The 72,089-nt window shown below is 29.1% G+C and overlaps 6 protein-coding genes and 1 pseudogene across 10 annotated transcripts; all 7 read left to right on the top strand.

Moving 5' to 3' along the window:
• The first annotated feature begins 5,298 nt into the window (after positions 1-5,298).
• LOC108341648 (peroxidase 63-like) lies at positions 5,299-10,328 on the top strand (annotated as a pseudogene).
• A 7,648-nt stretch (positions 10,329-17,976) lies between these two features.
• LOC108343289 (stem-specific protein TSJT1) lies at positions 17,977-23,201 on the top strand. 3 transcript variants are annotated; one of them, XM_017581475.2, is made up of 5 exons: positions 17,977-18,269; positions 21,683-21,923; positions 22,004-22,124; positions 22,267-22,376; positions 22,767-23,201. In XM_017581475.2, the coding sequence occupies exons 1-5, from the start codon at positions 18,067-18,069 to the stop codon at positions 22,803-22,805; spliced, it is 714 nt and encodes a 237-aa protein (XP_017436964.1). In that variant the 5' UTR covers positions 17,977-18,066; the 3' UTR covers positions 22,806-23,201. The 3 variants fall into 3 exon arrangements, with proteins under 3 accessions (XP_017436964.1, XP_017436965.1, XP_017436963.1); XM_017581476.2 differs by having other exon boundaries at positions 22,757-22,897; XM_017581474.2 differs by having other exon boundaries at positions 17,978-18,269; positions 22,959-23,201.
• Positions 23,202-29,601: 6,400 nt separating this feature from the next.
• Positions 29,602-30,168, top strand: LOC108341647 (nuclear transcription factor Y subunit C-3). The gene has a single exon (XM_017579305.1). It carries the CDS (start codon positions 29,602-29,604, stop codon positions 30,166-30,168), a length of 567 nt encoding a protein of 188 aa, XP_017434794.1.
• Positions 30,169-31,882: 1,714 nt separating this feature from the next.
• On the top strand, positions 31,883-35,879 carry LOC128197462 (nuclear transcription factor Y subunit C-3-like). Its single transcript, XM_052879461.1, has 2 exons — positions 31,883-31,954; positions 35,011-35,879. Exon 2 carries the CDS (start codon positions 35,019-35,021, stop codon positions 35,715-35,717), a length of 699 nt encoding a protein of 232 aa, XP_052735421.1. The 5' UTR covers positions 31,883-31,954; positions 35,011-35,018; the 3' UTR covers positions 35,718-35,879.
• Positions 35,880-49,247: 13,368 nt separating this feature from the next.
• Positions 49,248-52,414, top strand: LOC108342662 (nuclear transcription factor Y subunit C-2). Its single transcript, XM_052879459.1, is given in 3 exon segments — positions 49,248-49,305; positions 51,512-52,003; positions 52,005-52,414. Coding segments are annotated over 2 exon segments (732 nt in total). The 5' UTR covers positions 49,248-49,305; positions 51,512-51,539; the 3' UTR covers positions 52,273-52,414.
• A 7,392-nt stretch (positions 52,415-59,806) lies between these two features.
• On the top strand, positions 59,807-63,213 carry LOC108342243 (protein trichome birefringence-like 11). Its single transcript, XM_052879458.1, has 4 exons — positions 59,807-60,869; positions 61,613-62,002; positions 62,085-62,243; positions 62,319-63,213. The coding sequence occupies exons 1-4, from the start codon at positions 60,418-60,420 to the stop codon at positions 62,668-62,670; spliced, it is 1,353 nt and encodes a 450-aa protein (XP_052735418.1). The 5' UTR covers positions 59,807-60,417; the 3' UTR covers positions 62,671-63,213.
• A 2,545-nt stretch (positions 63,214-65,758) lies between these two features.
• On the top strand, positions 65,759-69,744 carry LOC108341089 (3-dehydrosphinganine reductase TSC10A). 3 transcript variants are annotated; one of them, XR_001833282.2, is made up of 5 exons: positions 65,760-66,384; positions 66,968-67,115; positions 67,921-68,211; positions 68,414-68,498; positions 69,436-69,744. XR_001833282.2 is itself a non-coding variant. In XM_017578709.2 (4 exons), exons 1-4 carry the CDS (start codon positions 65,860-65,862, stop codon positions 69,453-69,455), a joined length of 984 nt encoding a protein of 327 aa, XP_017434198.2. In that variant the 5' UTR covers positions 65,759-65,859; the 3' UTR covers positions 69,456-69,744. The 3 variants fall into 3 exon arrangements, 2 of the variants coding, with proteins under 2 accessions (XP_017434198.2, XP_017434197.2); XM_017578709.2 differs by lacking the exon at positions 68,414-68,498 and having other exon boundaries at positions 65,759-66,384; XM_017578708.2 differs by lacking the exon at positions 69,436-69,744 and having other exon boundaries at positions 68,414-68,729.
• Positions 69,745-72,089: the final 2,345 nt, after the last annotated feature.

The following is a 72,089-nucleotide window of genomic DNA, read 5'->3' as shown; positions in this document are numbered from 1 at the left end:
TTTTATTATCTAATGTTAAAAGTGATTCAATTATTTTACCATAGAGGTCTATAAATTCGCAGAATTTTAAAAAATTGCACTGCATCGTTGTTATATGTTTCAGTTTATTCAAAATTGAACATATTACGTGAGTTATATTATTTTTGATATCTTATCTACTCCATTTTAAATAAAATAAATGTTCATAATTATATTATTTTGTAGGTATTATCAATTAAGTATAGATTAAGATGGTGTATTAATTTGGACATACCTATTAGGTATTACGTTTAGATATTAATTAAAATTTGTATTTCTAAACAATCTCACCAAAAGTGGATATATGTAGAGAAAAAAATATCATATAAAGGAAAAGAATATACACGTAAAGAAAATATCTCCATCATATATTAAGAAGACCTGATCTAGAGTAATGAAATAAGAAAAATACGTTATTTTATGAAGTCATCTCAATTTTAAACAAAATAGTTTATATTATAAAATTTTAAAAAAAATTGAATGAGGTATATATTATTTCTACTTTTTTATAATTTTTTAGATGTCATGATTTAATAGTAACTTTAGAAAGAAGAAAAATCTGTTAAACTCAGTATCCGTTAAACACTATTAAATATAATACATTTATAAGACTTGCTCTGAATTAAATTTTGTAAATTGTTATAAAAAAATCTTCACATCAGTTAATATTATATTAGGTTGGTATTTGGGTAATATATAAAATAAGTATTGATATATTTTGCTTTAGTTCAATTTTAAATAATATATAAATATTTTAGTAATATCTTTTAAATATTATTAGCTTTGGTGGTAAGTGCACTACTGAATGATTGTGTTCTTAAGAAAAATGGCAAGATAAGAAAAAAAAGAGAGAGAAATATATATAAATCATTCTTAATTTGACTTTGAATAACTCATTGAGACGTTTTAACGGAATATATGTTTTTTTAAAATATGATCATTTTAATACCAGTATATATGTCTTCATTGATAAAATTTAGCTTGTGACAACCAACTAAAATTCTCCATTTTTATTCCCTAAATTACCTTCTAGTGGAAATTGGAATTTTACGACATGAAAGTAACTTAATGAATTGAATAAATTAGGTTCAATGTATAAAAGAATATAAAGAAGAAGCAGTGCATCACTATATGAAAGCTACAAAATCAGGTTAAATTAAGATTTGTAGGTATGAACAAATTGATTAATTAGTCAATGAAGATGAAAATGAGATCTGAAAAAGCCAAATGGATGGGATCAAAATTTCAAATTTAAACTGCTGCGTTCATTCCGTAGTAAATGGAACAAAAATGTTTTCTATTGGATATATATATATATATAAACTAAAACGTCGTTTTCTTTTTAAAAAGTTATAAAAAGTAAAAGAAGCAACAAAAGTTGTGTACTTTATTTAAAATTAATTATTCTTTTGCATGATTATATTTGATTGTAATTTAATGGTTTCCTAACTTTTCAAAGATTCGAGTTCGACTGGATTCAGCTAACTTGAATTGGTCAATGTTAAGCTCACAATCATCGATTAAGATAATTAACTTATAATTCCATGCAGAAATTAAAAGTGCACTATAATCCCATTACCGTTTTATTCATTTTACCTCTCACATTCAAATTAATAATATATTATTATTAAAAGAACCGTCACATAATCAATATTTAACATATAACTCACTAATATAATATTATTTCAATTATTCAAAATATAATATAATATCAAAATATTTACAAAAGTTTTATATAACTAAGGAGATATTATACTAATGGAAAGTTTAATAAAGTTTTTAAACAAAATAAATTTATATATAATAAGATCACCTTAAGTACTAAGTTGCAACATCACTGTGTCATCTGTCATCTGAACTATATCAATGTCAAATTATTATTAGATCATTGTAAAAAAAGAAAATAACATTAAAAAACAAAAAGTAAGCTAACGTGCAAAGAAGAATATTCATAAAATAAACATAGATTTATCATTATATATCATCTATTCATAAAAACAAAGACTTATATTAGAATTAATTATCAAGATACATATATTGATATCAAACTTTAGAGATACACTTGTGGTGGTGGAAAAATTCGCCCACTAAAACTACTATATAATCTAATTTAATATACATTTTAAAAAATAAGAACTAACTAAAATTATTAAAATAATTCTTATTTAAGAGTTCTCTACTAATCCAAATATTATAAAGTAGCAAGCTTCTTTTTACACCAAAACTATTTGTTATTAACAATAGTAGGAATCACACATCTTTGTAAAATATAATAAGAAAACTTATTTTATAATTTATACTATAATGTTTTGATATGTACTTTATGAATTCTTACCACTATAATATTTGAAACATGCAAGATAATTAGTGTTTATAAGAAAAAAATTAAATTCTAACTCAAATTTAAAATATATATATATATATATATATATATATATATATATATATATATTTTAACATATAATACAAATCTAATATAAATCTCGTGTCGACTAAATATAAAAACATTTTATAATACATAAATGCCTGCAGATTTTATCTATAAATATATTTTTGTAAAATTAAATTAAATTTAAAATTTATTTTTAATGTAATATTAGAACTTATTCTATGAAGATTTGTTAGATTTATTATATTATCTATTATTACTAAAAGTATCTAACAAGTCTATTATATAATTTTTTATTCACAATTCAAAATATGTTGTTTCACCCTTAAAACGTGAAAATAATTATGTTAAAAATCTTAATGATTAAAGATAAAATAAATTTATTATATATATATATATATATATATATATATATATATATATTACTGCAAATATTATATTATAACTTAAAAATAATCATTTATCTATTAAGAGTATAAAATCAACCTATAACATCCCAAAATATAGTGATAACCATAATCAGAATTAATTACATTAATCATTAAAACAGTGCAGTCTTTACAAAAACATACGAGGTTCAAATCGTCGAACGGCTTAAGTACAAAATGTAGTGCAGCCAGCGATATTCCAAATTCTAAGACTAAACAAAATACTAAAGGCTACCACATGTCGAGCACTCTAGGGCTCGACCTTAACCCCTACTTCAACCGGATCGACATCTTCCGAAATTTCCTCTGCCAGCGCCTCTTCCAGCAGCTCACTTCCATCTGCTCCCATCCACATGGATGATCATCGCAAGGACAAGACGGACGTACAAAGACAATCGACAACACAAAGAAGAGAACACAGGGTAAGCTTAAGTAATTTAAATTCATACTACAACATTTATATTTAAATAAAACACATAACTTCAATACATATAACATCATCGAAAACATAACTATATATATATAAATGCTAGACCGACCGTCCGGACTGTATGAATCTGTGTAGTTACAAGCGTCCTTGCACCCGAGTGGTGTAGTAACTGGGATACACCAAACAGCTGTCACTCGAGGTCAGTCCGTTCTTACGTCGCCCATGTTAACTTATGGACTAAGGACCTCCTGCCGTTCCCACACATGACATACTTCCTCTACATGAAGATAGTATTCACGGAACATCAGGATGGACTGCGAGGCTTAACTCATCCACAGTCATATTTTACCAAAAATTTAATATTCAATAAACATCAGAGTCGTCCCTCCATGGAACGCTCGTTCAAATAACAAAATCATCATTTCACTTCTTACAGTGTTCGCACACCTTAATACTTCCTTTTATTCACATTATCATTCTATGTTCCACTTTCTTAAAAGAGACGGACGTTCAGCCCCCTTCATAATGAGGACAACCGTGAAGAACAAAACCTAAGAATTTACTCCGTTCCAAAACAGAATAGAACCAATTACCAAATAGATGGACGACCTGTATTAATCAAGGTTACTCGACACTGTCGGTCGACACAAATGAATGATCTGTGGTCACAAGGGTGATCGACACAGTAGGTCGACACAGATGGATGATCTGTAGTCACAAGGATGATCGACACAGTAGGTCGACACAGATGGATGATCTGTAGTCACAAGGATGATCGACACAGTAGGTCGACACAGATGGATGATCTGTATTAACAAGGATGATCGACACAGTAGGTCGACACAGATGGATGATCTGTATTAACAAGGTTGCTCGACACATATGGACAACCTGGATTAAGAAGGGTGCTTGACACGGTCGGTCGACCCAGATGGACGACCTATATTAAGAAGGGTTCTCGACACTATCGGTCAACACAGATGGATGATCTGTATTAACAAGGTTGATCGACATTGTCGGTCGACATAGATGAATGATCTGTATTGTCAAGGTTTGTTCAAGAAAAGAGTAGGAGCGCTTGGTGTAAGACCGAGCACTACCCAATACGATTTCTATACGTGAGATCGACACAACTCATCCTCGACTAGAATCCTTCCCAAATGAAAGTATTCTATTTCAAAGAATTTTACTAGGACACCAAACGGTCAAAAACCGTTTAATGTCGGACGTACGTTATCATAGGGAAGTTCATAATAAAATTTCACTTACATTCACTCATTTCTAAGCATGTATACGACCTATTCGCACGACTCAACCATAACATACATTTCAACCGACATATATCTTATTCATTCAGCACAGCAACGTTCAGTCATGCATATTCAACCAGCATACATCTCATACATTCAGTTCATATCAGGTTTACATACCACATACAGGTATAAATTAAATTATTAAGCTCCCCTTACCTGGTTAGCAGTGAACTCCCAAATGCAAGGTTTTGGTTCGACCTCTAACAGCGTTCTACACTCAGGTTCACTCAACAAATTCCACTTAGTCTAAAACACCAAAAATCAGAACAACTCAGACTTAGAACCCATGCATGCAACCAAACTAGGGTTCGCATGAAACCAGAAAAGATAAACGGTTGACGACGAGAACTTACCAGTTCCGATCCAAACTCTGTTCGGTCCAAAAGGAAGATCACAGCTGGACGAACGTTCCTACGGCTCTGAAACGTGATCGGAGAAGGAACCGGTGAGTTACAGAAGAGAGAAGTTTAGATGTTTTAGAGAGAAGTTGGAGAAGATGAAGAGTTGGGGTTCTGAGGAAGAAGATGAGAGGTTCAGGTGAGAGGAAGAGTTTTTCGAAACTCAAGTTTTGTTCAGTCCACGTTCGAGCGGACGAACGTCTCTCCATCCGACACCTGCACACTCACTCTGATTTCAGAACCTTCCAACGTGACAAGTGGCGCTCGTGCATGCAGCGGTTGGTGCATTTTATATGCACTGAACGTGTGACGAGACGCCTTCATGGAAGCGGACAGGTGACTCAGCAGTGTAATAATTACTGATTTGACACGTTAATTATGTTTAAAATTTCGGGATCTCACACAACCGAATAGAGTTATTAATAAAAAAAACAAATACTGAGAGACTGTAATATAAAAAACATCAAAATGGGTAAAATTGAATCAAATTGTTACATATTTTTATAATAAATATGAATTATAAAATAAAACTGTAACAATCAATTCAAATAAAGGAACTACTTATATATGCTTTCCAAATTTTTAACTTAAGTAACCGAGATAAAAGCCAGTTTAAGTTTGTTTAATTATTATAAAAAGTCTGACATTATTAATTTGAATTTTGGTTTTGAATTATTGAGACTGAATATTATGACTTCAAACTTTTATTTTTATTTGAGTCTGACTTTATTTTTATGCTGTATGATATGCATTATTGATTGGTTGGAATATTGGTTGTAGAGCATCTTGTGAAAAAAGCTTGACAGAAGTCCAATGAAGGTATCTAACCCCACCACAAACCACGTTTTGAGAGTTTAGATAAGGATTTTGATGTTTTATGACTGGGACATCTTGCTCAGAAGGAAAGAAAAACAACAAGTTATGTATATATTAATAAAGTGAAATTTTAGTTTATCACAAACTTATAAAATTAATTTTTATAAATGGAGTATTGCACTCATTGATATATAAAATATTTAATTATATCTTAAAGTGGATGAGTGATTGTTAATATATCTCTAGCATAACACTAACAAATTTTATTAAAATAAATTATATATAATTTTGATATTATTTTTAAAAAGTGAAATTTAATTCTAATGTGATTTATAAAGTATGAATATATTTAGAATTAAGAGTAGACCTGCTTGCACTGATATAGAAAGTCTGAAATGTTTTGTGTGTAAAGTAGAGTGGTAGATTCAAAATGCGAACATGGTTATGGTGAAACTGTGGGAATCCCTACTGTGTTTGAATTATTTATGACACCTTGCACTCTGCAGTCGGAACCCACCACAACCTCAATGCCACTACTTTTTCTTTCTTTTACTTTTCCTCATTTATATTTTCATTTTATCAATAACTTCCTCCAAAAATGTTAATTCTATGATCGAGACATGAATACAATATTATTATTAGTTAAATAAGAAACTATCAAACCATAGGCAAACTAATCCAAATATTTACAACTACATATCGTATGGCAAGTAAGGAAAATAGATTTCTTTGTAAGTATCTTTCAACAAAAGCTTCTCCGTAATAACTAAAAGAAAATTTTTTTTCCCTGAAATGAAGTTAACTTATACATAAATTAAGAATAAAATTTTAGAAAAGTAATTCGAAAACCTTACAAATTAAGTATATATAAAATGATTTTAACTTTTCTTGATAAGTTTATTTTTATTTTTTCCTTACCTTTACTCCTTTATTTCTCTTATAAAATCTTTTTAATATATATTAGAGTATCCAAATTTGAGTCTAACTCTTACATTATACAAATAAGAACATAGAGAAATATACCAAAAAAACTCATAAATTCATTATTTTTGGGTTGGAAGTAATGCCAATTCTTTATGTGAATTGAGTATATGTGATATATTTACTTTGTGAACCTCCTTTTTTGAAAGACTTATCAGTGATATCAAATATATAAGCATGTAATATTGTCAAAACAGGTCATATGACTCTATCGATCTAATTCACCATGAGTTTGTCACTTAGTAAATCAATTCAACCCAACTCACTTATTAACGAGTCGAAAAAATTTGAATCTGACATAATCTACTACAAGTTTGTGGGTTAGATGAGTTGGTTCACTAACTCATTTAATTACATGTTTTTCTTTTTCATTTCTAAAAAAAAATGAATTTTTTTTAATTTAAATCTAAGTAAATTTCATTCCAAAATAATGTAAAACTCTAAAAACAATTCAAAATAAAATAAAAAATACAATACAATCCAAAATTATCATAAACTCCAAATACAATAAAAAAACAAGCATATAAAAACAAAATTAAATGGGTTTGTGAGTCAGGTTTTTAATGTGTCAGGTTCAAAATTGACATGTATCAAAATTTTAAATTTATTTCCGTGGTAGGTGATTCACACCCATTCTTGACAACACTATAAACATATCCCACTTAGATGAACTGGCAATATTAAAAGGGTAATAAAAATCTTAATTTTTTTTATTGAAAGTAATGCAATCTGTAGTATTATGTTTCCTAATAAATCTCCTTGAAATATCCATAGTTTTTCAATTCTTTAAAAACAATTCAATCAAACTATTTAAATGTTTTCTAATATTTTCTAATATCATGTAACGATACTTTAATTTAGGTTGTATATATGTGTATGATAGTTTAAGATATTTTAACGATATTTATCAATAAAATATTTAATCTATAAAACAATAGTAATTTTATTTTGATAATAATTTATAATTTTTTATGTGAATAACTTTAATACACACGATTTTAATTTGAATTCCACAATATCATTTATATATTTATCATATTTTTAAAACAATATTATACAATTTTTAATATATATATATATATATATATATATATATATATATATATATATATATATATATATATATCACGTATTATATCTTATTACTTTTAAAATTATATCTACGAGACGTCGTTTATCATATATTTTCTAAATTCATTTGTTTTCTTGAGCCATTTAAGAGTTTTAGTTATTCTTCCAAGTAAAAAAAATAATAAAACACATTATTTAATGTACACTAGGTTTTGACTATTTTTCTAATTTCCGTATTATACTTCTAAGAATATTTTACATAAGAATAACTAATAAATTAGGCGATAATTATAAAAGCAACTTTTTGTTGAAAATATAAATTAAGTGTGTTTAGTAAAACTTATTGTTGAACTATAGATAATATGTTTATAATATAATTCTTTTGTTTAACTGTCACACATTTTTTTAAGTCTCGTTATAGTTTTTTTTTATCTTCATATTTTTTAGTTAATTTTAACGTATACTTATTTTTATTCAAGGATATAATATAAAACTTTCAATATTAAAAAACAACATATAACATTCGAGGATATAGTAAATGAAAATGGTTATTAAAATTCTGAGGATACTAACAAAAAACTATATAAAATGTAAATAACAATATATGATTCTGTTTCAACTGTATTCCAAAAAAAAAAACTTTGAAAATTTTGTTTACCAAATATTCTTATCTTAGTTAATCAAATTTATATACTATAAAATACTTATTAGGTTACACGAGCACAAAAATAACTTATAATACCATTGAATTATATTTGATATGTAGTAAACTGACATAAACAATGTATAGTGATATTTTTATAATTAAATGATCAAATTTACATATAACTTATAGGTGACAAACGTAAGAAATAATTTGATGTAAAATTACTTTTCACACAACCTAAAAATCCATTTCTATACTTAAAACTTACAAGTCAAACATAAATGTCTTTAAAAAAAACATGTAATATCCATTTCTTATCACTTTCTCCCTTACTCAAAACTCCCTCTTAAATATGATAACCATTTTTAAAAGTTGCATTTTTAACTATTCTTGTGAGTGATTTATGAGAAACATTTTTCCCTCCAAACATTTTTTTTACATTAAGATTAATTTCTCATCTTCTTGTTATTATGTTGGCACGCATGATTTTTTTTGAGAAACTCGAACATGTAAGAATTTTCTTTTTGTTTATTTTGATTAAGTTTTATGATTTTTTTCTTGTTTATATTAAATATTTGATTAATTTTATATTTATTAAATGAAAAAAAAAAAGAGTAGCAGAAGAAAGAGAATAAGATTAAATTTATGTTTTCGGTTATTATGTTTATCCTATAATAAAGTTAAAAAACCTAAAATAAGACAAGTAAAAGACTCAAAGAGAACCCTAAGTAAGCTTAATTATGATATCTTAAATATGTTTGGGAGTCACTTAAACTTCCTTAAAACTTACTTAATTAACTATATCACTAAAATAGTGATGTTTCAGTTTATAAGTTTTCATTATTTTTTAAGTATAACCAAACGAAGTTAGTGTGTTAATGATCTGGCACCCGTTATTGATAACGTGTCAAAATATTGTTTTGTGCGGTGCTGACGTGTTAATAAAACACCATATTGAGGTTTTTTAAAGATAGGGTTTTTATATTAGGGAAAAAATTGATTTAGGGTTTTTACATCGTGACGCCGACATCAACCTCTCCCTCCTCGGCGACGCCGACATCAGCCTTTCCCTCCCCGACGACGCCTTCGACCTCGTCGTCCACGCCAAGACCGCCCTCGAACTGGCCTGCCCAAACACTGTCTCCTGTGCCGACATCCTCTCTGCCGTAACTCGTGAGCTTCTGACCATGCTCGGTTGCCCCTTCTACCCCGTTTTCCTCAAACGTCATGACGGCCGCTTCTCTTCCACCGTCTCCGTCCCCAACCACCTCCCACTCCATCCATGCCAATGTCCCAAATCACGGAAATCTTCACCCATCACGGCTTCTCCGTGGAGGAGTTCATCGCTCTGAGTGGGGACCACACCGTGGGATTCTCCCACTGCTCTGAATTCGTCACCAACTGCTCTGAATTCGTCACCAACCTCTCGAACTCCTCTCCATCCTACAACCCTCGTTTTTCTGAACCTTTATCCAAAGCTTGTGCCGATTATAGAACCAACCCTACCCTTTCTGTCTTCAGTTACATTATGATTCCCAACAAGTTACAATGACCCTGTTATGAGACCATTCCTAGAGGGCTTCGCCAAGGATCAAGCTAGGTTCTTTAGGGTTTTTGCCTCGGCGATGCAGAAGCTGAGTCTGCTCAATGTGCAGACAGGGAGAAAGGGGGAGATTCGACGCAGGTGTGATCAGATTAGTTGATTCTTTCTTCTTTTTGGAAGTTGTTGATGATTTGATGATATAAGATCTTTTGAATTAAGATGAGAATGAGAATGAAACCTTTGTTGTGCATGAATTTGATGTTTTTGAGGTTGATTATACATACATAGAGTTCGGTTGTGTGAGGTTGAGAAATGGGGGAATGAAGCAATTGTCCTTAATCTTGGATAGATGAATTTGAGTTATGGTTTTTGAATGTAATATTATAAGATTTAATTAATAAAGTTTCTCATTTTGATCTGTTTTCTCAGAGTTCATGTAGTTTTGAGATTGCATACAAATTTGTGTGGAGTGATTGAATATGAATTCTAGGTTAAACAAGAAGAAGAAGTAAGAATGTAACACGTCAGAACGCACAAAACAATATATTGACACGTTATCAATAACTATTGTCAAATCATCAACACACTAACTCTGTTTGGTTATACTTAACAGAAGGGACAAATTACACGCAAATTTTACTAACTGTGGATATATTCCAAACACTTTTAAAAATGAGGACTGAATTGACGTTATCCAACGAAAGTGGGGACCGAAGAGGGTATTAAATCTATTTTTTATTATCAACTGAATATTTTGATTAAAAATTCCATTTATCATTTTGTTTGTAAAATTATACAATAGATAAACTACTCCCTCTTGCATTGAACTTGGTTTTCACGAGTGATGTTTGAATGTGATTGCTTACGGAAAGGTCTAATTTTTGAAGACATTGTTTCATCCATGACATGAAACAAATCAAATACTAACATATAAGAATCAGCTTCAGAACGAGACAAAATAAATCTTCAATCATTCAATCTCAAAAGCCTCATGTGTTGTCGTTTGATAAGAATGCGTGTTTATCTTAAAATTGACTCATTATCATACAAGTAAATAAATAACTTTTTTTCTCACGTTGCATAGTTTTATTTTAACATAATAAATTAAATTTAGAAACATACATTTCTTGCAAATAATAAAATTTAGTATTTTTTTTAGACTTTTCACACTCATGGACACAATACCAAGATATATCAAATTGAATGAGTCTGAAATACTACGTGTAATAGTTTTATGTTACTCAAAATCGAAGCTTAAAATAATAAAAATACTATTTCATCCTTTCATTCTTTAAAATGTTTTTAAAAAATAAAACTGTAATAAAATACATATTTCAAAGTAATTAAACTTTTATATGAGAAATGAAAGAAATGATAAGATTAATGTTCTTTTCTAAGTAAAAGTCACTTTTTTTAATAGGTTAAATAGTTTTTTCTATTATTATTATAACTTTTTCCAAATTCTCTTTTTAGTTTTTTAATGATTATAAATAAGTTACATTTTTTAAAAATCATAAATTTTTCATCACATTTAAATTGTATATATGGTAACATGTAACATTTGTTTGTTTAAATTGTGTATTTTTTTTCTATTATTAAGTTTTCGTTAAGTGGTAATATACCATTTGTTGTGTATGTTATAATTAGTTGTGGAAGGTGATTTTTATTTTATTTTGTGATTTTTTTTCACCACTGTTTTTCTCCCTTGCACCTTCAAAATTTCTTCCTGCATCTCTAATAGATCAAAATACCTTTCAATAAAATTAAAAAAATAATTAAAAAAATTAAATTTTTGAAATTTGGTTATATTTCTCAAGAAATTTCGAAATCTATTAAATTTTTAAATAAAATGATGGTATTTTTTTTATCTTTTTTTTTTCATATTTGTTTTTATTCTCATATCTAGTTTTGTTTTAAAGTACTAAAACATTTTAATTTATGATGTTATTTAAAAAATATATCAACTTTTATTTGGTTTTTAGTTTTCTTGGTAAGTTTTTTACCACACACATTTAATTATTTTTACTCATTTTTATAATTATTTCATATTTATTCAACTATTATTATATTTTGTATAATTGCAATTTGGTTTAATAGGACTTTTGGTCTTATATTTGTAATAAGGGTTTAATCTTTTTTCATTATTTATTTTTGACTCGATATGATCTTTACATATTTTTTAAAAATTCAATATAATCACTTATTTTAGACTCTTGTAAACGTTGTTTAAAAGATGGTGAATTGTCATACGTTAATATAATCATCCACTTCTTTTTATATATTTGTTATCCAATTTTAGGAACAAAAGAATAAGGAATGACGTTAAAACATCACCTTGGGACTATTTAAAAAGTGTAGAGACCATTAAGTAAAAATTTAAATAAAGATAATATAATGAATCTTTGATACAAATATAATTAATACAATCATCCGTTTTTCTTATGTATTTGTCAAATCCTACAAACAAAAAGAAAGTAATAATTTAAAAAATGATTTTTTTTAAAATATAGAGACCATTAAGTAAAAAATAAATAAAGAAAAAATATTGAATCATTTTATAAATACAGGAAAAAAATACTATTAAATTTTATAATTTCTTTTTTGATATTGGATATCAAAGAATTTTTTTTTGATAATATGATATTTTATAAAAATACTTAATTAATATTTAAGGTAATAAAATAGTAAATACGAATATATCTATTGTGCTGCACAAATAAAAATAGTTTTACTTTTGAAATTTTGAAATGAAAATGATACAGTCCTACTTCCATCCAAGGTTGCTATCTTTGGTTGTATCTATAAGTTATTTTAACAAAATCTTGTAAAACATTTGTAATTTAATTACTTAATAATTTTGAAATTTTAGATGACAACTTTTGAAAATGACCAAAAAAGACTGAAAGAAATATCTAAAAAACTATTACTATTTAAGCTACTGTGGCGTTAATTTCTTCACCATACTTGTCGGTGATTTAGACATTAAACTTTATTACAGCATTAAAGAGCAAATACGGACACATTGAGAAGGAAAAAAAGTAAAACAAATCTTAATGCATATATATATATATATATATATATATATATATATATATATATATATATATATATATATATATATATATATATATATATATATATATATATATATATATATATATATATATTAATAAAATATAATATTGAAGAAAAAAATTTATACCAAGAAAAAAATAAGAATAAATTTTAAAAATAAATTAAGACTGAAGAGTCATGTCCACCTTTCACTTTTTTTATTTGTTTAAAAGAGATTATTTAAATAATTTGTATCTAAAATATATCTATTTACAAATCAAAACAGCATTTAAAAAATTAATAATACATTGCAAGTATTGATGAGCGCTGTAACATTAAGAAACTTCAAATAACTTCATAGGTGTTAAACAAATGCCTAAATTTAAATATTTACAGCCATTTTTATTTTTATAGTATATATATATATCAATATTATAATTTATTCACTTTTCCTTAAACTTTTTGATAACTTGTTGGATTTGTACCTTTGATTTTTTTTTTCTGGTTTTCTTTAATTTAGTGACTAATACAACAAGGTTTTCTAACACTAATACAAAAACAGTGTATAACGTCATGTGTTCAACATCCAATCACTGAATAACTAACGTGGTGACATTTTTGTAAATAAATGCAATGATTAAATATCGTTTAGAATTGTAATTTGACGTAAAAGGATATAAAACGTCGAATACTTTTAAATTCAACCTTAAAAATGTTAGTGAATTCAATAACAATTTGAGCGGAAGACTGAAAATTCATTCACTTTATCTTAGTGCGCGAATTTTGTACTAGTGTAATTTCAAGGGATGAAACAATTATTTATTTAAAAGTACAGCTTATTTAAATCTCTTACTTAAATACAATTGTATATTTTTTATAGGTTATGTGTGCTCATATACTCTTTTATGGACAAAAAATTAAGCCAAAAGGATGTGTTAGAGGTTCACTAAAGTCAGAACACTTCTTAACATTTAGAAAATGGCTGTAGAAATACTTATAGATTCTTCACTAGTACAAAAATTAAATATTAATTACAAAAAATTAAACTTTTAATTTTTTTAAGGACATGAATTGGTTGCTAGGGAAATTTTAGTTGTCATTTATCATAACATAATGGAGCTTGGCATTGAAAAAGGAAAAAAAAATAAAGTTTAGAGATTGTTAGGTGTGAGCATGATACATCCATATGGCTAACTGCCTTTTGTAAATTTATTCCTTGTTATCACTATGAATGTTTGATTTAACAGAGACCAGTTTCATTAAAAAAATAGTTTAACATTTTAAATTTTATAAATTAAAATGTTGATAGCCATAGTCTTTGAAGAACTTCCAAACCTCAAATATATTATAATAGTCATGGGTTCACCAAAAAAGTTTTCTTGTTAATACTAAAACATATATCATAGGAAAATAATATGTTGTTGTTCCTGTAATTTTTTTTTAATTTATCTTTTTGTTTTATATTTTTAAATTCTTCAATTCAGTTTTTTAATTTTTAAAAATATATGATTTTAGTTTTTCATTAAGTTTGTAATATAAAAAATACTATTAAAAATTAAATTTAAAATAACTGATATCATGTATCTTGTAAACTTATATTTTTTTTAATAATTTTATGATGGTAAAAATGGTCATTAAATATTAAATTTAAAATATAGAAAATTAAAATCACATATCTTTATAAATTAGAAAACTGACTTCACATAACTTTTTAAATATAAAAAACTAAATTCGCATATTATATAAACTTCGTTGTGGGATATATTAGCTTTTATATTATACAATTGGTTATATTCTCGTACCAATAAAAAGTAACATATATTCTAACTTGTGTAATATATAATGCTTTCTGTCTAATCCCTTGTACTTCTCTTAAGATTAATTAAATTGTTAACAAGTACGTAAAGATATTAATGAAAGCACATTAAGCTTAACCATCACGATTTATCAACTTAAAATAATTTTATATTCACGGACACTTTATTGTTGATGTTGATAAGATCTACAAATAATTATTGAAAATTATTAGACACTCTAATACAATTTTTTTAATATCTAGTATACTTTAGAAAAGTTTTTTTTTGTAATTGAAACAAATAGTAGTTTTTATGTATTAGAATAATAGTCTTTTAACAAATATTTTATTAGAATTCATTAATGTTCGAAGTTCCAAATCGATTGAAGATAAAGTCAATTCATAATATATAAGTTGATGTAAACCTCATTTTACAAGCCGATTTTATGTGATTGAGTTATTTGATCTGGTTCAAGCATGGAGTGGGAGAGTTATCATAAGTGATAAAAGAAAGATGATGAGTTCTTCTTTCTTTTTTGATTACTTTCCTCGCATATGTATAAGACTGAATCCTTTCTATTTTGAATTTTCAAAAGGATTACTAATCTTTAACTTTTCAAGGAATCCTTCATCAGTGGTTGTGAATGATCTATTTTTTTCAATCTCTATGACTTGTTCCTACAAAACTAAGATCGAAAACATTAAAAATAAGAAATAGAAGCATCTAATTTGATTCGTTCTCAATAGCCATGAGATGTCATTTTAGGGTGATCCTTTTGTTGATTGATCTAATAAATTAAGAAAAATAATTTATATGTGTTTTCTTTTTCATATGTTTAAGATTGACAAAAAAGTAAATCAATTTTAATTTGTTAAAATTATGGGCTATTACTTTGTTACTAAAACAGTTATATGTTTAAAATAAAAATGAATTGTTATTTTCGTATACACGTAAATAGATACTATTAAGATCATTCACACATATAATAAATATGTAATGCTCTAAAAAATACTTTAGAGGGAAAATAATCTTTATAAAAGCTATTTAATTATTTTATTAATTAAAAAGTTTAATTGTAAATAGATATAAGTTAAATCGAGTTTATTTTGGCTTGAAAATATAATGTTTGGGGTTGGATGTGTTGTCTAAGAGCTGTAGAGGAATATATGTTCAACTAAAAATGTTAAAAATATTATATTATTGGAAAGCTAGATATTTAAAAGAATAATTTTTTTTTATCTAAAAAAATTTATAATTTGTTTATAATTTAAATTTAAATAATTTCATTCTAAAATGAGGTTAAATTCTAAAAACAATTCAAAAATAAAAAAAATTAACATAAAGTTTAAATGTAATCCAAAAACAAATCCAAAAAGTGAATAAATAAGTTTATAATATTGATATTTTTTGTATCACTTCTCAATTTATAATATTACAGTCTTTAATGGATAATTTTATAATATTTTACTTTCTTTGAAACATCTTTTTCTTTATTTTCATTTACAATACAATCAAAAAAATGTTAACTAATAATTAAAACACAAAATAATAAATAATTAAATTCGATTCACCACGGGTTCAACCCAAATGAGTCGGGTTGAAAATTAGTCTGTTTAAAATAATTTCACTTTTTCCAAACTCAACCGGACTAAAACCCATGATGGGTCAGTTGGCCCGCGGGTTTTGATATATTTTGACAGCACTAATAAACACACAAACACATACTCAAAGACATAGACACATAGACACAGACACACAAACACTTACACAAATACACAAAGACACATATACACAAACACACATATACACAAAATCACAGACAAACACAAAAACTTACAGATATAGATACACAGACACATACACACAAACACAGTCGTAGACAAGCACACACATACACACAAACATAAACATATTTTAAGGAGAAAATGTAAAATAAATTATTTTAAAAAGATAAGATTTCACAATAAAATAAGGAGAAAAATGAAAATTTTACTTATAACATTATTTAATGAATTCAATTTCTCTATTATTTATTTCTTATCTATCATAATTTTTGAGAAGGCTGACGTCGTAACAAGATTATGGGTCAGGTCATAATTATTTTACATTACAACAACATTAAGCAGGAAAATAATGAATCATGTTCCACTATATATGCTGTTATCTTCTCACATTTCTTCTTAGCATATAAAATGATAAATATCAAATTGATATATCAATTTTCATATCTTTTATATATTTTTTTCTCAACCAAATCATCATTCTCTTTCCTTTCTTTTCTCTGTCACCCTCTTTCTCTCATGACAAACTGATTCTGAATAAAATTTTGGATTTTTGCTGTTTTCATTACTCTTGTAAGAGTATTATTCTCTTATGTTTCACACTGGATTTACATTACCATTCTGCGTTTTCTTTTAAGTTTTATTATATTTTTTCTTTTATTTTTGGTTGGAAAGAGAATATATCATAACATATATTTTTGAAGAGAATTTGAAAGGATTTGATGATGTTGGAAACACTTAAATCCACAAAAGAAAAACAGAGAAAATTATCTTCACATAGAAAAATATTAAGATCTTGATGGAAAATTGAAGAAATAAACAAGCAACATGAGACTTGTTCACAACCTTGTAGACTCGAGGTAATCCAATTGTGAGTTTTAAGAACTCTCACCATGATATGACCAATGGGAAGAAATTTTGAGGTGCATTTACTCATACGGTACAATAAAAAAAATACAATCCTATTGCACCGAAAATATCTAAATGGAAAGAAGGTGCAAACAAAAGTAATTCTGCACAATTCCGCAGGAGATAACTCCTGTCCATCCTGGATCCATACCCACAAAACAGACGGTGTTGATACCATACCGAGTAATGATAATCACAATGGCTAAAGCCAAAAAGGTATCTGATCCTGATTCTCCTGCTCAAAACATCATCACCCTCGCATGGGTCCCACCAACGAACAATTTATTTTGTTTTCTTCAATGGGTAAAGACGGAGTTATTCACACATCAATATTTTATTTTTTAATTTATGTATGAAATAACCGTGCTACCCTCGTTCCTTCTCTTTATAACGAAACCCACACTCTACACGCACTTCCTATCCATTCTCACTTCCGTGTACTTTTGCGATATATTTTTTTTATTTTTCTTTCTTTCATTTTAGAGAGAGAAAAATGTTGGCAATCTTGAGCAGCTCTGTGGTGTCGCCTCCCGAGGAGTTGGTAGCCGCAGGCAGTCGAACACCGTCACCAAAGACATCAGCAGCGAAACTACTGACACGTTTTGTGGAAAGCAAAGCATCGGCGGTGTCGCTGCAGGTGGGGGAACATGTGCAGTTGGCTTACACACACCACAGCGAATCACCCTGGCATCCTAGGTATTTTTAAATGTTTTGAAATTTCATAAATTTCACCTAACACACTTACTTGTTATCGTGTTGATTCTCACCAAACATAAAAGGAAGAGTGTTTACGAAGTATAATTAAGAAATTGGAATTAATCAATTGCTTGATTCTAAAAATTTCAGACACAAAATGGAAGAATCGTGTTGGATCGGTTATTGTTAATGTAAATCATGCGAGAGCATGATTGGTGGAAAACATTTGCTGCTGATTGATTGATGCGTGGATCATATGGATAACGGACTACTTAATTATATTGCATATTTTAGGAACTTCATGAGCAATGTTTATAGTATTATTTGAAAGTAAAACTTGTTATATTTTCAGTTTTGATAAATATTTTTAATTATTTTATAATAAAATGATGAACTAAGACTAAAAAATTATACAAGACAAGTTTTTAGAATAAAAAACAGGTAGATGATTAGACCCAAGAATATTATGAAAATAATTTAGAAAATGCATAATTTTGCATAATGGTAACTGTTGGGAGTGGGTGGGTGAATGATCTAATTTCTACAGTAATAATAATTTCAGCGTCACACAGCCAAAGAGGAAAGTGAAGAAAATTAAATTATTAATCATACTGAGAAAAGTGGGAGATTCTGATGTGAGAAGAGGAAGAGAAGATGTGATCCACAGTTTTGAGAATTCACCCATAATTCTGAGTTGTATTGTTGTCACATTCTGTCCTGATCAAGGAAAACCAATACAAGTTATTTATTGTTGAAAGAAACATAAACCTTAAATAAAACATAAAAACCAATTTGCTTTTTTTTTTATTCAAGGTTTTTAAAACGAAACAGCTATTTGAAGTGATCATGATTTAATTTCAATTTTAAAATCTTAACATAAATGATTTGATGTCAAACTAATATCAATAAAATAATAGCTAAATACTCTGTAAACATTGTTTTTCATTGAATATCAATAAAAAGTTAAAAATGAGTTTTTTTGTTATAAGTTTTAATGTTTAAAATATATATGAAAATAAAAATATCTTAATATTTAAATTTTGATACTATAAAATGATATTAATCATAGAATTTATCTTAAAATAAATTTTTTTGTTACTTTTTATTTAAAAGAAACCAAATTATTGTAAAAAAAAGTTGTTTCATTGAACAACCTGTCATGAAATAATGTTCTACAGAGTTATATTTTGATGAATTTTCAAGTCTTTAAATGATTTTTCTCATACTGATTTGTGGGTTGAGGAGTATGATTGGTCATTCTGACCCAGATTTCAAAATATACTGCAATATCATACATCATAATATGGATTCTGTCACAGTTGTTTTTTCCATTACAATCAAATAGTATATAACAAAACTGTTCAGATTACAAATATAAGTTTTTTTTGAGATGGATTCATCTTTGTGCTAAAAGAGATTATCCGGTATAAAACTCATCATTCATTTAATTTAAATACACAAAAATCCTTTTAATTTAAATAGACAAAAATCCTTTGACGTAATTGGTGGATAAATTCTTATTTGACTTTCCATGATAATTACTATTAGCGAAAATATGCATGTGTTCAATTTTTTATAATAAAAATAATAAAATTATTATTATAAAAGTAAAATATAAATATAAATACAAATAATTTTTATAATTTTATTATTGATTTTATAAATAATTTTTCTATCATAGATAGTTATTTTAATTTTTAAAAATAGTTAAATTTAAAAGAAAAAACACGTTAAATAAAAAAAATTAAAGGATAAAATTAGTAAAGTAATTATTTTAATTAAAATTTATTATTTAAAATATAAAGTAAGAGAATTATGTTTAATTTTATGATCACAGAATAAACTTTAATGCTTATATTACTTTTTGAATTTTTGATTTATCAAAAACATAAATTTACGCTGAATTTTGATGTTATCAAAAACATAAATTTAAGATATTAAATAATTTTGAATGTCCATGATTTTTAACTTATATAATTGGATGAATGAAATATTCAATATTCTTACGAGTTTCCTTTCACATGAGATCCTAGAGTGAGATGAATCCATTTCCATGGTCTGTGGTTTATAAGAGTGGGGTTGATCTTTGTTGAGAAAGTGTTATTAGGAAATTTTTTATCAAGTTAGTGTAAGTCAAAAACTGAAATTAGCTTATAGTATCAGTTAATATTAATATTAATTTTATATTTAGTTAATATTGACTTTAACATTATATTTACCGAACATACATGTTATAAGGTTCTATTAACGGCTATAAATGAAATAACAGTTATTAATTGAATATTTTTAATATATGTTGGTGAAATAAATTAGGTAGTGTTTACATTAATGTATATTTTTTTAATAAAATTAAAATAATTTTTTTGTGCATGTTTAATTATGTTCCATTTTTATTTTAATATTTATTAAATATAAAAATTCTATATATTATAGTTGGTGTTGTTTCAGTCTTCCTACCAACTACTCTCTTAATTATTTATTCATCATGCTTAAATTCAACTAAATTAAAATGGTAATACAGTCTAAATTGAATAATTTAGAACATCATGGTAATTATTGTTTATGTTTTAATTTGTTTTCTTTGAGAAATAGATGAAAAATTCGGTGCCAGTTCTGGTGGGTTCTATTTGAATTATTAGTCTATACATTGCGTGTGATTTTTTCCACTCAAAATGCTGACTTTTACTGGCTGGACTGTTGCTTTCGTTCCATTATTTTGCTTTTTTGTCCAAATAGGACGAATGAGATAAATAGATAAGGATAAGATAGATTAGGTTGGTGGTCCAGGCAAAAGATTCAAAACACTTTGATGAAGCTATTTATATTCTTGTCATGGAGTTTTCTTTTTCATTCATTTGTCAAGAAGTTTTCTTAATCAAAAGTCAGATGGATAGCTTTTATTTAAAATATGCTTTTGAATTTTTATTTATTTTTAAAATATACATAAACATATCTGTAGTGGAAGTGCCGTATCAAGATAGGTTGGATGTCTTATTCCTTTCTTTCTTTTGTGTGAAGGTAATCTTCACCCACTCCTTTTCATATTAAAAAAAAAAACAAAAAAATAGGTCCCTCATTTATTGAGGTATAAACTAATTAAGTCAATTGAGTATTTTGAAATTTAAGCTTTGCTTGTGGGAAGAAAAGTGTCACATAGATGATGCCTGATAGGAGTAGCGATGCAAAAAACTTGTAAATTGAAAATTACAAGGGCAATGCACATTTTACCTTTGTATTTGAGCTTTGAGCAGCACATCCTTATTATCACATTGAAAGCAGCACGCCACTTGTACTTAGATTGTGCACTTTGTGTTCAGTTAGATTGCACTGTTTCACTGTTTCTCATTGAACTTTTTAATCTATTTCTTTATCTGTATCAGTGTTGGGTCTAAATGTTAACTGTAAAATGTCAGATCATTTGCTGTTAAGGATGAAATATTCTGCTTGTTTGAGGGAGCTCTTGACAATTTGGGCAGTCTGAGACAACAGTATGGACTGGCCAAATCAGCCAGTGAAGTGATTTTGGTGATTGAGGCTTACAAAGCTTTGCGTGATCGAGCACCCTACCCTGCCAATCGTGTTGTTTGCCACCTCAGTGGGAGCTTTGCTTTTATAGTTTTTGACAAGTCCACTTCTACAGTCTTTGTGGCTTCTGTAAGTTATCTAGCCATCCCATCAATTTGTCACGATCTTCAGTCTTTTCTACTCAACCTTGGCTTGTTTTGTTTTTACAGGATCAAGCTGGTAAAGTTCCTCTCTTTTGGGGAATTACAGCTGATGGATACGTAGCTTTTGCTGATGATGCAGACTTGCTTAAAGGTTCTTGTGGCAAGTCGCTTGCTTCTTTCCCTCAAGGTGTGTTTAATTTTATTAGAAAACATCACAATTCTTAACATTTCGGCAACTACTTATTACATCGACATTGTCAACATTCTATTTTAGATTTACTCCCAAAAGTATATGTATCCTCTCATTAATTATTGTCTGAATTGTACAGGATGCTTTTACTCTACAGCAGTTGGAGGATTGAGATGCTATGAGAATCCAAAGAACAAGATTACTGCAGTACCTGCCGAAGAAGAAGAAATCTGGGGTGCGACTTTTAAGGTAAATAGATGACAAGAATTTAAGTATTATTGCTGGTAAAACTCTCAGTTCTCTCTACAAAATATTCTTTTCCTCTATTTAGAATAGAAAATCAGTCCAAATAGTAATTGGAGATTATTAACACCAGAACATGAGTTCATAAAAACACCATGAATACAGCAACATTACACTAAATAAAAAAGGATAGGTTTCCAAAAAGAATGGATTAGACTAACTTAAACTCGATCTCCACATCTGTTTCTAGAGTTTAAAAAGGTTAGAGTAGAAATTAATTATGCAAATAGAATTGCAAGTAGCAATTAAATTTTAATATAGTGATAGTTCTCCTTGAAACATCCGCAACAGCAAAATTAGAATGTATATTTGATTTGGTTCTCAAGTGGTTGGCAGGTCTGGTTTAGGTACGACGTCTTTGGCTGGCTGGGTTAACAAGAAAGAAATTGGAAACTCCACCACACAAAAATATTATATATTTATTTATTTAATTCCTTACAGCTTGACTTCCAAAATTTATTTTTGCATTCATGGTTTATGTCTTGACTCTGTTGCTCCCTCCATAAATGAACTTGGATGAATGATCAGGTGGAGGGATCAACAGTTCTTGCAGCCACAGAGTACTAGATCCATCTTGGAGTACAGTATGGTGTGATGTGTTAATGGAGTGATGACTGTAAGGCATGCACAAGGGACCATGTAAATACCTTTTGGTAACTATGAGAAAAGTGCTACTGGTAGTAATTGTTTGTTCATTAGATAGGATTTACTATGTTTCTGGTGTACAGTTGCGCTTTCTGATGTAATAAAAATGTGCCTGAGTTTCTCTCATACTCATTCTATATCAAGTGTGTCCGCAAAAATGATTCATATTGGAACAACCTAACATAAAAAAACTATAATGAAAATTAGATAATTAAAACGTATAATTATATAAACTAAGGTTGAGAAAAATAATGTAAAAATAACTAAAATCAGTAAGATTTTTAAGAAAGAAAAAAGCTTAAATACTGATTTGCTATAGTTTGTTTAATTTGACCTTTATTTTGATTTAGTGTTGAATCAAATTCTAATTTTAATGAATTATGTGTTTAATTTAATCATTTCGCTAACACAATCTAAATAGTTAAAAATAAAATGTACAGTGTGATCCATTATTATTACGTGAGACTTCACCTTTTCCATTTTTTCATCATGGGTAAGAGTTTTTTTTTTTAAAAAAAAAAATCTAAAAAAGCAAATAGCAAAAAATAATCTATAGAAAAAAATGATATTTTATAAGTATGTTTGAGTCCTTTTGATACAATTTTCTTACATTACCTCTTCACCATATAAAATTGAAATAATTAATTATGAACAAGTTATCTATATCTATATATAAAAAATATTTATCTTTTTTATGGACAAATTTATTTTATTATTTCATTTTTAAATAGTTTTTTAAATTAAAATAATTATTTTATAAATTTTACCTTTTAAATGAATTTTTTAAATTTAGCTAATTTTTTTACTTAATCGTGTTTTTAAACTTAATATTTTTAATTAAAAAATTACTATAAAATAAATAAAAAATATTTATAATAAAATTATAAAAAATATTTATATTTTAATTTTATAATTATAATAATAATAAATTATTATTATTTTTTTATTATAAAAAAATAACACACATGTAGCACATGTATTTTTACCAATTTACAGAAAAATTTAGCAATGGTTATTATATATTTGAGTCACTAGTTTATATATATTTTTAGTGTAAATAAATCAATTCAATCACTAAAAGATAATTTATAAATTTCATTACATTGACAAAACATACCTTAATTAGTTTTTTTTCTAAAAGTTAAAGAGAAAAAAAACATTTTAAAATTGTCAAAGAGGAAAAGAATAATTAAGATTGTGAGAGAATTAATTTACACAATAATGAAAAAAAAGACTTCTTTTATGGTTGAAAGAAACTTTTTTTTATCGGTCCTAAGATTGATATACCTGTATAAAAGAAGGATTATAAAAAATATCTATTTTCTATACTCATTAGAGAAGTAATGTAAAAAGTATCACTTTTTATACTAGTTAAACGCACAACTAATATAAAAAAAGCATTTCAAATAGCGAACACATCATTCAATCACCTCATGAAACTAATGTTCAAAGTGCCACCACTACTCAAACACCTCTCCATCGTGATTGAAACAGAACCAAAACGCACCATCCTTTCATAGTTCTGCACATTGCAAGTTCATCGTTACAAAAATCTCAGTGTTACAACCATAAACAATGTCATAGAAACCTGCACCATAGAGACGACCACCATCGTGTGAGCCACAAACAAATAGATAACACAACCAAGCACCAATAACCACCATGAACCAGATTCAAGTCATGAATAACGCAAAAATCATTACACAATATCATGTAACCACTATAGATCTGTCTCTGCAACCTGTAAGAAAAACAACCACAATCATTACACATTGAAGTCACACACAACTCCGTATCCACAATTCAAAACTCAAAACCCTCAATCCACCATCACAACTTGGTAAAACACCAATAAAAGCTATGCAAATCAACCACCATCTTCTATACCAATTCTAATTAGAATCAATATAAAAAGTTTTATTATTTATTACAAAAATGTCACCACATTTATTTTCTATATCAGTTGTAATTAAAACCGGTATAAAGTTTTCTTATGTATTACAAAAATGTCATCGGTCCACTTTCTATACCTATTATAACTAGAACTAATATAAAAAGTTTTCTTCTTTATTATAAAACTTGTACTGCGTCCACTTTTTACATGTCTTATAACTACAATTAATATAAAACATGTTATCATATTTATAATTATGTCACTGTATAACTTTTTATACTTGGAAAATTATCACCGGTATAAATAGTCATTATAAAAAGTGTCTTTTGCACTAGTAAGATAAAAGAAAGTTTATTATTGAGTTGAATGAAAAAAAAATAATCCTAAGTGAAAACTAAAGCATTTGATTGTACAAGTGCAATTGCTTTGAATTGAACTTATAATGTCATAAATGGTTACAGGAGCATTTGATTAAATCAGTAACTTAAATAAATTATTTCAACGTTAAAAATTTATTGCAACATTAAGAAAAAATAGTTGAAAATTAAAAAAATTTATTGCAGCAATTAAAAGAACTCAATTCTTTACCTAAATGACTTTCATTGCAATTTTCTTAAAGTCATCATTTTCTTTTCTCTCTCTTGTTTGGAACTGAAATCTCAATCTGTGGTATTCAGAGTTGAGGTATATCTTCTCCCTTCACCTCTTAGTATTTTTCTGCTTCCCATGTCTCATAGTCGAATTCGATAGTGTTTAGGTATAAAGTATATTGTTCGTTGACTTTTTATTTTAATTTTGTGATTGTAACTTTTCGTGCTGTTGTTTATGTTTCATGGAAATGCCACAATAGCATATTATATATAGAGAAATAGATAGATAAATAAATATGATTGTCCTTTTATTGCTAATTTGTGCTAGAGGACACTTTAATCGTTAATATCAAATTCTCAGTTTTATAAGTGATTTTAATTGTGAAAAGTAAAAATTCTTCTAATATAATTTCATGTTCTTGAGTTTGAAGTAGATATGGAATGGGTGTTGAGTTTTTAAAGGAGATTTATGAAAATAGTTATATTATTTTTAATTTAAAATATTAAAACAATAAATTTGAGGAATTTTTTCATTTTATATTGTTTCATTTTCTATTTTTACTAAACATAAGATTCAAATTCACATTTTAAACTTTTAAAAATGGGTTTGTGTGGGGTTTAACAATTCTTTAATAGACCAAAAAAGTTCTTTATATAATATATATATATATATATATATATATATATATATATATATATATATATATATATATATATATATATATATACTTTTCTGTGTTTTCTTCTTTTTATTTGCTAATTAATTTTGATCTAATTTGTAATATTATTCTTTTAATCAATAATTAGGTGTATTAGTAATTTTTTTTTAATAATTTAACTGAAGACTGAAAAACATTGAGTTGCTTTGTTACAAGACAAAAAGAAATAAATTATACGTTAAATGAGACTTTTGTATTATGTAACCGAAAACTAATAAATGAGCACCTACCCCCACACTCACGCAAGACATTTTGCACGTGACACTGTTCTTTGATTAAACTTTTATTTTTGCTACTTTTTTCGTTTTCCTATTAAACTTCTCTCTGGACGAAAATATAGATTGTTCAAAGCAAAGTTAATATATATATATATATATATATTCTTATGTGTGTTTTCTTCGTGCAATTTATATTGCATTTTGTTTCAAAACATTTGTGTTTATAATATATATAGTTTTTATTCGCAATTTCTTTTTGTCTTCAACCATTTGCATGATATTTTTCTTTAGAAATACTATAACAATTTCACATAATTGACAATCAATAAATTCAAACTTATCAATAGATTTTTCTTATAAATAATTTTTTAAGTACGAAATTGTCCGTAAAATTTATGAGAAAGATATGTTTATAAATTATAATTAGTATTATGAAAAAAATATTATTCTCAGTAACTTAGAATCATAATTATCGAAGACGAAAGTTATCGATATCATCCGTTAATAATTTACAAATCTTATTATCAACGAATATGTTTATCAGCTCCTTATTATTGCAATTACTGATAGACACATTTCGTTGATAAATCCGTCTCCAAATTTCTTGTTCAGTTTAGTGAGGTTTTTTTTTGTATATTTAGAGGAGATAAGTGAGAAGAAAAAGATAAGAAGAAGAGAAGGTAAGGAGGAAGAAGAAGAGAAGGATGAGGAGAGGTGACTTAGTGGTGATGCAGAGACACAACGGTAATGTTTACTAGTGAAACGGATGATCATCGATGACATGACGATAACAATGGTTATCAGAGTTAGAGGTGGAGGAGGAGGAAAAGGAAAAAAAAAAATGTTGGAAGTCCCACATTGATTAGAGATAAGGCAAAATTATAATATATAAGCGGGGTGCAAACCTCACCTTACAAGTTGGTTTTGTGGCGATGAGTTAGGCTTAAACCTACTTTCTGATATGGTATCAGTGCTATGGTTAAAGTCTATCCTAACGATATTTCTTGTTTCTTGAGCATTTCTATTCCATCCGCTATCGAGCAATTATCGGACCCACTTTCTGATAGCAAAGGGGTGTGTTGGAAGTCCCACATCGACTAGAGATAAGGCAAAATTATAATATATAAGTGAAGTGTAAACCTCACCTTACAAGCCGGTTTTGTGGGGTTGAGTTAGGTTTCAAGCCCACTTTCTAATATGGTATCAGAGCTATGGTTAAAGTCTATCCTAACGATATTTCTCTTTTCTTGGGCATTTCTATTTCACCCGCTATCGAGCCAAGCCTAAACCCAATTTCTGATAAAAAGATAAAGGAAAAATATGGTCAGAAGGAGAAGGAAGATAATGAGTTGGAAGTGATGGTGAGACGTAACAACGCGATGATGGCGAGAAGGAAGAAGGAGATCCAATAGCTTATAAGAAAAGAAGGAAGAAGGAGATCCAATAGCTTATTTTACCACGATCATAATTTGTTGGTAATTATAAACAAATATTTATCGATAGGTTGTCGTAATTATTGACGGATTTTTGTATCTATCAATAAAGTTTACTGACAACCACTTTATCAATAAAATTTTGGTTGTCAGTAGCCTGTCAATAAACATTATTTACTAATGGATTTTTAGTATTATCGATAAATTGTGTCCATTAGTAATGTACAATTTTCTATGAAAGCTAAAAACATTGTTTGAACTTTGTGCATTATAATTAAGGGTTAAATATATTTTTAGTCCCTAAACTTTGATGCAAAATTATAATTTGTCTATGTCCGAAACTTTTATACATATACATGTTCCTAATTTTAAAAATGAATGAATATAATCATTTAAATCTAATTATGTTAAAAAAAAATTGTTGTGTCAAAAATGTTTTCAACTGACATTGGAACGAGAATGTGTCGATGTAAACAATTCAAATGCTAACATGAAGCATGTTTGATACATCAAAACTTTTAATATAATTAAACTAAAAGAATTATGTTTATTCATTTTCTTTACCATCTTCTTTTCCAATTTCTCTCTTTGGTTGGAACTGAAATATCAATCTGCTCAAAATAAAGTTGAGGTATAACCCTACTTCTCTCTTTGTTTTTTTTTTCTTGCTACCTCAAATTCGATTTTACTTCATTACCCACATGTTTGTTATAATTAGTCTTGTTAGTTAATTTTTCCAATAACAAATTTAAAAGGTATTGCGAAGGCTCATGACTTTTAATATGTGGTGATTGTTATTTTGCAGCTGTTATATAAATTTGATTCCTTTTTAAATCAGTGCTAGAAGTTGGAAAAAACATTAATTTTAATCTTAGTTTTATGAGGATTAAAGTTCAACTCATTTGTTTTGTTAATTGGGTTTAAAAGGGTTATATGAAATGAGTTTGTGAGATATAATCATGTATACTAGCAAACATGATGCGTGAAATAATATTATATATTGTTCCCATTTATTTTTTTGCAAGTATTTTGAGGAGTCTTCTTCATTTATTGAGGTATATGAGACATGTTCTAGCTCTATCATTATTGACTTCGACAAATGACAATTTACATAAACTTCTTACATGATTTAAAGGTTTGACACATTTGACATTTACATAACCCCAAAAAGGGAAATGTAATGGGTTTGTAGAGTCAGGTTATGTCTGAATTGGCAAATATGATGTATGGAATTGTACTATATGTCAATTTATTTTTCTCACAGCATGTGTGATCTTTACTTTTACTGATTTTTTTCCACACTTAAAACATGAGTCTTCTTGATTCAAAGATCTATATGATACACATGCTCTATATGAATCAATTGACTCAGACCAATGTCAATAATTATTGAGATTACTTAACGTTTTTTCTTAGGGCATATATGATGATCATCTTTTCTTGAATTTTGTTGCTCTATGACTGTTCAGAGATTAATTTGAATTCAATTAGAGCAGCTAGCATGGAGCAAAACCAGCATGGTCAACCATGAAGAGGAATTGGTTCTGCTCCTGCACAAGAAGCACATAACAAGAACCAATATCAGTCCAAACCTACCAATCCTCCTATTCAGACTGTTGGTCCTTCTGTTCCTTCACCCTACCCAGGAGAGAATCACTATGCTCTCCGAAGCATGGACCGACAACAGCAACAACAGGATCAGTTGGAGGAAAAAGTGAAGAGCTTTTGGGCACAACAACTGAAGGAAATTGAGGAGAGCACTGATTTAAGGAATCAACACAGGATACCTATGTCGAGGGTTAAGAAGATCATGAAGAGTGATGCAGATGTGAAGTTGGTTTCAGCTGAGGCTCCTGTGGTGTTTGCCAAGGCCTGTGAACTGTTCATAATGGAGCTCACAATGAAAGCTTGGGCTAACGCCGAGGACAACAATAGGAGTACAATCAAGAAGTCTGACGTTGCATCTGCAATTGCCAGGACTGATGTGTTTGATTTTCTTGAGGATATTGCCCCCATTCCTAGGGTTCACAAAAACACAATGATGCATCCATTGCTTCCAGGCAATGCTCCAACACCAACTGAGAATGTTCCTCATATGCCACCTCCTCAACATGTTGCAAGCCCACCACCACCTTATGTTGCTGCTGAAATTCCTCATGCGCTGCAAATCTATCCTCTCGTTCCAAGTTCAACTGTCCCCCCCAATCAGCAAAACCCTTCTCCTACTTCAGATGATTAAACAAAATAAAAGGTATTTGGTGAAAAAAATGTCATGAAGAATAAAAAACCTAAAAGACAAACTCATGAGCGGTATTTACATGGTAAAAACAATGGTACTTAAGCTCCCCATTCGTATTTTACAATGGATTTGTAGTTTTTTGGTGTGGATTAAAAATATAAATGTGTTGAACTACATATTTTCAGATTTGATGGATAATTCCCAAAGTTGCCTTCTGATATTGGAGGTTTCAACCAATCGTTTCCATTTTTGGGATTGATCAATAGTAGTTTGATGCGGTAGAACTAAACCTTTAAGCTTGTATTTGATTCGAATTTGTCTGTGAATCATCTTGAGATATTCAACATTTATCCATATCATGATTAATTGTGTTTTTGAGATATTTAAAAAGTTGATGTTTTTGAGAAAATTATCACCTAATTTATATTCAACTTTTCTGTATATGTAAAAGAAGTATGTTTTTTAAATTGTCAAGTGACAGTGGAAAGAAGAGAAAGATCATGAATTTAGAGAACTCGTGTTTGGATTTCTCAAATCCCATATTTAGATTTCAATGTGTCTTTCCACAATTATATTTTGTGTTGTTCATGATGTCTATTTCCATTTAACTGAGAAGGTATCATTGAATAATTTTATGTCCTTTCCACCAAAATTTCCACTTTCTTTTGGCTCACATACTAATTTTCACTTTTACCCAAATTATTTTCCTCCTTCCAATTCCAATTCCATATTTTCCTCCTTAATTAAGATTGATTTTATTGTAAGAGTATGTTCCATGGGGTTCTTTTTTTGACATTTACATACAGAAAAATAGGATCCTTATTTGGTTTTAGTTCATATGCAGGTTGAAACATCCGTATTCTTTCTATATTTTAATTTTTTTGTTAATAAAAAATTAAGGAGATTCAATAACAAGTTATATACAATCCATATAAAAGATCACATCTAACTTAAAATTTTAAAATAATGAATTTGTAAAAAAATTTAATCTATTATTTAATTTTATTATTTCTATTTGGTATTCAGACTTCAATTCTTAATATTTGTTTCAATTTAAAACAGTCTTTTAGTATTTGTGAGTTCTACTATCTGTGAGTTCTAGACCTATAAAGTCTCTGAAGTTAAAGGAATGTCTTAAAAAAAAATTAAAGCCTGTAAAGAAGTTCACTGATTAAAATAGGGTATAATAATTTATTGATTCTATTAGATCAGCTAATCTACATATTTACATAATATTAAATTAAAAAGTGTTTCAAATTGTTGAGCAGATTATATACAGAAATGATAATCAATTTAGATAGACTTTCTGAACAAATTGGATGAAGAAAAATTAATAAAATAAATTACAGAGAAACCTATAAGATTGATGATCCAAGAACAAATAATGGATTGATATCTAAAAATGATTTTAAAGCCTAATTTGATTAATTCAATAATTTGAATGAAATTATATGACTTTTAAAAACATCTAAATGTTTTAGTTCCTCATGAAGTCATCTAGAAACAGTTCTAAAAACAGTGTGCTTACAGAATGGATGCTAGTCATCCTTGTTCTATTGTAATTTAATTCATTTTGTAACCGATAATGCATGTCATATTAACAATAGTAATATTTAATATTAATAAATAATGCTATTGAAGTACGTGTTCATCATTAAATAAAGTTATTGAAACATTGAAACTGACTCCTTTCTTTGACTTTTATTACCCCCACCTTGTTTATATATTCATTTTCTTGTTTTGGATTGGAACTCAAATCTCAACTGTTAATCAAGACAAAGTTAAGGTATATCTTTTTTTCTCTTCTCTGTTTTTTCTTCTTTGTCATCTGATGATCAAATTCTCATACCTTCGTGTTTGTGTATTACAATTTGGAACTCCTTATTTTCCAGTTATTTTCCAGGTTGCATGCCCTCTTATAGCATTATATATACATGATGTCTATTTAATTATTGCTAAGAGAAAGATTTAATTTTTAATTTCAATTATCAGGTTTTCCTACGATTTTGAATGTTGATAATAAGAATAATTAATTTTATATAATTTAAGGTTAGACACATTTTATTTACTTGAGCCTTTGATACCCTTTATACGTGTTTTATAGTTGTGCTTATGTATAACATATAAGTTTGTTTTACCTGTGATTTTTTTTTTCAATGAGAAGATTCAAATGCCTTATGAGTTGTTTTGTTGGCAAGGCCCAAAAGCATTGTTTTTTTCCCAAAAACATTCAAAGAGGCTTTTGTATTTTTGTAACTCATAAATATAAATATAAATATATATATATATATATATATATATATATATATATATATATATATATATATATATATATATATATATATATATATATATATATATGGTTTGTCAACGAGTATATCAAATTTTAATTGACAAAAATATTCTTATATATTAAAAATAAAAATTATTAAAATACCTTTAAAGTATGTATGTTTTTATAAATAAGATATTTTAATCAATTAAAATTTAATATACTGTAAAATGTTACGTAAATTAATCAACCCTTTATATATATATATATATATATATATATATATATATATATATATATATATATATATATATATATATATATATATATATATGAATTAACAGGGCTGTGCAAGGGCTTGTAGGTTCTAATCATGTTTATACTATTTCCCTCCGTGTTTTCTAATTGTTATTTGGTAATAAGATTCAATCTAATTTCATAGAACATGTTTATGTTTATATGTATAATTGTATTGGTCAGTTTTGGTTTCAAAACATGTTTTAAAGGTTGAGTTGTCTGGTTGACAAACTCAAAAAAAAAAAACGTTGCTTTTCAATATTTTAGCTTAATTAATGAGACTTTTGCATTTTGTAACTGATGATTAATAAATGTAGATAACAATAATAACTAACAGTTTTAATGAAAAACATTAAAAGCATTTACTCATCTTGATATTATATTTGACATAAATATTTCTTATTTTAAAACTGATCATCACTTAGTTTGTTTTTATTGAAGTTCGCAAAATATTAATAATTTTAGTTTTAAATGAGACTTTATTAATTTGAAATTGATGACTAATAAAAGCTATAAAAACAATAAATGTGAGTATACGATGCTTAACTGGCATGAGTTGTTTAAAAGTAAAATTATTATGTCAAAATAGGAGAAAAAAATTGTTTAAATAACCCTCTTTTGAAATAGTTTTATGAATACAAATTTCATTTTAATATAAGTTTCACGTACATATATTCACATGTTGCTTTGAATATAAAGAAAGTTGTTTATAAAGTGAAAAAAATTACTTATACAGAAAGTTCTAAAAATTTATAAACGACTACTTTTAATTTAATTAATTCATGTAGGTAAGATCTACATTAAAATAATATTTTTAATTATAAGTAGGAACATGAAAATTTTGAAAAACTAGTTTTTTTTTTTTGAAAAAAAACCTATACTTTAACACATTTTTTTTACTTTTGCTAGGAACCTTTTGTCATACAAAGAATGTTGTAGTTTTAAAAAATCTAATTACTTATACAGGAACATGAAAATTTTAAAAAACTAGTTTATTTTTTTGAAAAAAACTATACTTTAACACAATTTGTTTACTTTTGCTAGGAACCTTTTGTCATACAAAGAATGTTGTAGTTTTAAAACAAAGTAGTACTATATATTGATAATTAATGAGTTAAATAAAGTTTTTATTTGGTTATATATATGCTTAATGAGGTTGTCAACTTCTTATCTTTATTATATTTGACAGTGTTATTAATTGGTAGAAATTTATTTTATTTCAGTACATCCACACACACACACACACACACACATATATATATATATATATATATATATATATATATATATATATATATATATATATATATATATATATATATATATATATATATATATGAAAATAATTAATACATATTTTTATTCAATTTTCTTTAGTCATTTGTACAATTGAAACAGCTTATTGGCGCTTTTTTAGATAACACTTTGTGTTCTATTGCCTATTGAGCTGTTTTTTTTCTTCAGAAGTTGTAGTTTGTTTTAAAAAATATTTTATAGTTAAATTAAACAATTTATTTTCCAGGTAGTAAATACTAGTGGGAGACATTTTGTCATAAAAAAAAGGAAAATAATAATAGAGTAACACATATTTATATTTATTTAACATATATTATAACATATTATAAGTATAAAATTATTATAAAGAAAAAGTAAATTTTTTTATTTTAAAAAAAAACTATTGTAGCATAACTACTTGCAGTTCTTTCTTTGACTTTCATTATCACCTTCGTTTGTCTTAAAATTTTCTCTCATTGTTTGGGAACTGAAATTTCACTTCGATCAAAGCAAATTCGAGGTATATATATCTTCTTCTCCGTGACTTTGTCCTTCTATGTTTTTACTATAATATATATTGCTGGTTTTTAGTTTTTGCTAGTTGTTGGAAAAAGCTTTAATTTTTAATGTCAAGTATCATTTTTCTTACTGTGATTCTAATTGTGTGTAACAGAAACAGGCTTTATGAGTTATCATTAAAGTTTGACACAAATAATTTCATTTACTTGAGTTTAAAACGGTCATCAATGTATTTGGTGTCTAAAATCGCCTATACTAGGCAAACATGATGTACGAAGTTCTATTATATACAGATTTTATTTTTCTTACAAATTTTTATCTTAATGATTCTTTTTCAAAATTAAAACTTGAGGAATCTTCTTGATGTGCTCTATTTCTGAATCACAAGGGTTTCTTTAGGGCATAGACGATGTTCGTTTTTCATGAATCCTATTGCTTATGGTATGAATGGTGAAAGATTAATTTGAATTGAATAACAGCAGTTAAGATGGATCAAAACCAGCGACGTGAAGCAGGAAAAAGAATTAGTGGAGCTCCAGCACAAGCAGATGGAGGCAAGAAACAGGCAGTTGGTGTTCCTGTAGCTTCACCCTATGCTGGAGGGTATCGCTATGATCGGCAATGCATATACCAGCGGCAGCAAGAACAGTTGCAGCAACGGGTAAAAACCTTCTGGGAAAGACAGATGAAGGAAATTAAAGAGAGCAGTGATTTGAAGAACAACTTGCCTCTGTCGAGGATTAAGAAGATCATGAAGTTTGATGAAGATGTGAAGATGGTATCAAGTGAGGCTACTATGCTGTTAGGCAAGGCTTGTGAACTGTTCATAATGGAGCTCACAATGAGATCTTGGGCTCACGTGGAGGATGACAAAAGGAAGATAATTCAGAAGACTGATGTTGCATCTGCAATCTCAATGAATGATATGTTTGATTTTCTTGTTGATGTTGTTCCCAGGGATGACACTGTCCCAGTCATGGCGGGACAGCAGGTGCTTCCGGCGCCAAATCAGAATGCTCCTTACCCTTATATGTCACTTCCACCACCACCACCACCACCACCACCGTATGCTGCTCCGACAACTGCTCCTGGGAATGCTTCTTCTTCATCCGCTGCAAATCCATTCTATTTCAACTTCAATCCCACCCCAGATGAACAAGGCCCTTCCAATTCCAATCATCATTGAACACATAAAAGCTACCAAGTGAAGACAGTGCTGTTTAAGGATAATTTTATGGTCTGTATCTTCGACTTTAAATGAACCTTTCTCTTCCCTTTCCAGTTCAATGGTCTATCAGTACTTATGATTTGAATTCAATAAAACGTATCAAACTGTCTTCGGTGGCAATTTCATGGATAACTATTGTTGCTTAGTTATTTCTATTCCAGATTCTAGATTCTGCATTCATTAATTATATATAGAGAGAAATATATATAGATAGAAATAGATATAGATAGATATATAGAATTATGATTATTTGAAAAAAAAAATGTTTGATATTAATAACTACTATTTTACAATCCATAAAAAATGTCTAACAAAAGTGAAATTTGTCATTAATATATATATATATATATATATATATATATATATATATATATATATATATATATATATATATATATATATATATATATATATATATATATATATATATATATATATATATATATATATATATATAAAGAAAAAGAGAGGATGAAAAGTAGTGAAATAAGTGAGTGTAAAAGCTTTTTAATAAATATTATAGATAGATAAATAGATAAATAGATTTTTTAGTGTTTAAATAGTGTAGATAGATAAATAGATATAGATAGATTTTTTAGTGCTTAAATATTATAGATAGATAGATTGAGAGAAATGAATGAGATATTGGTGGGTGCATAAACCCTTGACATAAAACATTTGAAGATAGTTAGGGTTATAATATGCTGTCTTTGTTTATCAATGAGGATATATATATCTCACCTTTTTTTAAAATTTAATTAGACATTTTATCTTTCGTTTTACTTTTATTGAAGAATATAGGCTCAGTGTGTATTTTTCCTTATTAAAGGTTATAGTTTTTATAATATAATCTCTTACGGTGTGTTTAAATATGTAATGATATTATTCAAATTTTACTTAATTAGCTGTTGTGATATTACTGTTATTTTTATTGATATAACAACCTCAACTAATTTCTTTTTTGTGTATTAAAAATGAAGAAAACATAAATTTTTTTTATACAAAATAGTATGAGAATGGAAAAACTTTTTTTGTTTGAGGTTTCTCACATCATTTCAACTCATTTTTAACTATATTTACTAATTAAGGATTTCCTTAACCTTATATGTAAATTTTAGTAAGCAATTTTTAACATATGAGATTGTAATATTTTTTTAAAACAGTACTTGAAGTGACATTTTTTTAAAATGTTAGCTTTTAACTTTTTTATATATTTTTTCTTTTTTACTTAAACTATTTACTATTTACTAAATTTTACGTTTAATCTTTTCTAATTTAGGTATTTTTTTTAATTATTTTCATTTTCTTTTGTTTCTCTTATTTAATTCAGAATCTAGGATTTTGTGTACGTAGGAATATTTTCTTATTTACACCTTTTCATTACATATATAAGTAAGTATATTGATAATAATAGAACATCTGTTTGGTATTACTTTTCTGATATTTTATATCACACTATTTATTTTTATTTTTTCTGATATTTTATATCACACTATTTATTTTTATTTTTTCTGATATTTTATATCACACTATTTATTTTTATGAATTTACATCAAATTATTGTTTAGTTTAATTATAACTATTCTTCGAGATTATCTTTACAATACAGTTTTTTTTCTCTTTTTGGAACTGAGTATTAACCTTTTCAAAATAATAAGACTATGTTTTTTACTCACTGTCTTATAATTAGATTGGAAAAAAAATTCCTTACTTATATGCATGTATGCACAGATAATATGTTACGAGTAGTTAGTATTTATAGATATTTATATATACAAATAGCATATAATGAATATTTTAATATTTTTTTATAATAAATATTTTAATATTTTCTTATAAACGAGTCAAATATAAATATTATATTACCCGGTTTACAAATATCTGTTACTTACAAAACATAAAAATAAAGATAAAATTATATTTTATTAAATTAAATTAAATTTAAAATAAAATTAATTTATATTTTATTAGATTAATTTTAATTAAAAATAAATTTTAATTTATATTATATTTTAATATTTTTTAATTTTATTTTAAAAATGTATATAATATTTTTTTTAATATTTGCAGGTGATACATTTTTAAATACCGTCGAGTTTTTTTAAAACAGATATATGCATGGGAGCAAATGGATTGCAGGTTTCATTTGTAAATCAGATTATCTACGTTTGACCTGACTCGTTATGATCTCTGATTATAATCAAATTTAAAGTAATTTCAAAAGTAATTTTTATCCTTTAGTCATGAAATATTTTGAAAATTAAGGTTAGCATAACAAAGATTAATGTTATTTAGCATATTGTGATTTTACTATTGGACATATCAAACAAGTAAGCGAAACTCTCAAACCACTGCTAAAATTTTCTATACTTTATACAGTTTTTTTTTGCATATTTCTTACAAAAGAAAATTGCAAGAAAATTATTTCTTTCCATTTTTCCTAAAAATTTAGATCAATAATAATTAATTACCATAATATTTAAAAATTAGCAAAAATTTCTTATAAATTTTTTTATAAGATATATCCGTAGCAATTTTTTTTACAAAAAAAAAAGTACAACAATTGTGAATATGCTTCTCAGTTTTCCTGTTCTTCATTATAAACTTTACGGTCTAATGATAGAGAATCGAAAGTGAGATAATAATAGCAAAATATCAACTGAGAAGAAATCTTGATAAGAAGAGTGACGTACCTGTCTCGCGTGTTTGCGCCTTCCCCTGTATACCTTAAGCCTGTGGTTGACGGCTTTTATACCTTAAGCCTGTAGTTGACGGCAAGATTAATGTCGACCTGATACTCTTCAGCGGCGACAGATTCGCCGGATTTTTCTAAATAACTTTGTGTTAAGTATAAAACTAATTTTTATTTTTTTATTATATAAAATAAAAGTAGACACACATACACATAAACATGGGTATAAAATTATCATTGTTTTACTACTACTATTGTTTTTTTTCTTATATAAATTCATATTTGATATTACTTTGAACTATGATATATTAGATTGACACCTTTCTTTGTTCGTTTCTTTAACTTTTCTTTTTTTTCTATGGTTTTTTTTTGCAAGTATGAAATTTAATTTTAAATTCGTTCGAACCAATTTTCAAGCATATTAAAACTTTTAAATTTTATCTAAAGTTCAATTAGTATTTTTTTAATATTGGAGTTTATTTAATGTGATTCCATAATTTTTTTTATAATCGAGCCTTAATTTTATTTAAAAACATTGAATATAGGTCATTCCATTAAATTAGTTGTATAGTCTAAAAGCTGACCACATATAAGTTTTTGTTTATTTTTTCTTCTTCTTTCACCTTTCATCACCATTTTTCTTTTTCCCTCTCTTCTCCATCATTCACCTCCATCATCATTTTCTCTTTTGATGTCATATCCCTCAGTCAAAGTTAAACATACTTAAGAAGAGTTGAAGTTATCTGTAAAAGGTGGGCTTAAGCTCTTATCGCACAAACTATTAGTGAGTATAAATTAAGTTTATTTTAGGTCTTGTATAATGAGCCAAGTAGTTTAGGGTTTCTTTTAAGTTTTGCATTTGGGCCTTGGATTATAGTGTAGGGCTTTGGGCCTAGAGGATATGGGCCCAAAGGGGACACATGGGTCTAAGGTAAAAACTTAGCTTAGAGAGCAAACCTTCTAGAAGCTTGTGAGCTCTTGGCTAGAGTGATCTCCAAGTTGCCTTCTTTTGTGAGACACCGTTAAACTCATTGACAAGTGTACCAAATTGTTCTGGTAATATAAAATGGTAAGATCAAGTATCGTTTTCCAACAGACTCGCATAATACTAGTTAATTACACTATTAACAACTCGTATAGACTCTAGAACAACATATTAATTGAAAAACAAGAAGATTAAATTTCAATTATGCAAGTTTGGACTTTGGTGTTTGAAGACACTTACACATGGACTAGACTAGAAATGGTATGAAATGACATTGTTAAGGTTAGTTTTCACCTATTTACTCTTGTGCATACACAATTTCATCTCTTCTCCCTCAAATTACTAAAGTCAATCCACAAAATTACTCTAGCCTTAATTCCTTAGGTGAAAGAGCCTAGTTTTTCCCTATTAAACTCTAATTTATTGGAAAATCTAATAAGTAAAACCCGCATTAAGAACTAGGATCTAAGACAACAAGTGAATCATCTTCCATTTCTAGAATCAACGAACCACTAGGACTCTTGTTTCAGTTCTAGATTACACAAGATACGTTCCCATACCCATGAATCAAAGATCAAGCCATGAACATCTCTATTACATGCAAGCTTTAAGATTGGAAACAAGAATACTAGCAATTGATAGAAAAGACACACACACACACACACACACACACATATATATATATATATATATATATATATATATATATATATATATATATATATATATATATATATATATATATATATATATATAGTGGGAGGGAGATCTATAGAATCATTTAATAAATACACAAGAGTTCAAAGGCTACATCTATCCCCAACAAGATGGGTTTGACTCTCCATTTCCATGGAGATCCTTAAAGCTTACAAAATGGCCTTGGAAGAAGAAGAAGAACTCAAAGAGGAAGAATGGAGTGTTCCCACAAACCCTAGCAGCCCTTCAAGCTCTCCTCTGAGTGAAATCGCACCTCCAAACCACCAAAGACTCAAACCCCTTCGAGTTTTAGGTTTAAATAAGCTTAAACTGCCACATCAGCAAAGGTGGCGCTCAATACCCCTAAAGGGGGCGCCCAGGCGAAATTGCGAGGTTGTGGCGCTCAACACGAGCACACCAGAAATAAGCTTTTGTGCAGTTTATGCATGTGGCGCTCAACAATTATAAGCTAAAAAAGAGTTGATTTTGCTACTAAAATGATGTTTAGATAATGGTAAGAATTAGCATTATCAGACACATGCTCTTACCATGTGGCATGCTCCTAAGGGAGAAGATTTCTCTTTAGTAGTGACCATGTGTCATGCTCCTAATGGAGATGATTTATCCTTAGTAATAGTCATGTGTCATCCTCATAGTGGGAGGATTTTACCTTGGTCTCCAAGTTAGAATAATATATTTTTACTTCAACAATTTGGAAACCAATAGAGGTGTCTCTCTCATGTAAATTAACCTTTGAATTGAGTATTGTTATGTTGCTAAATTTGTGTCATACTACTCAACTAAGGTCACCAAGGCTATAACATCCCTTTTAGGTGTCTTCTAGCTACCATTCCTCTTGAGTTAGCTCAGCCTTTTTTGAAAGCAACTAAATGCCATCATAGTCTATCCCCTTGTTTAAGTCATATAACTTGAAGGAGGAGTCATCATCTCGTCACATCAAAATCACCATATGAGTACCATATTTCCACCACCATTAAGCTTTCGCAAACCACCACGCATTTAGAAGTCTCCACCTTGCTTAAGTCATATAGCTTAGAGGAGCTTATTCCATCATCTTTCCTTCCTATCTTCTTCATCATCTTCCAACTTGTATCACAACCTATTCTCCCACCGAGAAAAAACTCATCAAGGTTAATGTTCACCACTTTATTGGATCTAAAGTTGCACTTCACCCTAAGATGCACTCTCATTGTCCTCACTCCAAGACGCAAGAGGTTAATGTTCACCACTTTATTGGACCTAAAGTTGCACTTCACCCTAAGATGCACTCTCATTGTCCTCACTCCAAGACGCAAGCTTCACCTTCATATCTCGCATGTTAGATTTAAGCATAATTAACTTTAAAATGTCATCATTCTAAAAATGGTTCAGTACAATCATCGTCACACAAACTACTTTTAACAATCACACAAGAAAAGCATAAATTCTCATGCTAAAAAATAAAACTTGCATTTTAGAGCCCTAAACTTATGTGAAAACCGAGTTAGGAAACACAAGTAAAGAGTGTCAAAACTCTAAATTTGGATAAAAACATCCAATTATATATTTGTGAAGTTTGAAAAGAAAAATAAAAACATCCAATGTTGGAATCTGATATAGTAAAGGCTTTGTGGTAATGCTTTGAGAGACTTGGGAGAAGGAATTTGGAAGTATTTGCGCAGTATGGGAAAGACATAAGAAGGAGATGGAAGGATGTATAGAGAAGATAAAAAAATAGAGGGGAAGTAAACAAAATAAAACAAAAACACACTCAAAAAAGAAAAACAAAACTCAGAAAACAAAAACTAATCATTTCGTCACATTTCAAACGATTAACATCAATTTAATTTAATGGAAGAAACTAAATTGAATATTTTTAAATCAAATAGGAAATGAAATGAAAAATAAAATTAAAAAATCACAATAAATAATGAAAATAAATATTTATTTAAATTTTATATTATAATATATATATATATATATATATATATATATATATATATATATATATATATGAAAACTTTCAAAAGGTTATGTTGGATATGAACTTTGACATCTACTATTTAAATTGAAAAAAATAAAATAAAAGGATACAAAGCCTTGAAGAATCACACAAAACTTAAGATAAAAATTACATTTCACAAAATATAAAGAAACTATACTAATTATGAAAAAAAATCAAATGAATAGTTAAAAATAAAATATTAAATCAATTATATTGTTTTGTATAAATCAAAGTTAAATTAGCTACTTTATCAATATAATGATTTCTTTTTCTTTACGAAAAACATAAATAATAGTTTTTCTTTTATTTCATTAAATATAATTTATTATACTTTTGTTATTAATAATAAATGCTAAATGTTACGTTTCTGGAAAAACTATTTTTGTATCATTAGAGTCAAATATCAAGAATTTATTACTTCCACTACCATTTTCTTTAACTTTTCTTTTCTTTCTTTCTACGATTTTTTTTTTCTAAAGTTTGAAATTCAAATCTAAATTTCTTCACAATAAAATTAAGGTATTTTAATATTTTTCTATCTAATTAATGTGGACCTTCAACATCCACAAGTAACGGTTTTCGTTATTCAAATTTCATTAAATGTAATTTATTATATTTTTATCAAATAACAATCAAATTTAGAAATTAAAATAATTATTTATTATATTTTTTAAGTTACATATTATTCTATTAACTAAAATTTGTCCGTATATAAAAAGTAAGAAATTAAAAAATAAAGTATTAAAGTTGATATGTGTTTTAAAATAATGAGATCGATTATTTAAATATTAAGATAATTCAATAATATAAATAGAATTTTATAAACACATCTCATCATCTAAAACACTCAGTCTCGGGATTTATTCTGAGACTCTAATGATCATTCTTTCTCATGTAGAAAAGGATGATGCATGTGATAAGAGTAGTAGGAGGTCATAGTCTGGGACCTTACCTTAGCAAAGGGTGTCTTAACGAACTAGCCTTCTGTGGTAGCTTGGTGTGAGTCAGTTGTTTCATTACTGTAAGTACACAATCCCACCATAACTCGACAATAACGCATGTATCCAGATATTTGAGTCGATATATCTATATATTTAGATGTTGCGCTTAGTTGAAATGGAAATATTATATGTTTTGTGAATTACAAGTTTTTTTATTCTTTTGATATTAGCTTACCATTGTTGTGTTGTTTGCTTGTTATGTTTATTGTATGTTTTGAATGATAACCTGATAGGTGTGAACAAAGGGAGATGAGATATCATTAAAGCATGCCCTAGGCAGCGGTGCAGATATATAACTTATATTTGTGTAGTTAAAGTTTCATTTTGAGTTGAAATTGTAATGACCATTTTGTAACAAGTAAATAGTTTTGATTAAAGCTTTGTATATGATGTTGAATTATAGTTATTTTGGATAATTGTATAAATATTTTATATACATTCTTAAATAATTGTTCTAGTTTATTGATTTTGTGATGTTTTTTTAATAGTAATTTATATTATTTAAATAGAATATTACATAAAATAATTTATATTATAAATAAAAAATTGTAATTAATTTGTGAATTAAATACTAAATTAGTCTTTAATATTAATTATCAATGTTTTAATTGTGACATCCCCATAATATACGACATGCATATATAATAAAGACGTCATCATGCATAATATAGGAAAGCAGTCAAGAGTAATTAAGGATTAAAGTCATCCTCAAAGTAACTTCAGAAATTAAACTTCAACTCCAAAAAGATCTAAACTGTAAAGTTAAAGGGAAACAATATTTCAAAATACAGACAATAATCGATAACATCCTAAGGAGACTAAGCAGCAACATTGTCTTCCTCCCAAGCCTGCTCTAGAGGCACCTCATCCGCCTCTACTCACATCCAAATGGATGATCATTGCAAAAGAAAGCATACCCAAGCAAACACAAACACACCAGCAAGGGTGAGCTAGATATAAAAGTCAGGTTATAGCAATCATACACAATAGACAGTTAAATACAGATACTAGACCATACAAACTTGACTTGTTACCCTTAAACTTGACTCGTCCGGACTAGAATGATTACCGAGCTATGGCAGGTCATGCACTCGTGGTGGCTTATGAAACTTGGGTTCCCCACCCTACCACACTCACTAGGTTAGCCTGTTCCGAGCCTTGAGGCATACTGGAAGCCCCCAAGACTAAGACCTCCTGCTACTCCTCACCACATGGTTCAATCCTCTCTACTTGAGAATGAAAGACTATTGGAGCGTCAGGATAACCCTCAAGACTGAGCTTCCCTGTAGATCATTCTAAACACTACTGCACCACCATGAATCTTCTCCTTGAAGATCATGGAATTATGTCAATCCATCATACTTTTCAAAAACCACATACTTTCACTTTTACATTGCATACAAACATAGATATAATACTAATTATACTTCAAAAGACCACAAAAAACTTAATAAGTCATCAAAAATCACATGAAACCATTCCCTGTACATTAATAGGCAATAACAGTCCAAGAAGAACCACTAAACAACACAAAACCCCTTAAACTCATACTTAGACAAGGAAAGCAACTTTGAAACCATCACCAACAGTTCCGGAAAGGCCCAAAACCCCTAAAACGACCTAAAGAACGTCCAAAAATGATATCCAGAACCCCGAAAACCACCCAAAACGGTCCTGGATGATTTTCCGACGACAATAATCGATTATCATATGTGATAATCGATTATTTGCGAGAGCTTTGAAGAGGATACAACTCTCTGACTAAAATAATCGATTATCAAGTGAGATAATCGATTATTCTTATCAGTTTTTGACAGTAACGTGATTTTTCTGGTTTTGGTGCATCTTAGACATATCCAAATGAACAAACTAAAATCTGTAACACTAATATTGATATGAAACATGTTTATAGATGAAAGTAAAGTATTGCATTGGTCATTTGGATAGGAATTAGATGTACTAAACCAACTCAATTTCTACTCCAAAACATCAAACTCAATAACTAGAGGACCCCAAACCCAATTTTATTAACTCAGGACCCAATTTCAATCCTACCATGTTGCTAATGGCTTTGCTCAATTTTATGACCCTAACCAGTTCTAATAGACTCATACCAGCCAGCCCCACTGTCCAATTTCACTCAAGACTCCCTAGGCTCAAATCATCTACCTCAGTTCCTCTTAAAAGGCATAAAACATTACTCTCTTAACCCTTTACTCTTCTCACAAGACCAACTCATCAATTCCATTCCAACCACTCTTTACTACCCAGTTGGTCAACGGAGAAAAATCAGATGTCTGAACGCATCAGTCTCACCTTCGACGCCAACACATATGACTAGTCACAACGTACTGGACCAGGCCATGGATGCTCTATGATCAGGGATGTGCCAACTCAGGTTTTTAAGATTCCTCTATCCTACCAACACAATACTCTCAACAAGTCCCAATTCAGTAACCTAAGTTATCCAAACTGCCCTATAGTGTTTTAGACTCTACTTGCCCCATTTCCCTTATCTCACTTCCCTTTACCGTAAGTTAACACAGTACCTGCACACCTATTTATTAACCCCAAGACCAACATTACATACTCCAGTCCTCTCCAACAACAGTCAGTACAACCAACAAATATATCCAGGTAAAATCAACATCAGTACAACATGATCACACAATTTCTTCACTTTCAACCAACACAATTTAAACATGTTCATCACCAAAACAATATAACAGTAAAAAGCAAAATAAATCATACAAGCATATCATACATCATCTAAAATTGTAACTAGCTCCCCTTACCTGGAAAACATTAACAGTACCACTCCTAGGAACGCTCTAGCAGTACCTCCTCACAGAGGCGAGTTTGACAGCACCGGTCGGAATGGAAAAACGTTCGGTTCAAACTGAAGCCCTTGGTGCAGCGAGTGCGGAAACACCCTCAAATAAAAATTTGATCGGTTCAGTGAAGAGAAAATCTAGAGAGAAGGTAGAGAGAATTTTAGGGCAAGGGTTTTAGAGAGAGAAAGAAAGCTGGCAAAATGAAGAAATTCTGAATTTTAGAAAACCCCTTCCTAAGGTCATGGGTCCTTAGCTTATGGGCTGACTGCCTCAACATAAGACTCAATAGCCTTATTATTTTCAGACTCTTACATTAATTACTTATTATTATTTATTTTAAATTAATCTCTATTTTAAATTAAAGACTAATTTAGAATCGTAACTCAAATTTTAGGAATTATTATTATAAATTGATTTTAATTTTAATTCATGCGTCAATTATAATTTTTTATTAGTAATATAACCTATTTTAGATATCAATTATTTTATATTTATTTAATAATTTTTTTATAGAATTATTAGTTATAAATGTTAGTTGGTAAAATAATATTGTTGTATAATTAAAATAATCTGTGAATGTTTTACTACTTTCATTACTTTTTTATGTTTTATGTTTTTTGTTTTTTATAAATTTATATTGAATATTATTTTTAACTATGACATTGTAGATACACTTACATTCTTTTGTTACTTTTTCCTTTAACTTTTATTTTTCGTCTTTTTTACTTTTCTTCTTCTTTTATTCTTTCATTTTTTTTTAAGTATGAAATTTAAATCTAAGTTTGCTCAAACCAAATTTGATCATATATATATATATATATATATATATATATATATATATATAAAATAAATATGAGAACTTCAACACGGAGTAGTTTTAATTAAATTTCATTAAATATAATTTATTATACTATTCATATTACTGATAAATGGTAGAACAAATATTAATATATCATTAAAACAAGCTATCAATGCTTTATTACTTTCATTAAAATTTTTTAATTTTTTTTCTTCTTCACTTTAATTCTTTTCTTCTCACTGGAATTGAAATTAAATTTGTTTAAATTTTATTATAAATATATATATATATATATATATATATATATATATATGATTTAATATGCTTTTAATCTTTATTAAAATTTGTTCTTATGAAAGTTTAATATATTTTAGTTTCTAAACTTTAAATATGAATAAACATAAAATTAAAAATAGAAAATTTGTTCAATAATTATTTCCCTAATAAGGAAATTGGTCATTTTAACTTTAATACAACTTATTATATCACTTAATAATCATAAGACAAAAAATGATAGTTATTAATTAGAACATAACTCTTTTTACTTAAAATGGAACATAAATAATTATGATTTAACAGTTCATTTTAAGTATGTAAAAAACAATTGATAATATATATATATATATATATATATATATATATATATATATATATATATATAACAGTGACAATATAAACCCTTATATTATTTTAAAAAATTAAGTAAGTTTAATTTAATTATATAAAACCAATTTTTAAGATGAGATAAAATCTAATTATATATTATAATTTAATCATAGTTTATGTATATAAGATGAAATTTATATCTATTTATATATTATAATTTGGTTACGTATTTAATTAATGTTGATTTTTTATATTTTTTTTGTTATTAATAATGAATGATAATTGACATGTTTATAAAAAATATCATTATGTCTTTAAAATAAACTATCAATATTTAACTACTTTTTTCTCTGTTTCTTTTAACTTCTTCTCTTTAATCTGTTCTCAGAAACTGAGATCAAAATTAAAAAATTTGAAGTATATTTTCTTTCTCTTGTCTTTTCTTCTTCTTTTTTTCTTTATTCTTATTGTACAGTGATAAGACTTTATTTAATTGAATATATCACAATTATATAGTCAGTCCATTGATAGAAAATTTAAAATTGAGTTACGTTGTTGCTAAAACTAGCATGATCTTGACTTTGGATTTTTATTTTTTTTTCCTTGTCTTACAAGTTTTATGTATGCTGTATTCAAGTCTACAATAACATTATATTTGATATTTTTAATTATTATCAAAGGTGTGATAAAGTTTAATTTTTTTTCTTAAATTCTTAGAAAAAAATTATAATTGTTAATAATCATTAGACAAAAAATATAATTATTAATTATAACACAACTAATTTCACTTAAAATGTAACATATTAATAGTCCATTTTGAGTTTGTAAAAAAAAAGGTGATGTAATATACAAAATATATATATATATATATATATATATATATATATATATATATATAATAGTGATAAGATAAACTCTTACATTATTTTAGAAAATCAATTAAGTTAATTCAATTATATAAAATTGACTTATAAGATGTGATTAGATCTAATTATATACTATAATTTAATTATATATCTAATTTATGTATATAAGATGAAGTTTATGTCTATTTTTAATTAGATATAACATATATCTACTTATACGTTATAATTTGGTTACATATTTAATTAATGTCAGTTTTTTATATTTTTTTTTTGTTATTGATAATAAACGCATTAAAAAAATATCATTGTGTTTTTAAAATAAACTATAAATATTTAACCACTTTCTTCCTCCATTTCTTTTAACTTCTTGTCTTTGATATTTTCTTCTGCCTTAAAAAAATTAGGTGTGTTTTCTTTATCTTATTTTTCGTCTTCTTTTTTTTAATTTAAGCATTTAATATATATATATATATATATATATATATATATATATAATAGTGACAAGATAAACTCTTACATTATTTTAGAAAATCAATTAAGTTTAAGAAAAATGGTACTATGACATACTTTTATATTCATTTAACAAAGGATACAAGGGTAAAATAGTTATAAAAGTATAAAATTTTGTATTTTTTCAAGAAAGAAGAAAGGAAAAAATAAATAAAGGTAGTGTCAAATGAATGTAAAAAATTTAAGTGTGTCAAAAAATATTTTTGTAAGTTTAACTCAATCATATAAACTAACTTATAAGATGAAATCAAACTTAATTATATACTATAATTTAATTATACATCTAATTGATAGTTGATGCATATAATATGAAATTTATATCTACTTGTATATTATAATTTGGTTACATTATTTAATTAGTGACGGTTTCTTATATTTTTTTTTTTGCTATTAATAATGAATGCTAACAGGCACATTTATTAAAAAAAAATTAATATCATTATGTCTTTAAAATAAACTATCAATATTTAACCATTTCTACATCCATTTCTTTTAAATTCTTCTCTTTGATTTTTTTTCTGAGAAACTGAGATCTGCCTTCAAAAATTTCAGGTATATTTTCTTTCTCTGATCTTTTCGTCTTCCTTTTTTCTTTATTTTTCTTTTAGTTGCCTTCAAACTTGATTTAATTGAATATATCATAATTATGTTTATGTTAAATTATATAGTCAGTCGATTGATAACATTTTTAAAGATTGAGTTATGTTGTTTATATGACTAAAACTAATAGATCTTGACTTTGGATTTTTATTTTTTTCCTTATTTTTACAAGTTTTGTGTATGTTGTATTCAAATCTACAATAACATTATATTTGATATTTTTAATTATTACCAAAGGTGTGATAAAGCTTAATTTGTTTTCTTAGATTCTTAGTGTTCAAATTTAAAAACTACAAATCTAGATAAATTAAGATTTCTTGTAGTTTGTGATGAAAATATCCTTCACAATTTTTTATAGACAATATCTTTTATGATTTTGTACTCGATAAAACTCTTCAAAATTTGTGAACGATAAAATCTTTTATATTATTTGACACAATCGTCTTTACCAATTAATGAAGGAAAATAAATTTAAATGTGTGAATTTATATTATGTTTTTTTATGTAATTTTTAGAAGTTGCGATGGTAATTTTTCTGTGTCTATTTGTTGTGGAGAAAACAAATATTTGCTAAAATACTTTGTGATGTCTAGATTTATAAGAATAATTATATGTGATAAATATGCCACTAATATCTTTTTGATAAAATTTAATTCATCTCGTGATTCTTTGTCATTATAATTTATTTTTTGTAATAAGTAAAAATAAAAGAAATTGCTTAATTTTATTTATCAATAAAATTATTTTTATACACAATGACTTCTAATTTTAACAAATTTTTCTTGTATGATAAAGTGTGATTGGACCCACATACATTATAATTTGTCTAATATTTAGTTATTCTAAAATTTCCAATACATTTCTTTATGTTAGAAACTTGACATCAAGAACAAATATTTATGAGTGATTCCATAGTCAGTGACATTGTAAATCTGATAATTTTTTTGGTAACTCTTGTAACATTTTAGAATATTTTTTTAAGTTCAACATAATTACATAAAAGCAATTTATAAGATTAAATTTGTATTCAATTATGCATGATCGTTTGAACATATTTCTAATTAAGATTTTCATTTCCAAGAAATAATAACTTTTTTAATTTAATTAAATATATTTTATTATATTTTTGTTATTAATCATAAATACTAGCCGACAAGTTAGTCAAAAAAAGTATTATTATATCATTAAAGCAAACCATTAATGTTTTAATTTTAGTTATCCGTTTCTTTAACTTCTATTTCTCTTCTTCTTTTCTTGTATAAGGTTCGAAATTAAAATATAAACTTATTTAGAACAAATTTTAGGTATATTATTTTCTATTCTTTATTTTTTTATATGTATGATGATCAAACATAATTTAATTTAGCACATATAGTTGTCTTTATGTTAAATATAATAATTAACTTATTGGTGTTTTTCTTAATAACAAATTTAAAAGATTATATCCCTCATCTTTGTTCATAAGGCTAAAAGTGAGCACAATCTTAGTTTAGTAATTCTATCTTTTTTCTTCTTCTTAGTGTTACAAATGTTGGGCATGTTTCATACAAACCTAGAGTAACATTATATATTCAATCTTTTTTAATTATTGTTGTCAAAAGGGTTATACATCTTTTGTTTTTGTTCCTAAAATCTCAATTTTCACTTATGATTGATGGTAAAAAAAGAATTCTTTCAATATAATTTCATTTGACACATTTAATTTTTGAATTTTAACTATAAGACTTAAGTTTAATTTTAGGGTAATGGAATGATTTTGTATAATCTGATCATATCTAAAATAGAAAATGAACATGACATGAGATAAGAAATGGTAGTATTTTATGTTCGAACTCATGTCGACTAAAAATAAAATTAATTTATAATATATAATGAATGCAAATCTCACTTTATAAACTAGTTTTCTGTGATTAAGTTAAGCTTAAAATCTACTCTGAGCTTAGTAAGAATTTTAATGCTATACAACATGTATATAATGTTTATTAAATTTCTATTCTTTTTATCACTTAAAACTTGTGAAGCCATCTTCATTTACCCATCTACGTAGATGTATCATTTAGACTAATGTGAATTTTTATCTTTAGAAGTTTTTATCTGAGATGCATAAATGCTTTTTCTTGTTGCATGTGTCACGTTCGATTTTCCCGGTGGTGGTCAGAATATTTTGAAGTCCATTGCACAAGAACATGGATGAAAACAAGCATGATCAAGCAGCAAAAGAAGGACGTGGGAAGAGCAAAGTTCAATCTGAACCCAAGGTGGAACCTCCTAGCAGTCCTCCAGCTCTCACCATTGGTCCCTCTGCCTCTTCATCCAACCCACAGACAGCAAAAGAATCATTGGAGCAGCAACTCAGTAAGTTCTGGGAAAAACAGCGTCAGGAAGTTGAGGAGACCAGTGAGTCCAAGAATCACTGCTTGCCATTGGCTAGGATCAAGAGGATAATGAAGTCTGATGAGGATGTGAGAATGGTATCAGCTGAGGCTCCTGTGCTGTTGGCCAAGGCTTGTGAGATGTTCATCATGGAGCTCACAATGAGGGCATGGGGTAATGTTGAGGAGAACAAGAGGAGGACACTTAGTAAGAATGACATTGCAGCTGCAATGTCAAAGACTGACATGTATGATTTTCTTGTTGATATTGTCCCCAGGGAAGACACAAGGGGTCCCTGAAGTGTTTCCAGGTATACCAGGAACACCCATTCCTCCCACTCTGTCTCAGATTCTTCCTAACAATCCTGTGCCACCTCATAATCAACATGATGCTGCAGGTCCACAGTCTGGTGCTCCAACAATGCTCATGGGAGTGCCCCTTCTTGATCCAACTGATCCTCAGCAGCTGCAAGACCAGCCTTCTCCAACTCCAGTGTTGCCCAAACCCGAAGAAGAGAACAACCCTTCTCCTGATTCAGATGACTGAGCAGATAAAAGTTAATCACTGAAAAACTAGACAATTATGCATTCAGTGTATGCTCAATAAGCTCAGCAGACTTTTGCTTTCCATTTTCCTTTTTAATGGTTTCTTAAACTGAGTTTAAATAAACCGAATTTGAATGTTTGAACCTTTTATCCTTGACAATTTGATGGTTTCAAGGTTGCTTTTATTTAAGTACTGTTAATTTGGGACGTTGAATATGATTGATTATAAATGCGCGAGTATTGCAGGGAGCTGAAGCAGTATATGCTACCATAGTATATGCTACCATATGACCTGGCATAGCTGGTCTCTACCATAGTATATGTTTCATAGATAGTTGCTGTGTTTTCCACAGCACAAAAGCGTTATTCCGTAAATATATTGAGGAGAGTTCATTTGCGCTAGTATAATGAACTCTAATATCTTTAATATGACATTGCACATGAATGTTCTTCATTGGGATCAGTAATATGTTGCTGAAGTGTGACAGAAGGATGAGCAACCCAAAAAAACAGAGGAAGGAAGAATATGATATTTATATTTATCAGAGATTTATATGTGTTGCCATTGATTTTTCTTTAAGCAGAGGATCCAATCAAAGGATTATCATTTATCAGATGCTTTCACAATATTTGACTTGTAAATGTCATGAATCAGCGTCATTGTCAACCAAATCACTCTGTCTTCGATACAGTGTTTTTTTAGTATGCCTTTCAAAGTTAGTATATATTAGGAGTATTATGTCATGAATATGCCCAGAATTTTTGTGAGAATTATCACAAGCATACGCACTAAAATGCAGTGACTATGCACATGATAATTAATCAAACCATTAAGTGTCGGAACTTCAGCATTTCAGTATTTGTACAACCCAAAAAGGATAACCGACAATTCATGACATGTTTCCTTTTCATGAACTTTGAACAAACAAGACTCACCATTCTCAATCCAAGCCAGAAGATTATGTAAACCTTTTACCTGTAATATCTCAAAAACTCAAAACCCAAACCCTTTTCGATTGATCCAACTGAAATCACAGAATTCCTATACCAATTTTTTTTATAAATACAGATAAATAAATAAAAATTCAAAGTGTTTCAGAAAACAAACAAGCCAGTAAAGGGGAATAAATATTTAGTTACTTAATCTCTTAAAGTCATGAATGTTATTATTTAGTAGCTAAGTGACCACATTTCACCGGTAACGATCGTCTATAGAATAAAGATTTAATATCTATTTTGGTCTCTATTTTCATAATTTTTGTTTAAAATAGTTATTGACTTTTTGTTGGTATTGAAAATAATCTTGTTAACGGCAGAATGTCTACATGAACTTCAATGAATGATGTGATCAATTTTTTCTGATGTAGTTGTCCATGGTCTCTTTTCACCTCATCGTATTCAACCTATCACCACCAGATCACCATGATTTCCTTCTACCATCATTGACGATTCGCTATCCTTGCACCTTCCATTATCGTCAACCACCATATAACACATAGTCATCACAAGCCACCATTGTTCAAAATCACAACATGCAACAGAAAACCTCAAATCGTAAAAGACATCAAAACAACAATATGGCAAGCATCCAAAATTGCGAATCACATCTCATACTTGCAATCCCAAATTACGAATCACATCCCAAACTAGCAATCCCAAATCGAAATATCAATTTACACCACCACATATCAACCTTTCCAAACCACAACAAAACCTAATTGCATTCACCATACATTGTTTATCATCTTCTCCAAAAGCAAATAAATCTCAAATCGCTAGTTCAACACTTCATACCGTCACCAGAAAAGACCACCACAAAATCGCGTCTCTTCCACGACAATGCATAACCACCATGAACCACTGCGAAACAACATTCTGCAAATCGAAAACTCAAACCAAAAAACCCTAATTGTTTCACTGTCATGAAAAACCAAAAAATTCTAATTACTTCACTATAATGGGAAACCAAAAAACCCTAATTGATTCACTGCCATGGGAAACCAAAAAAACCTTAATTGCTTCACTATCATTCGAAACCAGAAAATCTTAATTACTTCACTGTCACGAGAAACCAAAAAATCATAATTATTTCACTGCCATCGATAACTATGTGAGACAAAATCACAGTCACGTCATTCATTAAGACTTACATAAACATTGTATAGTTAACAATTTAGATATCATAAAAAAAAAGACTAAATTGAATAAAAATTATATAAAATAAAACCACTTATAAACGTTGGAAAAAAAAATCAACAATCAAAGCTACGAAAATAGAAATCAAAATTAAACCTATAATTAAATGATCAAAAAGATAATATTAAAACTAGGAGGCGATATTTTAAATTTATTTTTTATTGATAAAATATGAAATTGATTCAATTAAATAAAAATACTAAGAGTAATTTAGCTAAAAAAAATAGCTTTGTTAATATATTTATTGTTCTAATTAAATTGAAAGGAATGAACAGAAACATGAATGTCTCTGATAAAAATATTATCTTATTCATATCTTTATACCTTTATACTCGACAGAAAAACCCAGCGGCTTCAAAGTTCAAATCCACTGTCTCAGATTCAGCTCCTTTATAGTTTAGCTGAGAATTCAATAACAGTGAGAAAGTTGCTCTCTTTTACATTTTGTTGGTTCCTAGGTTTGGCGTTAGGATAGTTCTATTTGGAAGTTCCCAATTTGGAAGATTTTCAAAAAAACGACATGTCATTGGCACCGTTTTCGCTATAGGTATTTATTTCCTTTTATCGAAGGAGTGTTGTGTTGTGTCTTGACTAAACCCGGAGAAACATGGGTCCAAAATCAGTGTCAGACATGAAGATGAACGCTATTAGGTCAGGGATAGTGGTGTTGGGAACGCTTGCATTCGGCTACTTGAGCATACAAATTGGTTTCAAGCCTTATCTCGAGAAAGCTCAGAAACAGAACGCACTCTACCAATCTGATTCTTCTCAGGAAGAATCGTCTTCAGCTTTCCCAGAACGCCCATCGTAACCACACTCTGTTTGGATTAGGAGAAAAGGAGGCAAATTATGTTGTCCCAGTTGTGTGATGGTAACTAATTACCTAGTTAGTTTTGTTTTGTTAAACTTTATGTCTCTATTTTATTTCTTTATATAATATCATCTATCTGGCTTGAGCCCTGTTTAGTGATGTGATATTATCATCTTGGATTGTTATATGTGTCTGGAATTGGCAATAATATGTGTTCTCAATACCCCAATTATCCCGATAACAGTGTTTTTTCTCCTCTTTTTCTTGTTATTTATCTTAGATAATGATACAAATTGAATTTAGCCTTTAGAAGATGTTACTTGATGGGGAGTTAGGGACTATGCATGCACTAGCTATTTGCCTGTGTGTTCTATTTCAGACTCCTAGGAAATCTTTGTCCATACATTCTTCATGAGCACAAAGTATAGATCAAACGTTATTGAGGGTAATCAAACCCCAAAAACACAAACTGAGTATGCCACAGGCTACAGTTAAATTCAGGCTGCATTGTTTGCACCAGTATTTTATATTTTTTTTCTCAGCAAATTCAGCACACATTGATCTAAGAAAGTGCTGCACAACTTATGATGTCAAAGGAAGAATGACATAATACATGATAATGCTGTAAGACTAATGTGGTTTGTTTGATCTATGATAGTATTATGCATTGGCAATCCTCTGTGTGGATTGTGGATGACATACTTCTAGCGCACAGAAGCCAAATCAAGAGCTAATGGAAGAAACGAATAAATGATTCCAACCATCTATAACCGCATCTCCATCAGTATAAGATCAGTATCTCCTTCTGTACCTAAATGAATATGCATTTCCTTCCTGTCATTCTTTGGTTAATGTTGATGACACTGGATAGTTTGAGCTTAGAAAGAATGAGAGAGAGAGAGAGAATTAGACTTTTTTTAATTTTATTTATTCTCAAACATAAACATAATAGGACTTTACCTTCTGAGCATGATAGTAATTTAAAACATTGCATATTCTTATGATGATTTTGTGTCAATTTTGTCTGAGAAACCTTGATAATTTATTGCATAGCGACCCAATTTGTGGATACCATTGTTATAGATTAACTAGTAAACTCTAATGATGTTAATTTTGAGTAAATTAGTAATTAACATAAGTGTGAATTATGATGCACAATTACAAGCGTGGAAATGGTTAAAGAAAATGAAGTTTGGTTTCTGCTTTTCAATATCAGTTTGGATATTGAATCCAAATGTGTGCCTAGGAATCTAGCTTAATTGAGTAAATGATGATGGAGGGGATATCAGAGAAGCCTACAAGTAAGGAGTGCTTGTTATTGTCAACATTGTTGGCTTGCAGTATTTTTATTGTTAAGAACAGGAGAAGTAGTAATGTATGATTGTTTTCAATGTTATAGCTTTCAGGCTTTTTGCTTGGAATGTTTACTAATTTGGATGGTTTTGTTGGTTCAATTCACAATCCCCTTTCACAATGATGACCCTACAACAAATTTATGGCCTTGTACTGGTTGGATGATTTATTTCAACTTCTTGTGCTTTAATCAATTTCATGATTAATTACAATTTCTTTGCCTTTCAAAAATCAATAGTGTGAACTTTTCCTCCATGATTTCTCGAAATTGATTTGGAATATTTTCAATGCAAATCAATTTCTAATAATAGTTGGAAATTATTAAGGCACTATTTAGGCCTTTCTTCAAATTGCATATTTGTTGTCCTTTAGTCATCCATTTTGAGACTATTGACATATAATTAGAGTTAGTAAACAATTTTGTACTCAAAATGGCATATTGTTTATCTTTGATCCTTGAATATATATTTTAGCTCCTTAATTAACGGTTCCATTAGTGAAGCGAAGTTACTGGCAGGACAAATTAGACTGCACATCTACTGTTTAAATCACTTAAAGAATTCCTAAACGGATTGATTCACAAAATTGTACCAATTTGTCAAATCTTCCTCCCTGATTTCACGACCCTAAGTTATCCTTTTCTGACACATAACAGAAGATTCCTCCCAACTATTTTCAATCAAACCCATGGAACTAATGATACGATGAAGCGGAAGCATTTATGGGAATGATAGTGGTGTTATGCACTTGTTGACTATGGAAAAAGGTTCTGGATTATGGAGTGTTAGAAGTGACTGTGAACTAGAGCGTTTTGTGGACAAACTTGCATAAAACAAATGGAGACTACAAAATTTAATATATTCAATATGGACATATCAACTTTGGAATATGAAGTTTCACATGATGGATGCATTAACCTAACTGAATTTGAAGATAACATTTATGTTAAGACAGAGGGAAAAAACCCTTCCTTGTTAAGGATAATGAGAGGGATGAGATCATGAAACACTCTGTCTGCAATGCAACTATGTACAGTTGAGGATGTACTATAAAAAGAACTATAAGAGAAAATAGTTGGAAGAATCTGTATAAGTTGGCCTTCTTGTATATGAAGAAGACGACATGACAAATTTTCTTGGTCTGTTACAATGTTGCACACACTTTGTATGAACGAAGGAACGTTATGAGATCACATATTGTTGAAGTCATTTCACTTTATTAAGGATTTGAAAAATATGGAAGAGACATTGTAAATGAGCAACAAAACTGATTTTTCTTTGATCACTGACTCTCTGGTACAAGCATTCTATCGAAACACTTCTCTCTGAGTGTGAACATGATAATGACGATCGTGATAACCCATTAGGAAACTTGTTTGCTACACGGGGATCCAGGGATGTTTGCTCAATTAGTTCAAACATAGGTAAGTCTATATCAAATCTACACATTATAGGAAAAAGGGTAGATGCTGCAAGAAGAAGCTGTTTGGAAAACCGAGCACCGAAGATGTAAAGAAAAAATTAAGCAAGTAATTATCACTGAAGATTTTCAAAATTATCTCTTTGAACAAGTAGTTTAGTTGGTGATGCATACACTTAATTGATGATGATAAAATATTTTAAATTAATATTATTATATATTTCACTATTTATTACTGGACAAAATTTTTAAAACAAATGAATAGCATTTTTTATAAATAAACGAAGTAAAAAGGTAAGAAGTTCAAAAAAACAATTGAAGGAAATCAATCAAACACAAAATTGCAATATCTTTACATAGAACATTTTTACTAAATTGTCCTTATACTCTTATTTATTTATATTTTTTTTCGTAATTGTTGTTCGTTCAAACAGATAATTATTACGTTCTTATAAAAACTTCACTCTTATTTATATCATTTCTCGTAATTGTTCTCTTCTTACAGAAAATTATTGTCTTCAGAGTACATACTCTTCTGAATACATTATATCCTAAGATTGCTCTCCCAATTAGTTTGTAGCTTGCAAAACATCAATAATTATTTATTGAATAACATTTTCTTTCTCCTAATTTGTCCTAATTGATTCATGGTTAACAATCAAAGAATTAAGATTAGTGTGAGTATTTAGTTAAAACAATATTAAAATAGAATTATAATTATTGTACTTAAAAAAGAGAAAATAAAAAGCTTAAACTACACAAAATGCATAAGAGGAAGTATTAAGAAAGTCAACTTATAAAGACCTAGAAAATAATATTGTAGAAATGATAATGATTTAAAAATAGTAACACTTAATTATTTCAATATTAAAAGGTTTTAATATAAATAGTTTTGTTATCAAGGAGTTTTATAATTTTAAAACACATAATCTCTCTAAAAATCACTTTTCTAGAGTTCTCTTACTTCTTTCTAGGAGTTCTCTTGTCTATTTGAAGATTCGAGACCGTCTAAGTGATACTTAAGGTGAAATCTTCAAGTTCATTTGATCAGTTTTTTAGATTGAGTAAGTTGGTTTCTGCTTCTTTCTTTGGTAAGTTTTATTTTCTTTTTTGCACATAAGTTTTTCGTACATTAACTTACTATTTCTTCTCTGTTTGTTTGTGTTTGTCTGTTTATGTTTTCTTGTTTGTGATGATCACCTAAATTGTGAAAGTAGATAAAAGTGTTTTAGTTAGTTTAATGTATGCGGGGGTAATGTAAAGCTTAGAAGTAGACAATTTCATTTTACTTTTTATTATTATTAGAATTCAGTATTTTGCTTTAGTACGTAGTATAATAGAATCTTAAAAGTATAAAATCTTTATATATATATTTATTTATTTTATAGTTATGTATAAGATAATTATAATAGCTTTATGTATATATTATTTTTTTAAGATTTTTTTTATTCTCATTTTTTTATATAACTTTTTTTAGTAGTTGTATATTATTAAAATAGAATATTACACCACTTAATTACTAAAGTATAAATTATTCATTGCATATATTTCAGTGGTTAAAATTCATTAATGAACCATGTGTTTTATATTTATATCACATAGTTATTAAAACTCAATAAACGACTATTTATAATCGTTACAAAATAAAATTATTAATATATTGTATTAACGGCAATGACTTGCATCCTTAAAAAACCGGCGTGGCGGTGTCCGTATCATATATAAAATGAAGCCATTGACCCACGCTCCACACTTCGGCGCATGAAAGCACGTTCCAATCCAAAGTCCAATTCCCCCACTCTCTTCAAACAACGCGGTGCACGTCTCTCTAACCGTTACTCACTTCCTCCATCTTCTTCTAAATATTAGACTCATCTTTTTTCAGTTTTAAATCAAATTCCTGATTTTTCCATTTGAAAACAAATCATCTTCACACGAAATAGCCAAAGAAAATAATTGAAACACACAATCCATAGTATATCAGTCAGCAGAATTTTATTATTACTGTAACAAATAATGAATGATATATTCAAAACTGACCCATAAACAAATATAGTTAACAAAGGTGATAAACTTTTTAGTCAAACTGTGATTGAAGAGTACTTCTTGATCAACCATAAATATTGATTCTTTTCTCTTTTGGCTCTGCATTCACGCGCCATATATTCTGAAACTCACCCATCAAGTAAGGCTTAGCGAAGGGGCCAATGAAAATTCCTTGCATGCCACCCTTCAGAGTTTACAAAGTTGTCATCTTCTCTGTCTTTTCTCATCAGTCTTCACAAGTTCAACCGTTATTACAGGAACACCACTCACCCGAATTCTAGAATTTCAGAATTTGAATTTCCTCTGTCTATACTCAATTTGATGTCTTCTAAGAGGACCCCACAGCAATACGTGGAAGCCATGCCGGAGTTGGAAACTTTAAGGAGGGTGAAACGTTTAAGGTTGTTTGAACCGTCGGTTAGTGTTGCTGGGTTTTCTCTGGTATCTGCCTTTGTTGTATGGAGCTTCTTCTACTTGGATTATAAGGAACTCGCTGGAAGGTTCGGGTTCTCGGGTCAATCTGAGAGGGTTACTTGGTCGCACCAGAAAAGTGGTTCAGCAGAGGGACGTGTGCATAGAGTTGAGTTTCTTGGAGAAAAGGGTGGTGGGTGTGATTTGTTTGAGGGTAACTGGGTTTGGGATGAAAGTTACCCTTTGTATGAGTCAAAAGATTGTAGCTTCCTTGATCGGGGATTTCGGTGTTCGGAGAATGGAAGACCTGATTTGTTTTATACAAAGTGGAGGTGGCAACCCAAAGCTTGCAACTTGCCCAGGTACACTTATATGCTGCTCTTTTTGTCCTTATATTTCCCATTTTTGCCTCGAAAAACCATTAAAAAAAAAACACCAATCACGAACTACAACAAACCCTCCGTCATTCATTGTTTTGAGCACCGTTTTGCTGCTGAGAAATGTTATTTCAATTTCCATTCAATGCAGTCAATGTCCAGTTTTCAGTATTAGAAACTCTGAATAATTATTTTTTTCAAAAAAAGAAGATAATGTGTGACTTTTCCAATTTTGATCATGTTAGTGTTATCTAGTGGTGCAAGACTAATCTCGAGTCACTGTATTCTGATTTAGTAGTATTACGCTATTCTTATCCGCGTCTTTTAAGAGTGACGCAACTATTGTGTAGCAACGAATTTTTTCTTGTATTGTGTTATAAGGAGAGATATTTCCATAAACGGATTTAGTGGTAAAAAAAATAGAGCAAATTCAAATTTTTGTTCACAAAAATTAATGTATTAACGACTAATAGTTGTTTAAAAAAATATAAATATATTATCTTGACTTGGGTAATTTTTATAAAAATATTATAAAAGTCAATAATCACATTTTATATAACAATATAATCAGGTTAGATGAACACCCTGGCTCTTCTTTCGGTTGGATTAAACAGCAACCCTTCGATCCTTCCTATATTAGTTGCATCAGTGGCATTTTAATTTATTTTAGGTTGTAATATATTCTTGCTCTGAACTAAGAACATTGAACTTCTCGTTAATAAACACAGATTGAATGCAACAACCATGTTAGAAAAACTTCGAAACAAGCGCCTGGTATTTGCTGGGGACTCAATTGGGAGAAACCAATGGGAGTCACTATTATGCATGCTCTCTGCTGGTGTTCCTAACAAGGATTCAATCTACGAAGTGAATGGTAGCCCAATTACAAAGCACAAGGGGTTCTTGGTGTTTAGATTCAAGGATTATAACTGTACAGTGGAATACTACAGAGCTCCATTTCTTGTATTGCAAAGCCGGCCTCCTCCTAGAACTAATGAAAAGATTAGAACAACCCTGAAGTTGGATCAGATGGATTGGTACTCTTCGAAATGGAGAGATGCAGATGTTTTGGTTCTTAACACAGGGCACTGGTGGAATTATGAGAAAACCATAAAAGGGTAACTCATTCCGACATGATTTTTATCATTTCAATATGACCACCTATGACATGATTGATTCGTTTTTTCTGTAATTCTCCAGGGGCTGTTATTTCCAAGAAGGGTTGGAAGTGAAGTTGGAAATGAAGGTAGAAGAAGCGTATAAGAAGTCCATTGAAACAGTGTTGAACTGGATACAAAATTCAGTAAATGCTAGGAAGACTCAAGTTTTCTTTTGCACTTATGCCCCTGTGCATTTCAGGTATGTAAATTGGTTTCAAATATCTGAATATGTTTAGTTCTTGGAAACTAAATTTCTGTAATATGTATGATGCAGAGGTGGTGATTGGAGAAAAGGTGGAAGCTGTCATTTGGAAACACTACCAGAGCATGGCTCCTCGTTGGTGCCTAAGGATAACTGGTCGCAATTCAAAATAGCCAATTCTGTGCTATTAGCACATACAAATACCAGTGAAGTTTTGAAGTTCAAGATATTGAATGTAACTCAGATGACGGCTCAGAGAAAAGATGGTCATTCATCCATATATTATCTGGACCCAAATGCAGACCCAACACCTCTCCATCGCCAAGATTGCAGCCACTGGTGTCTCCCTGGTGTACCAGATGCTTGGAATGAGCTACTCTACGCATTGTTCATGAAACATGAAACTTCTCATACACAAAACTAGCAATACACATGTCAAGCATATACATATAGCCTTTTATTTGTACTGTATAGATTCGTGGAATATATTTTTTGCATTACAAAGGCAAATGAATATACCAATTGCAAGAACTAGTCATCGGATTTTATCCTTTTGTTTCAGCAGTGACCAATGCTAGGTACTTATCTCAACAACTACATTAGGTCAACTTCAAAAAAGAGTGCTGCGGGTAGAATCCAAATGTCAGCTAGGATTATTCTTTTTTGGAACTTAATTGTTTTCTGCAATATTTGTTACTACATTCAACTGTATCATTTACGGGTCTGTAAGTAGTTTATAGATGGTGCTTTCAAAACTTGAAAGGTTACTTGCTTTTTTTTTTCTTTTTAGAATTTGTTAAGATTAAATTTGTTTCCCCATACCTGTTGTCTATATTATTTATGTCATTCAATCCAAGATAACATTTATAATTCTATAAAGAGATTTCATTGATTCAGTAATGGCTAATAATATGCCAAAGACATGGAATACAACACTTATATATAATGGTTTGAACTCGATTGTCAAGACTTATTGGAACATTTGTTTCTTGTGAGTAAACGTGAAAAGTAACAATAGGAACAACACTTGATCGATCTTATCTTATAATAATGTCTATTTGCATATTTTTAGATTGGGGTATAGTTGTGCTTCCGGTTTTAATTTCCTAAACAATTTGTCATAAACCTTTAAAAATCTATCTAATATAGAAATAGATTCATGTATATGCTTTCATGATTGACAAACAATGTCTTAATTTCTCAAACAATTTGTCATAATTTAATTTATAATATATATATATATATATAATCAAATTTAAATTTTTATGTTTGATTTAATTAATTAATTTGATTTTATATTGTAAAAATTAACCGCCTAATCAATAGTTTTTTGGAAGTTCGTCTCATGTTACAATATCACATGTATTGTCACTTGGTCTTTTTGAACTCGTCGACAAGGGACTTGTATTTTTTATTCAAGTCTTTCATGTCATTCCAAGCCTTTTAGTGAGGAAGGAGAAGATAATCAACATTCTATTGCAATCGTTAAATAAGCTCATTTTGACACATCAACAAAGGTCCCGCTTAACACCAAAGCTCTGCCGCTCAACGTTGGCCTTTAGGGCTACCCTAGATGCTCTATGAAATTGTGGCGCTTAGTGGTGGTGAAGGGTGCTCAACATTGAGGCCTCTGGTTGCTCTCTGTCAAGTGTTCGCTCAATGCCACCTAGTCTTTTAAAACTCCCTTTTTTTACTCATCTTTTTGTTTCTCTATGTTACCAAGGTTCTTTGATAGGGCGGAGGATCTTCCTAACACTAAAATAGAATAAAAAAGAAGGGATTATAGTTACAATTAAATAAGTGTAACCCAAAATACGAGTATTTACAAAGAAAGATAAAAATGAGGATTTAAGCAAGTAATAAGTAATAGAGGAGCTGATTTTGTCAAAGAAACGAGGCTCAAATAATGGTAAGAATTAACATTATCATTAGGTTAAGCGTCTTACATACTACTTTAAAGGCTTGAATGGTCACCCATGCATTTGGACGTAGGCTTGAAAGCTTGAATGGTCACCCAGACATTTTTTGTTTCAATGCCCGTGATATCTCAATTTGGAAGTCGTCAAACGAAATTCATACAAACAAGTTGGTAAAATAGCAAGCATATACAAAAAAGAAGTCGAGCTTCGAATCTCTCCGACCATGACATACTCGTTCGTTCTCTTTGCAAACTTGAAGATTTATGACATAGTCATCAATTTTATCTCCAAGTATATATATACTCGTTCGACCAAGGCCACAAAGTCGTTGCTGCATCGATATCACGTGCAATGCTTGCAAACATCATGAGAGACCCAATCATAACCCAAAACTTTTGGCAGGGTCAGTTCATCCCCTTCTATTGACGCATCTACTTCAACCCTACTGGTGGTGCTTTGGATAGGCCCTTTTTGTGCCTGTTCCTTATTTTAAACTTCTTTATTGACATTAGTAGTGATGGTGTTGATTAATGAAGCTTTGCTCAGTTAACCATGTTTTCTAGAGACGACCTAAGTGGCGATGATGACGAAACATCATCGACATATCCCTGATCGTCCTGACTAGGGGACCCCTCTGAAGAAGAAGAAATGGTGAATGTAGACATTATTACTTTAAAGATATAAGTCAATCGGTATGTGCAGAGCTCCATGAGATTAAAGGTGAAAATGACAAGCCTATTTATAGGAAGGGAATGTCAATAATCACGTCCTTTGCCTATCAGATCAAGACATATCCATTGGCTGGGAAGATCTGACATTTCGCATTTGATATCAGAATTAGCAGCTTTCGGTTCGAGGCGTCACAACTCCTCAAGCTTCAACAATCACATTTTCAAATTTGCCTGGTCAACAACCATGAGCACTAAGCAGAACTACCAAATCAATTCCAAGCGACATTAATCCCATCACAATTAGTCTTCTACGGCTTGGGTTTGGGGGCCTATGTATAGTAAGTACCGACTAGGTAGTCTCTGTCGGTCGATTCAACTCCAATTTTGACTGACCAACCCAATTTGGTTGGCACTTTGGATAGTGAAAAAAGACCTTGGTGTCTCTCTTTTAAATCCTTACCATGGTCGATCAGTTAGCATAATAACTGGTTGAATACACAAATAACATGGTTAAGGATAACTATATAGATTAACGTAAATCAACCTAATAATTGTAATGAATGGATGATTCGAACATAATTAAACCGATGATAAATAAAAACTCATTACAATTTACATAAATAAAGAGTATAAATAATGTAGTTAATTGATTAACTATACTTTTTTAACTTCGATATTAAAATACCTTTTATAAATATCATCTAAATATTTACTGAATAAAAATGATACTAAAGAGACTAAAAACATACAAATAAAAAAAAAGGAAATAAAAAATCAAACCACATAAAAGAAGTTAATGGTACTCAACTAGGAGAAAAAGTTAATATATCAACAAATATAAGATTTGATTACTTTCTAATTTTCCTTCCATATATATGATTTTGATAGAATAAAATAAGTTCCCTAATTGATGGAAGCACATCCTCTTACTCTCGGTACTAAAATAAAATAAAAATGGTATCCATTTTTAAAGTCGCATAGACTTTTGCTCCCAGTGGGTATAGTTTCGAAGGCTCATCATCAATGGCGGACGCATACTTCTTTCTTTTCTTTCTCCTTCCTCTGCTTCTTTTGGTCGTGCTCTATTTCCTGGTTAAACCGCGACCGGTGAAGATCCCTATCAAGAATCGACACGTGTTTATCACGGGCGGATCCAGCGGCATCGGGCTGGCTCTGGCACACCGCGCGGCGGCGGAGGGAGCGCGTGTGTCGATATTGGCGCGGTCGCTGGGGAAGCTTGAGGAGGCGCGAAATGTGATCCGGCTGGCGACGGGGATCGAGGTGGCGGTATTCGCGGCAGACGTGCGGGACTTCGAGGCGGTGAAGCGCGCGGTGGACGAGGCAGGGCCAATCGACGTGCTGCTGCTGAACCACGGCGTGTTCGTAGCGCTGGAGCTGGAGAAGATGGAATTGAGTGAGATAAAGTTCACCATGGACGTCAATCTCATGGGAACGTTGAACCTCATCAAGGCCGCGCTTCCCGCGATGAAAAATCGGAAGGACCCGCTGCCCGCTTCCATTGCCCTTGTTTCCTCACAGGCCGGTCAGGTAAACCTGCACCTCTTTTCGCCCTCTGTTATTTATGATCTGATAATATATTATGTGAATTACTATTGCTGGGTTTATACATGTGAATTACTTATTTGGTTGTATTGTATATATCTGCATTTTATAGGTTTTAGTTTGTATAACTATGAAGTAATAATTATAGTCCTAGTGTATACACCTTTTAATTCGATTTAGGCTTTGCTGACACTAAAAATTGTCCAGATCAAACTAATAAAAAAATTATCTGTTGGAACTAAAACGAGTTAAGCAGTGTATGAACAAATACTGAAATGAGTATTTTCTAGGTGCAAGGACTAAGTGCATGTTTTGATTAATGTTTGCAAGAGCAACTGTGGTCTTACTTCTTAAGACTAAGTTTGCAGACAAAATTTTAATGTGCAAATGTGCTTATCAGAACAACAATACATGTCACAGAACTTTTACTTTCTAAACTCAGTTTGAAACATTCCCAACTGAAAACCAAACATAGCCTAAGACATAAACTTTTAACAGGTATAACGACTAAATAAGTAATTAAACTTTATTTTATTTATTTTGATGTGGAATTTGTGTTTGTATTTAGGCGGGCATTTATGGCTACGTAGCTTACTCAGCGAGTAAATTTGGTCTCCGTGGTTTAGCAGAAGCATTGCAACAAGAGGTTATAGCTGATAATATTCATGTTTCTCTGATTTTTCCTCCGGATACAGATACTCCAGGATTAGCAGAAGGTAGGTATTGAATTGGATGCTTGAATTTATTTCTTCACACCTATTACCTTTGCTAGTTTCTACTTCATTTTTCGTTCTAAATAACATGTCAGTTTGCGTAAAGCTCACCATGGAAGTCGTGCACTTGCTGTAACTCCTTGAAATTGGATAGGGTGTGCTTGATTTCCATTTCCGAAAGTTTTCAAAATGTAACTAGGCGAGTTGCTCAAATACCTGGTGGCGGGTGTTGCAAGGCACGGAGCATACCTTGAAATTGAGGAAGATGTTGAACAAAATGCAAAGAAAAGATGGGAAATCTTGCATTTCTTTCTGTATTTAATTTTTAAAACACCTTTTTTTTAAACAATTTCGTAACATAACAGACTTTGGATGAGAAGATGATTGTTGAGTAGTGTGAAATTTTTTAAGAAAATAGTTTTTAAAACTGAAAAATGAAAAGAAAATCAATTAGGTCTTAAGTTTGTTACACAGAATTCTGCATCAATTGCGGATTTAATAACTCCAGCTCCTCCCTTATTATCTGAATATCTCTCATTTTTGTATTTGATCTAAATTCATACATTTGACTGATGCCATGGGGGGAGGCTATTGTATCAATCCTATTACAAACTTAGAGATTAGAGAATGAAATTATTGCTTAAGATAATAAGTTTGAATCCATGATTACTAAATCCACTTAGAGTTCATGAGTATAAAAATAAAATTGTTGCTTTCAGCTTATTAAATGTCTGTTTGTAGCATCTCTTGTGAAGTCTATGTATCCTGTAATCAAAGTGAAGTACAATCTGAAAGGTCACTTTTACAGAAAACAGGAGAAAACCGGAGCTCACCAAAATCATTGCAGCCTCATCTGGTTGTATGACAGCTGAAAAAGTTGCTCAGAAAGCTTTGGATGGTATAAAAAGTGGCAGCTTTATTGTTTCTTGCAATTTGGAGGGAATTGCGCTATCCCTTGCAACTGCAGGTTTATCCCCCCAGAGGTCTTTCTTGATGGCCTTTGTTGAGGTGGTTGCTGCTGGAATTCTACGGATTGTTGCACTAGGCATGCAGTGGACTTGGTATGGAAGTATAGAGAAATATCACAGCCAAAGGAAAGGTAAGTGCTGCACAAAGTGATATTGAAAAATTATTTCTTAGTTTTTGTTAATTTAATTCCTGTCTGTCCAATCATCAAAAGAATAGTAATGCTTTACTTATTCTATCTATTGCCTTCTATACTTTACCCGCTCTTCAACTTCGTTTCTAGAGTTAGAAAGTTATTGGACCCTTAGATCTGATTGGCTCCCAATTTTGACCAGCTATCCGGCATCTCCGTTAATTTGTGTCGGCACGGCAAATGGTGTGAGATTGGGAGAATCAATTTTGCCCGATTGGACCAGAGAGGTGACCAAAGTGATATTGAAAAAGTATCTTAGTTAAATTGTGTCGGCATGGCATCAGTTAGTTGGTGTTGTAATAGCATATGGTGAGTTGATGTGAAGATGATTTTTCTTGCATGTATCGTAAGGTGACCAAATCAACCCATTTAGAAACTTTAAGCAACAAGATGGAGAATGGGGGAAATGTACAAATTTGACTAAACTTGTCCTGGTTTTCAAAGTAAAAGTTAGTACTCATCTGTGTCTTCGTAATATAAATTAAATAATTTTTTTTATGAAAGATAAAAATCACAATAAAGAAAACATGGTATTATGAAGAATTGAATGTTAAAATAGTACACATTTTCTATTAAAATCTGGATAAATTCAGACAATTCTCGTGAACATGTAGTTATTTGTCATCTCTAAAAGGATATAATTCAAAATTGGGTTAGACTCTTCAATATGGTTACTTAGAGTTTGCCTGGGAAATTAGTCATTCATTAAAGTTTGGCAATTTGCATGAAACATCTCCTGTTACGCACGCTCCTGGGCTTTAGAAGTCATACTGTTATATTTGGGCAGTCTTTCCAAAGTTAATTTACAAGAGTGCTTTTATGATTTTTTTTTTCTTTGGTTAAAATTTGAGAATGGTTCTATAACAGATTGAAATAAAATTATTATTATTATTATTATTTATATACTTATCTATTTATTTAGTATCTGTCGTTTGATTCCATATAGTGACTGTGGTTCATACACTATTATTAAACACGTAGTGAACAGCAAATGATATAATGTTTGAATTCAAAAGCAATTAGGACATTGTAAAAGTTTAGGATGTTACTTTTATCTGGTGGAGCCTCTTAAGGTATTGCTTGTACCCTGTTAAAAGGTTAATGTTAATTCAAATGAATTCCCCAGCTAAAACTTATGAGATTGATGATTTATCATTCTGACAGGTTCAACCCGGAGTAGCTGAAACAGAGTCCTATTCCCCATTTTAGGAGTTATATGCAAGATACTGGGATGCTGCCTTCTTCCACTCTGAAATTCAAATGAAAGTTAACGAATTAGATCTCGATAAACATCAAGTTGATTAAGTTTTTTTTTTTTTAAAACTTTTCTTCCGTTTTCTAATGTTTCCTAACATATCTTAAGTAAAGACAGGTTAAGTTACATGTTCAGGTTCAGTAATACGCTATGGATTGGATAGGATTGATGTATATTTTCTTTAAAAAAAATTTGGTCCTCATTTCTTTTTACGTTTTTATTTTGTTCGGCAATAATCTTTTGTCCTCCATAAAATTTTAGTTTTGTTTTCATTTTTGTTGATTTTTTATTTTATTTTAAGTGATAACTTATATGTTAAGTGATCACGTTAGTGTATTAGTAATATTAAATGATCATATTAGTATGTAAGTAACATGTATATTTAAAATTACTTTGTTTAACTCTGAAATAGTTCATTAATATGAAGAAGGTAATGTTTAGTTCTTTCAATCAGGGTTTGCGGTTTTTTTCAGCATTTTTTTTATATAAAAAGGGAATTAAAAGAAATAATGCATGAAGAAACCTTGTTTAAAGAAAATAACATTGTTTTTACTACATTAATTAATTTTTTAAACAAAATTATTTTTGAAAAAGTACAAAGGTTATCTTACTGAAAATAAATTATTTTTCTTGAGGATCATTAAAAATTTATTCCAGTGTAAAAGTAAATGTGCCAGATTTTCTTCTAACATATGTTACTTAAGAGATATATCATCACTTTGATACCTCATTTATTCCACCAACATCTCAAGGGTCCTAGGACTCTTCAAATAATCTATAAGGTGTATATTTTCATATAGAACAAGCAACAATACTTCAAATAACTTCTAAGAACATTATATTAGAAATTGATCAAGCTACTTAAGCTTGTCTCCACTGTTAGCTATAGACACCATTTTACTGATCATGCAATTAAAGCAGTTAACAATGTTCATGATTAATTGGTTTGTAAATAGTTAGGAACACATGAGGAACCAGTTCTTGGAAGCACCAGTTGGCATGAGACACAAGTTATACACAAACACAACAATGTCTGAATTTGAAATGTCATGTCTGAGTAAGTGTATGTCTCTATGAGACCCTAATTGCCATGAGACAACACGTACAAGAAGGACTAAGAAGTACTAACTCAAGTGTTTAAAATGCTGATGTTCATTTACCTTTCAACATTTCTCTAAGAACCACCAACTGGCATTAGACATAGCATATACAAAGAGCCACACGTCAAAATCTAGTGTCCCACTACGATTTGATAAGTGTAAGTGTATATGACCTTCCTCTAAAGATTTTGGACCTAAATACAATACCTCTTATGTATGTCTTTTTTCAGCATTCAAGAGGCATCTCTCTTGGGAAACCTTATCTTACAACAGTGTTAGAAAAGAAAATATTCTGTCAGTTATGCAGTTGAAAATTGAACCCCAGAGCATCCTCATCCTTTTTTTCCACCACATTCAGAATCCAGCCCTTTCTAGGGTGAAAAAGATTCTATTGTTTCAGAAGTTTAAGCCTTCTTTTCAAAAGTTGGTGGGTCACTGATATACCAGATACAGCTGGAACAAAATTTGGTAAATTCAAATTCACTGCTAAAATTTCAAGGTTCCACTAGCCTTTTACTTTATCAGTGTTTGAGATTGATTAGACGAGTTTAACCGTTTCTAAACCTAGTCATAGATGGCCAGTCAATACAAATAGGTGCCGTTGTTTTGCTTAGTCACCCACAAGCACAGAACCGTGATTTTTGGCTATTCTTTTGTCTCATTCTTTTGTCCCCTTCAAATCAAAATACCTTCATCTTGATTGATATCTTGTTTATTCAATTTGTGCTAGAAAAGTATGTACATAAATACGTCTACCACATAACAGAAATATCCTTGAAACTTCTCTTACATACTGCTGCTTGAGAAATTCATTTATAAAGTTAGGATTTTCATAGTGACACAAGCTGAACATATGCATTTGATATTTACAGAGAATGAAAAATAGTCCTACAGAAACAGTTAAACTTGTACATGGACTTGTGAGTCAGCTGTGTAATCTGAAACACGTGTATCATGTACATGTCATTGATTGTCACAAAGTCGTTTCCAAAGCCACTGAATCAACTAACATGGTATTATTTAACCTTAATCTGCATCCAATGGAAGTATAGGTCATCCATAAAAATATATTCAGAACATTTTTTCTTATAAATCTTGCCTTGAATAAATCAACTTACGATTGGAACTCTCGTATCTATTGGATAAGTTAATTTTAAAAACAAATATATATACATATATATATATATATATATATATATTTATTTATTTATTTATGATTGCAAAACAAAACGATTTAATGCGATTAGATTTAATTTTATTAATTAGTACATCTATTTTTTGAACCCTCTCGTTCATTACCCAGTACCAGAACGCTATGTACTGATATCAGTATTACTATCTGCTTTATTTGGATTGACTGATAGGAAAATATTAAATAAAGCAGAATTTCAATCAATTTAGTTGTTTTTTGTTTTCCTTAAATTTTAATTAGGACTGAAAATGCGATTTAAAATTATTTCATT

Source organism: Vigna angularis, chromosome 6 (assembly GCF_016808095.1).
Source record: "Vigna angularis cultivar LongXiaoDou No.4 chromosome 6, ASM1680809v1, whole genome shotgun sequence".
Classification (NCBI taxonomy): domain Eukaryota; kingdom Viridiplantae; phylum Streptophyta; class Magnoliopsida; order Fabales; family Fabaceae; genus Vigna; species Vigna angularis.
The sequence above is the reverse complement of the archived record's forward strand: the minus strand, read 5'-3'. Positions and strand labels throughout refer to the sequence as shown.

Excerpts from the sequence above, each read along its gene's own strand:
- LOC108342243 (XM_052879458.1), top strand. The coding sequence starts at position 60,418 with ATGTCTTCTAAGAGGACCCCACAGCAATACGTGGAAGCCATGCCGGAG. Across the intron at positions 60,870-61,612 it reads AAAGCTTGCAACTTGCCCAG|ATTGAATGCAACAACCATGT; the intron begins GTACACTTATAT and ends TAATAAACACAG. Across the intron at positions 62,244-62,318 it reads TATGCCCCTGTGCATTTCAG|AGGTGGTGATTGGAGAAAAG; the intron begins GTATGTAAATTG and ends TGTATGATGCAG.
- LOC108341647 (XM_017579305.1), top strand. The coding sequence starts at position 29,602 with ATGGACCGACAACAGCAACAACAGGATCAGTTGGAGGAAAAAGTGAAG.
- LOC108343289 (XM_017581475.2), top strand. The coding sequence starts at position 18,067 with ATGTTGGCAATCTTGAGCAGCTCTGTGGTGTCGCCTCCCGAGGAGTTG. Across the intron at positions 22,125-22,266 it reads GCTTGCTTCTTTCCCTCAAG|GATGCTTTTACTCTACAGCA; the intron begins GTGTGTTTAATT and ends TGAATTGTACAG. Across the intron at positions 22,377-22,766 it reads TCTGGGGTGCGACTTTTAAG|GTCTGGTTTAGGTACGACGT; the intron begins GTAAATAGATGA and ends AGTGGTTGGCAG.
- LOC108341089 (XM_017578709.2), top strand. The coding sequence starts at position 65,860 with ATGGCGGACGCATACTTCTTTCTTTTCTTTCTCCTTCCTCTGCTTCTT. Across the intron at positions 67,116-67,920 it reads TACTCCAGGATTAGCAGAAG|AAAACAGGAGAAAACCGGAG; the intron begins GTAGGTATTGAA and ends TCACTTTTACAG. Across the intron at positions 68,212-69,435 it reads ATATCACAGCCAAAGGAAAG|GTTCAACCCGGAGTAGCTGA; the intron begins GTAAGTGCTGCA and ends TCATTCTGACAG.
- LOC128197462 (XM_052879461.1), top strand. The coding sequence starts at position 35,019 with ATGGATCAAAACCAGCGACGTGAAGCAGGAAAAAGAATTAGTGGAGCT.